The 72,089-nt window shown below is 43.9% G+C and overlaps 2 protein-coding genes across 2 annotated transcripts; both read left to right on the top strand.

The window, feature by feature from the left end:
* Positions 1–15,851: 15,851 nt before the first annotated feature.
* On the top strand, positions 15,852–45,750 carry LOC310794543 (protein NLRC3-like; the record flags this gene model as incomplete). The annotated part of the gene is made up of 8 exons (XM_083656513.1): positions 15,852–15,876; positions 24,322–25,853; positions 26,028–26,119; positions 26,215–26,383; positions 26,976–27,089; positions 27,685–27,806; positions 39,474–39,647; positions 45,633–45,750. 8 exons carry the CDS (start codon positions 15,852–15,854, stop codon positions 45,748–45,750), a joined length of 2,346 nt encoding a protein of 781 aa, XP_083512639.1.
* A 2,381-nt stretch (positions 45,751–48,131) lies between these two features.
* LOC310794542 (stonustoxin subunit beta-like) lies at positions 48,132–50,291 on the top strand (the record flags this gene model as incomplete). The annotated part of the gene is made up of 2 exons (XM_083656512.1): positions 48,132–48,240; positions 49,638–50,291. 2 exons carry the CDS (start codon positions 48,132–48,134, stop codon positions 50,165–50,167), a joined length of 639 nt encoding a protein of 212 aa, XP_083512638.1. The 3' UTR covers positions 50,168–50,291.
* Positions 50,292–72,089: the final 21,798 nt, after the last annotated feature.

The raw sequence follows: 72,089 nt of genomic DNA, 5'->3' as shown, positions 1-72,089 counted from the left end.
TGTGTGTGTCAGTGTGTGTGTGTGTGTGTGTGTGAGAGAGAGAGAGAGCTCTCTAGGGAGGGAGAAGTGAAGCTGTGGGGTCATGTGACAATAACAATGGGTGTGGTAAACTATACACAGTTGGAATCAAAGTTTCCTGCATGTTGGTTTTGTATAAAGATCTAGTCAGTTGTTTCTCTGGACACATTGATGTACGTGTGTCTGTATTGAAGAGATAACAGAGAAACTGTGATCAAAACAGTCATTCTTCTACATCTATTTGTGTTCACTTCTTGGAAATTTAATTAATCAGTTTGCTTGGGACCACCTGGAACCCCTCAAAGACCCCTGGTGGTCCCCCCGGACCTCACATTGAGAACCACTGATCTGGATTAAATTAAATTAAAAGAGAAACCTTAATTAGGGAAACTAAAATAACAAAACATGACTACACAGTAAATGAGTAAATGTTATGTGATGTCTGTCTGTCAGCATCACAGTCTCTCATCTTCTTCAACAGCTCTCTGGCTCCCTCTGCTGCTGACAACTGAGGAAACTTTATTTTTATTTCATATTTTATGTGCTCATATTCTGTTTTATTTCCCTGCTGAGTCCGAGCTGCAAAGGTCTAATTTTAACCGATAAATCTATAATTGATGATTTAGTTTGAAGACTTCACACTCAACACAAAGCAAGTCAGCAGACGAGGAATATGAAGAGTGTTGCTGTTAAAGAGCCACGATCAGCAAAACTTCCCTGCATGATTCAAAGTTATCAAAACAATACAAAGTGCTGAGTGTTCAGTTGATAAGTTAGTGCAAAAAGGCTGCACAGTAGCAATGAAGTGCTACGACTGCATCAACCAATCAAGCTGCTTTCTGCCTTCCCTCAGTCATATCATGTCATGTCAAATATATCATCTGAAGAAGTAACACATGGGCGTACACCGCATGCTTAGTGAGAAAGACAGTGGTGTTTGGCAATAATATGAATACATTAATAATTATGTTTTATTTCTTTAGCATTTTTGCAGGTAGAGTTATGAAGTGTTTGACAGGGAATAAAACAAGTAAAAGCTAACAGGAATTAATTGAAAACAGATTAAAGAAGGATCAAATTGCAAAATGCAAGAGAGCAACAGGTAGAAACAAATTGTTTATCAAATATCAAATGAGTTGTGTGCATGGTTTGGCTCAAATTCATTTCAACCAGTGAAGTCAAGCTTCTGTCCATTGGTCAGTCATAGAGTCTTGATTCTCATTGATTTCTTTAAAGACAGCATGTATGAACCTTTTTCAAGATTTTGTTCTCAATTTGTGGATTGAATCCAGCAGCTTAACTGGCTGAATAGAAAGTGAATTGACCCTTGACCCTGTGCCATGCTTCCAGGTTCAGGTCACCCTGACATCACTGTCTCCTGATTTCCCTCTAGATTAAGATGAAGCTCTGCCTCTTTTTTTAAACCAGGAGCTTTAGTGACTCAATAATAAGAGCTCTGTTTACACTCCTATGTTACAATGTTACAATTTACAATGTTACAATGTTACAATTTACAGTGTTACAATGTTACAAGGTTAAAAATTCACTTAGCAGACACTTTTATCCAAAGAGACGTACATCTGAGCTTTATACAACACAAGCAATGATCTAGTCAGAAGACAACAACATGAGGAAGTGCCATGAGGCCAAGCTTGAGTCTGAATGGACCCAGGTGTCACCAGGCAGCACAGAGTGCAGAGGATTTATTTATCATTCATGTCCCTCATTCATCACCATTCATGCTATTAACATTCATGTATCTATCATCCCTTTTTCATCCTTTCATCCTTCATGCTCATCAAGTGTGAAGGTGTTGGTTAAAGAGCTGCAGGGTCTGGAGTCTCTTCTTAAAGATAGAGAGCTAGGCCATGTTCAGACTAGGAGGCCACATCTGATTTGTGAACTTTAGTGGCCTATTAATGACTTTATCCAGATTGGTTTTATGAGTCTGGAAGCTCCAAGTCTGATTTGTGTCACTTGTCCCAAACCACATATGGAGGTAGTTTCAAATCTGCTTCAAATGTGCTTTTGACTGATGTGTCTTCAGTGCGGATGCGCAGATCCACCAAATCTGATTTGAACGTCACTCGCAACTCGTCATCAAATGCTTCTGCGCAGGAAAACCACATCACCAACATACGTATTTACTGACGCCCACGTCGTTACCATAGCAACCCATGCAGATAGGCTGATTTGTGGCAGTGCGGTCACACTCCCAAATCAGATTTGGGAAACCAATCAAGATAATGACGATTAATGACTTTATCACCAAATTGGATTTGCCTGTAATGTGAGTGGCCTCATGCAGGCAGGAATGATAGGGAGAGCTGGGTGTCTTCAGCATAACAGTGATATGAGAAGAGGTAGGACCTCAACCAGCAGAGGGCAGATCCTGAGATACCAAGCTCAGTGAGTGTGGAGAGGAGGATTAGGTGGCTAACTGTGTCTGACAGATCTAGCAGCAATAGAGCCGAGGACTGACCAGCAGCTCCAGCCAAACGCAGTGACTCCATTACTTACCATTACCATGTAAAGAGATCTGAGTTGGTAGAAGCTCATCTTCTGCACGATGGCTTCTTCATATAACTCAACTTCTACACGCTGTTTAATCATAAATATCCAGATAGCTTCTTTTTACAATACCAATTGAAGACAGTGGATTACTTCATCTGTTAGAACAATTGGAATATGAGTTTACACACAACAAACCTAATGAGTGCCTAGTAAACCGTAAGAGACATTTGCAATAACACAACTCATTTCTCACCATTAAACTTAAACGTTGCTGTTCATTTGAACTAGCGGTTGTATATCCAAAACCTAACCTTCCTTTTAACTCTGCTCTTAATGTTGTCACTCTGTAACCATGGTAATCCTTGGCTATCAATGGTAAGCCATGGTAATTGTTGGTAAACATATTGGTAATGAATGGTAACCCTTGGTAACGTTTGGTGAACCATGGTAACCTTTGGTAACACTTGTCCCTCTGTGTCTCTTGCTCCTTCCTTCCTGTCCCGCTAACTCAATCAAAAAACACCAAACCGTTCCAAAACGCAGCTTCCTGTGGTGGTGGCCATCTTTGTTTTGAGTTTTGTCTGACTCTCTCTGCCCGCCTGACTGACCTACTGATTGGCTGACTGGCTCGCTGTGTGGTTGGTTGGTTGGTTGTCTGGCTGGTTGATTGGTATCCCAGAGGGCGGCGATGCCTCTCCTGTCCGCCTGCCGTCCAACACCTGCCAGTGTTGTTGTTGTTGTTTCACTCATGAATGTCTTTTTTTTTTACATTTTTACTTTTTATCCACCTTATTTTTGAAGCCCGGCTGAAATGATTATGGGTGCAAGGTCCAGTCTAGAACGTGACTGATGCAGCTGGGTAATGTAGCCTACTTGGCCGAGGGTCTGCCTGCGGGCGGCGCTCGTGCTCTGCGCATTTCCTCATCAAACTCTGTGAAAAAAGTTGCTTGTCACAAAGAAATAACAGTCGTTTGACGACTTATTTGAGGGAATGTAATAATGTTATCTATCAAGATGTTTCCAATCTCTATAATCTCTATATGACACATCAAGTGGTCCGGACCATGGTCAGTGCGTCTGTACACTGACCATGCATTAAGACAAGAAGGAACACTGACGGACCACGTGACAGACCACACTGACCACCTGACCGACCACACACTAAGTGATCCGGACCATGGTCAGAGCGTCTGACACTGACCATGCACTGACCATGCATTAATATAGCCTAACCACTATGCCCACTATAGTTTTTGAGATATTAAAGGAACACTCTGCCCATTTTCAACCAGCTTTGTATCATTAGAACATCAGTAGTATATCAGAAAACTGTAAACGGTTTTGAAGTCTGTCATTAAATTTGACAGTTATTGAGTGTTAAAGTGTGGACCAGTGACATCACTGGTCCACACTAACTCAAATTAATAACTCATTAACTCAAATCAACTCTCAATAACTGTCAAACTAGATGAATGATGAATAGTTTGACAGTTATTGAGAGTTGATTTGAGTTAATGAGTAATTAATTTGAGTTAGTGTGGACCTTAACACTCAATAACTGTCAAATTAAATGACAGACTTCAAAACCGTTTACAGTTTTCTGATATACTACTGATGTTCTAATGATACAAAGCTGGTTGAAAATGGGCGGAGTGTTCCTTTAACGTTTGTTTGGCACAACTCATACTATTAACTGCCGTGAGGTTCTGCATTTCTGGGTGGCAAGTGACATCACGCTGATTCGTCCTATACTATGAATCGACCATATAATTGTCATTTAATTTTTTTTACACTTGCCAAAATGTTGTTATTAGTGTAGAAAGCATTTCAACAAATAACACACCGTCTCCTTTGTAGGTCTATTTTCATTCAAACATTAAACTAGAGGTTCATCTTAGTGTTCTTATGTTCATTATGTTGGACATAGTTCAATTTCTACTTCAATTTTTATCGTAAAAAAAAAATAACTTTATCATGCTTTTACTTTGAAGGCAAAATCACTAAACCGGAAGTGCAATTCCTGCTGAAGCAAAACAATCCTGCTCATTTGACGCTAGTCTCTCTCTCTCTCTCGCGCGCAGCGCGCGCTCTGTCTCACGCTCTGTCTCTCGCTCTCGATCTCTCTCTCTACTAACTTTATCATGCTTTTACTTTGAAGCTTTTAGTCATTTGACGCTAGTCTCTCAATTCAATTCAATTCAATTCAAAAGACTTTATTGGCATGGAGAACATAAGTTTACATTGCCAAAGCAAGTGTGCAACAAAACAAAAAGTAACACAATTTATAACCGAAAGGTTAGCACAAAACTATAATAGTAACAATAATAACAATAATATAAACTATAATGTTAGCCTGTTATAATAGAGAGATATGTAAACATTTCGGTCTTGCAAACAAATATGTACATAGGCTAGGTGACAAAAGTTTAAAAGTTTAAAAATAGGATAAAAGGAGTTGAAGATATCTGTACAGTAGCCTAGGCCAGAGGTTCTCAAATGTTTTTCAGCGAAGGACCCCTTACAAGATAGAAAATATACTGGGGACCCCCCCATTCTGATTTGTGATTTTGGGCTAAGCTTAATTGTTTCCATGGTAACGTGCTTGACTTTTAAATTGATAGGTTTGTTAGATTAGAATTTAATCCATGAACCATTTAAAATTTAAAGCATAAAATATTTTTGTTGAACTATGAAGCTTTATTTTCCTGAAAACCTTTCGTGGACCCCCTGGCAAAGTGCCACGGACCCCTGGGGGTCCCCGGACCCCCATTTGAGAACCACTGGCCTAGGCTATGTTAACCTGACGCTGCCAGATGGACGGTTTAGCTCCACATTTCACTAAACGTCGAGAGAATCTCTTTTGATCTCGCGAGGTTATTCATCTTGCAAGCAAGGTTAAGGCTATAGTGTCTGATGTACAAGATGTGCAGAGGTTGTGGTTGTGTGTCCCATATCCTTTTCCTGTCACAACCGTCTCTCTCTCTCTCTCTCTCTCTCTCTCTCTCTCTCTCTCTCTCTCTCTCTCTCTCCCTCTCTCTCTCTTGCTCTCTCTCTCTCTCTCTTTCTCTCTTGCTCTCTCTCTCTCTCTCTCTCCGCCCTCCGCGAGTTCATCATTTCCTTGTTCGGTGTGGCGCAGATTATCTTCTCTAGGTAAAGGTAGGCTATTGTAACAGTACTTTACTGACACTTTTACTCTAATTTAACTCTTTAATGAGACTGTTAACACTGTTAAAACTGTTAGCCTATTTGCTTATTTAGACTATCAAATGAACACACCTAGAACTGACAGAGGAGAATAAGCAGTCTGTCTTCTCTCTCTCTCTCTCTCTCTCTCTCTCTCTCTCTCTCTCTCTCTCTCTCTCTCTCTCTCTCTCTCTCTCTCTCTCTCTCTAAAAGATAGACAACAAAATGTTGGTTTTTAATAAATCCTACTCTTGATCATAGCATTACAGTGAACACAATTAGAACAATGCGCTCGTGCTAGGAAACTAGTTGATTGTGGTTCAAGCTCAGTCTGAAGTGACTTTTGATGGACTCCTGTGAGTTTGCTGTCAGTTAGCCTCAATGCATTGAGGCTATATCATCTCTTGCTAATAGTAAAATGGAAGAACTTCTTGTCACATGTCGCTCTTGAGTCAGAAACCATTTTGATATTGCAGACTGTGACGTCAGACAGATTTTAGATGCACTCTCATAGACCCTTCTCACGGGGCCCATTTTGTGTGGAAAAGGCAGGGTAAACACAGGTGCAAGCAAAACTCTAATGAGGGTTTCAAACTTCTTGATTGGAATTTGGAAACCCTCATTAGTGTTTTGCTTGCACCTGTGTTTATTCTGCCTTTTTGACACAAAATGGCCCACGTGAAAAGGGTCTATTCTCACTCGTCATTTAATACAGTATATAGTGTAAACTCTTCTTCATGTGTGGTGTGTTTCAATTCTGGTTCCACCATAAGCAACGAGGTTTGTAGCTTTCCTCTGCTTTACAAGCTGCTCGCCGTCAGCCACATGTTTGAACGTCTCTTGTGACATAACATTGCATTTTGCTCCTGTGTCGACTTTCATTTCTGTTGACCTGCCATTTATATGTATTGTGACGAATCCTTGGTCCTTCTCATTTGCATATGAATTGACACAGTCAACACAGTTATCGACCTCGACACCGTCCACATAAAACGTTTCATCTTCATATGTGGGCTGCTCCACTGTCACTTCATGCACAGACTGTCTGTAAGGCTTTCTGTTTGTACTGCTTTGGCTGCGTGGTTTAGACTTGCAGCAGCTCTTGTAGTGGTTTAGCTTGTTGCAATGATGACACTGTTGTCCGAAAGCTGGACACTTTTCCCGCTTAGCAGCATGACTACCTCCACAGTTGTTGCATCTTGTGATGGCCTGGGAGAATGGCTGTGGTTTTGACTGGTGCTTTCTGCCTTGAAATGGCCTCACTGCATCGACACTGGTGGCTTGTGTGGCTAGCGTCTTGCTATTTTCTTCTGTCATCTCATGGATTCGACAGAGTGAGATTGCTTTGGCAAGTGTTAGTTCACTATCTCTCAGCAGAGAGTTTCTTAAAGAGTCACTAATAATGCCACACACAATCCGGTCACAGATTAGCTCGTCAGTCGAATCTCCAAAGTGGCACCTTTTTGCTTTCATCTTCAGATCACTGAAAAATGACTCGATACTCTCTCCTTGCTTCTGGTTTCTCCAGTGGAATTTGTGTCTTTCCATTGTCCGGTTGCTTTGGGGATTGCAGATCTCTCGAAACTTCCTCTTCAAACACTCCGGGGTCCTCCCTGGACTCCGCACGGGCAAGCACTGCTCCGTCGTCCCCGGGTGCACGCACCTCCGCTGCATAAACAAATGAACACTCCCGCTCAACTGCTTCTGGTCCAGCGAGGTTAAGGAGTATATAAGCCTTTGTCTTCGCAGGCTTGTCATAATGTGCTGCTGCAACAAAAATATCATACTCCCTCTCGAAGTTTCGCCAGCTTTCTGCAAAGTTTTCATCAAAAACAACGGGGTCCAGTCTGCGAAAGCCGTCCGCCATGTTGTCTGACTATGGTCTCGTCTCTCCCCGGCAAAAATAAACAGGTTGTCAGGCGAAAAAAATACTCACACAGGCGATGAGTTCGTACCTAATTCTGACACCATGTAAACTCTTCTTCATGTGTGGTGTGTGAGTCAAGGATCACATTGTGAACTGATTACTAGTTTTAATAGCGAGAGTTGCGTGCAGACACATTGGCATGTGATATCGAACTGGCTACACGCTACCGGTACTCAGACACACACCGGGCTAGAGGCACGCTGATAGGCTTAGCATGTAAACACTACGGTGGCCCACAGTAGACAAACATGACATGCGATTATCAAATCATCTACATATAGTATATAATATAATGATATAACATCTAAATTACTGCTCCATGCATTACATGTGTGCTGCTCTGCAGTTTACTTCACTGTAGATGATGTGGTTAATGTCTCCATCTAGTGGACAGACAGTAGTACTCTTTCAGGTAGACCATTATGATGTCAGACTAGACTAGACACGAAGTTATGAGGCCACACCCTCATATCACATGAGCACACCCAGAACTGACAGAGGAGAATAAGCAGCGTCTGTCTTCTCTCTCTCTAAAGAAATATATTGGGGGCAACTTTTGCCCTCACGGTCTAAAAATTGGGGGCTTTAACAACATTTTGGGGGCACTTTAAAAATAGTAATTAGTGCATAAAGTTGCTAAAGTGTAGTGTGAACAACAGCGCTGTTTGTGTGTGTGTTCTTCATCGTTGTCTTCTGGCATCCAGCTTGCAGGTGCTGAGTGTGATACAGATGGGATTTAAATCTATTGAATGAAAATACAATTATAAAAATATTGGGGGCAATTTTTGCCTCATGATCATGTTTTTTAGGGGAATTAATCTGAGATTTCTTGGGGGCATTTTTGCCCTGTGTGTGTGTGTGTGTGTGCGTGTGCGTGTGCGTGCGTGCGTGCGCGTGCATCTGTGTGTGTGTGTGTGTGTGTGTGTGTGTGTGGCCCCTGGCTAAATTCCTACACTTGCAAACACCTAAGCCCTTTTCCCACATGCGCTTTGTACCGCAAAATGACCGGAACGTGGTCTAATGCCTGCAAGTGGGAAAGGCGCTGTGCCGGTATAAGCGCGACCCCGTCGTCCCCGACATTTCACCAGTTTCGAGCAAGTCAGAAGAGCGGTATGCTCTTAAGGGGACGCAAGTGGAAACGGGTCCAGTCATTTTCCGCGACAGCGGTCCTTCAATCATGGGCGAAGTGTAGCCTACACACGTTGCTTAATGTTCCAGCGGGCATAATCTAATCATTCGCGCACATTAAAGCAAACTGGCGAAATGATCTTGTGATAGCCTAATAAGAGCAGTAGCCTATGTCAGCTTGCTGATTTCCGAAGGCAACCCCGGACACATCAAACGAAGCCAGTCTGTAAAAAGTGCTTCAACACGACGCAGGTGAACGGATAAACATCGAACCAGCAACTATTTCTCTCAGACACGGATCCCAACTTCTTCAAAGTGCATCATCTAATCATTCGCGCACATCAAAGCAAACTACTTCCACATTTCGCTTGTGCATTTGCTTTCTCGACATACATAGGCTACAAGCGTTGGGCAGCTTGCCTTGCAAGCCTCTGCCATTCTCGCTGTGTCTGTCCTGTGTCAGGCTGCTGCGAGGAGGGCTGAGTGAAGTTTTGCCGACCCCCCAAATAAGCTCCCCCCTCCCCCGCCCCCCAACATACCGGCTATTTGACGACTAGATTCCCATATGCGCACGCTAAGGTGTGAAGGGAAATTCAGGTAAATGTCCGATATTGACTTACAGGTAATTTTCCGGTACGCATGTGGGAAAAGGGCTCTAGATAAATACAGCTGTGAGAGAGCAGAATAGACAGGGTATATTATGGACAGGGTATACTGTCTGGGGCTGGGCGATATGGTTGAAATCAGTATCACGAATAGTCACAGGGGTCAGTTTAGAAACATAATGTATATCACAATATGGGTCATATATTAAGCAAAATTAAAATTTGGTACTCCAATTATCGTATTATCATATATTATAATTACCTGGCGTTATGATGCCACTGAATAGACGACAAACGATAGTACTGGATTATCGCCCTTTGGCACAGCTGCTACTCAATCAGTCAGCTGTAGACATTCTGACTAGTCTAACCTTAACCAGAACTAACTAGCACAGAAGAAATCTAACTAATCTACCGCCTAGTCTGCCCTGTCCTGACCTACTCTAATCTAGTCTAATCTTAGCCTGAACACTATACGATCACGGCTAATCTGCAGCCTAACCTAAACCACTCTGAGCTACCCCGGCACCGACTACCCCAGTCCCCACTCCCCCTCAACACAAAGATATGAGAAGTGGAGCCCAGGCAGAGAAATACCCCCCCAACCCCCCAACCCCCACAACCCCACAACCCCACAACCCCCCAACCCCACAACCCCCACAACCCCCACAACCCCACAACCCCACAACCCCCACAACCTCACAACCCCCACAACCCCACAACCCCCACAACCCCCCAACCCCCACAACCCCCACAACCCCACAACCCCACAACCCCCACAACCTCACAACCCCCACAACCTCACAACCCCCACAACCCCCACAACCTCACAACCCCCACAACCCCCCAACCCCACAACCCCCACAACCCCCCAACCCCACAACCCCACAACCCCCACAACCCCCACAACCCCACAACCCCACAACCCCCACAACCTCACAACCCCCACAACCCCACAACCCCACAACCCCCCAACCCCACAACCCCACAACCCCCACAACCCCCACAACCTCACAACCCCCACAACCCCACAACCCCCCAACCCCCACAACCCCACAACCCCACAACCCCACAACCCCCCAACCCCACAACCCCCCAACCCCACAACCTCACAACCCCCACAACCCCACAACCCCCACAACCCCACAACCCCCCAACCCCCACAACCCCACAACCCCCACAACCCCACAACCCCCCAACCCCCACAACCCCACAACCCCACAACCCCCACAACCCCACAACCCCCACAACCCCACAACCCCCACAACCCCCACAACCCCACAACCCCCACAACCCCACAACCCCACAACCCCCACAACCCCACAACCCCCACAACCCCCACAACCCCACAACCCCCACAACCCCACAACCCCCACAACCCCACAACCCCACAACCCCACAACCCCACGGCCACAAGGAAACCTTTCCACCTGTGAACTTATAGCCCCTGGATTGCCTCACCTTAAAGGAGAGGAGGAACCTTGTGAGGGCCGATGCAGCTTAGAGGCCAAAGATAGACCCCAACTGGGGACCCTCCTCCAGGACAGGCTGAGATGTAATCAATGCTCGGCTAAACATTTGACTGTTGCAAATATGGAGATGAAATTGCCACAAAAAAGAGTTGGTTGGTAGTTGAAGGTAAATAAAAATAAGACAGTGGATAACCACAATAATTTTGCACTGTTTTGTTTTTTAGAGAAGCATGACATTTCTCACATAGTTATTGAATACCATAATGCTTATTTTCAGATGTGGAGGGAAGGGAAGTGAGATTTGACCTCAAATCCAAGATGGCCGCTGATCCCATGGGTCTAATGTTCAAATGTGCTCATAACAGTTGTGCACTTTTTGAGAAAAGCATGAGATTTCTCACATAGTGAGTGAATATCCTACCATAAGGTTTATTTTCAGATGTGGAGGGAAGTCAGGTTTGACCTCAAATCCAAGATGGCTGCCAATCCCCCGAGTCTAATACCGCATTCAAGACAACTTGGAACACTGGAAAAATTAGCTCTGACCTGTAAAAAATGATTTGAACGCTTGTCGAGGTCGGAATTACATGTCAGAAATTCGGGTATCATTTCAGATCTCCAGTTTGTCCGAGTTGACATCATCAAAGTGTTTGTTTACCTAATTTGCGGTGCAATTATGCAATATGTGTTTATATTTCGCTCTGATTATACCAATATGTTGAATTCAACAGCTATTTTACCAATGAAATTAGCTAGTTGAAGTTAGCTGTGTATGTTTTTGTAAATGTATCCTGTAATAACAGCTTGTAGTAATGACTGAGTGCAGCTAACAGCATGTTGGTGTGTTTGTGTGAAGGTGTTGTTGGCTCCACTAATGGCCCAATTCCACAGCAGCTAGTAGCGCGGTCCCGCTCCGCTCGACTCGACTTTTGGTCTCATCCCACCATCAAAAACCGGCCCAGCTCGGTTTGATTTAAGGCCGAGTCGTGCTACTTTTGGTCCCTGCCTCGTCGGGGTACTTCGGGCTGGCGAGTAGGTCCCAAATGGTGACGTAAAACTCTGATGGCTACTGATTGGTCAGAGAGAATCGTGTTTACTCTGTCTACTGACTGTCAATGCAATGCTGGCGGCTGCATACCAGTTTAGTGGTCTTACCTTATCTTCTGTTATGTATATTTCCATCAGTATTTTGTGTCGCTGCCTTCACCTCCGGTGAAATAAAATCGTGGCGGGTGTTCAATTGTCTGAGAAAAAAGTCCGCTGCTCGCTCAGGGAGCTCTGTAGCTGAGTGGAGGCTGCAGCGCTCCGCTAGGCCGCAGCGGGTTTTTGGAAGCCCCGGTCTTGCCTGGTGAGAGGCTGCGGGGTAGAGGCTTCACTCTGTTGCGCCTCTCCCATCCCCGCACAGCGCAGCATGCCTGTGATATCATTCTCTTGGCCGATTGTCACATTTGCCCATGTACACTGTAGGTCATTTAGAGGCACCAGTATTTCATAAACAGTTTAAAAGTTCTGTGGATGGATTTAATTGTAACGTTATGTTATAGCCGAAGGACAGATATGCGGTCGCTATTTTTAGACGACCAGCTGTGGGCGGGGGTGGGTGGGGGCCGATCGAGCGCCGGTCGAAGCAAAACATCCATCGAGTAGAGACGAGTGGAGCCGAGTGGGGACGAGCTGTGCAGGGCTGTTAAGTGTGGTGGGATTGAGCCATATGAGTCAGTGTGAGGAGAGAGAGGAGGGGCTCTCTCTGTCTGAGGAACATGACAGCCGGACCAAAGCTAAGAGGTAAGATGAGATAACTGTTCTCTATCTCACAGCTCAGCAGTGACATCATTACAGCTCAGCAGTGACATCATTACAGCACAGCAGTGACATCATTACATCTCAACAGTGACATCATTACAGCTTAGCAGTGACATCATTACAGCTCAGCAGTGACATCATTACAGCTTAGCAATGACATCATTACAGCTTAGCAGTGACATCATTACAACTCAGCAGTGACATCATTACAGCTCAGCAGTGACATCATTACAGCTCAACAGTGACATCATTACAGCTCAGCAGTGACATCATTACATCTCACCAGTGACATAATTACAGCTCAGCACTGACATTACATCTCAACAGTGACATCATTACAGCTTAGCATTGACATCATTACAGCTCTGCAGTGACATCATTACAGCTCAGCATTGACATCATTACAGCTCTGCAGTGACATCATTACAGCAGCGGTGACATCATTACAGCTTAGCAGTGACATCATTACAGCTCAGCAGTGACATCATTACAGCTCAGCAGTGACATCATTACAGCTCAACAGTGACATAATTACAGCTCAGCAGTGACATAATTACAGCTCAGCAGTGACATCATTACAGCTCAGCAGTGACATCATTACAGCTCAGCAGTCACATCATTACAGCTCAGCAGTGACATCATTACAGCTCAGCAGTGACATCATTAACCCTTCATTATCCAGAGTCAAAGCTCTGTCTGTCTCTGTTGTGTTGAAGGCCAGTCCAGCAGAAGAGAGCAGACTCCCCTGTACCCAGCTGTGTGTCCATGAAGAGTGACTGGTCTATGGATCCTCCTCTTCACTTCAAACATGGACAGCAGTCTACTGAGCAAAGGTAAGAACATAAAGCAGATGAGTTTATTTGATTCTACTGAACAGAGGAAAGAAGTCATGATACTCTGTTGATTTAGTTTCTTCTTTTATTACAATTAACTATCCAGATTCCAGAAGGGTTTTGCTTAAAGTCCCTGGAAACCAGAAATATCTTTTTATTATTTAGCATTTTGAGTTCATCACATCACAGGAACCTACAGTATGTTAATAAGCCACCAGCCAAATTTGAACGATGATGAACGTCGCAAAGTATATAAATTTAGGTTTGACAGTCATGGCAAAAGTCATGAGAATCAATTACATTTTAGAGTGTATTTTCTCCCGCAGACTGTGTAGGCGTGTCCCGTCTGCAGCAGGTCTTTTCCTCTCTCTCTCGGAGGAGACTGCTCGGAGGAGACCTCTCTCTCCGTTAACGGAGAGCGAGAGAGAGAGAAGGAGAGAGAGAGAGAAGGAAAGAGAGATGGAGTGTGTGTGTGTGTGTGTGTGTGTGTGTGTGTGGGTGTGTTCGCGCGTTGCTCGGCGAACACACTCCCCGCTGCGCTGCGAGTGCACAGCGCTACTGTGTGTGTGTCAGTGTGTGTGTGTGTGCGCGTGCGTGCATGCGTGTGTGTGATTTGATTCAATCTTATGACGTGATAAGATCATGCATTTTAGCACCGCGCGCTCCGCTCTCTTCAATGAGGAAATGGAAATCCAGACCTTGTAGAAAAGTGTCAATTTTTGGGGTTAGGGTTGAAAGTAATTCTCTCTCTTTTCAGAGGCACACAATTACTCACATAAGACCCTAAATTTAATAGTTAGAAGGTTTTTGTGGATTTTGGTTTCCAGGGACTTTAACATATTTTCTTTTGCAGCATTGCTCTGCCTCACATCCATAGTTACATATATTCATACCAGAGCTGCTCAGTACAACAACAGCCTTCTGCTGTTGGTCACTGAGCAGCTACCAGAACAGTCTGGGGGTTGAGATCTTTGCTCAAGGTCTAATTGTTGGTAGTTTCACAGGGTGGAGAAAACCCTGCTTCTCTAACATGTTCACTGCCACCACCCTGTTTGATCAATCCTTAGCAGGATCCAGCAGAAAAGAGCAGACTCCCCTGTACCCAGCTGTGTGTCCATGAAGAGTGACTTTTCTATGGGTCTTCCTATGAATTTCAAAGATGGACAGCAGTCTACTGAGCAAAGGTAAGCAGGGGTGCAAACTTGTCACCTTTTGGCGAAATTCGCAGAGTTTTTGAAATTGGGGGGGGGGGGGGGGGGGATGTGCCGGCCGCTGTCTGGCGCTGACTTCTGAGTTGTCAAAAATAGATTCACACTGATCACGCTATGACTGAGTGTGTGTGCCACAGCGTGCTGTCAATCTCTCCCCCCGCATCATGCACACACAGAAAGGGAGGGAAATAGCAAAAGAAAACGTTTTCAATGGCTTCTGTGTGCTTTATACTTGTGCAGAATCGTTTTATTTTGAAAATATCCGACTGGACGTCGTATTGTTATTATCGCTAACTAACACAGGAGTGCAGCCGGTCAGTGCGGTCTGCGTCTCTGCTTCGTGAGCTGGATTAGCTCGCTGGCATAACCAGACGGACCAGACTACAAAACAGATGAGATTAAAATGTGTCAGACACTGGTTTTGTATGCAGGAGACAAGGCTACAGCTGCAGGATCAAATGAACAAAAAGACTGCAACACCACAAACACGACCAGAGCTCAGACAACAACTAACCATAAAGCACTATCCAGTGGCAGTGGCCGCCTGTCACTCAACCGGGCCACGCCCTTAATTATGCATAATTTTAACCCTTTATTAAATGTAAACGGCTGAGTTATGCAAAAATTGACCCCCCTTCAGTTGTTATGAAAAGGTGAAATTAGCTATATAGAATAAAACCGTGTTTCGGTCCAGGCTGTAAAGATGTTTAATTACTGTTGGGGCATTTTAACAGGAACGACAGGACTTCTGAGTCCTGCCTCAAGTGGCCATTCGAGGAATTACAGCTTAAACAAAGACTTCCGCATCTTCAGGGGAAAGGTGGTGGGCTTGCCCCTTGGTCAAACCCTGAGCTAGCCCCCTGGTGGTCACTGAGCAGCTACCAGATCCGTCTGGGGGTTGAGATCTTTGCTCAAGGTCGAGTGGTGGTAGTTGCACAGGGTGGAGAAAGAATTATTCACTCTGACTTTGAAAGTTGGTACTGGGATTCAAACTGGCAACCTACTGGTCAAAACCCTGCTTCTCTAACATGTTCACTGCCACCACCCTGTTTCATCAATCCTTAGCAGGATCCAGCAGAAGAGAGCAGACTCCCCTGTACCCAGCTGTGTGTCCATGAAAAGTGACCGGTCTATGGGTCATCCTATTAGTTTCAAAGATGGACAGCAGTCTACTGAGCAAAGGTAAGAACGGAAAGCAGATAAGTTTATTTGATTCTAACAGAGGAAAGAAGTCATGATACTCTGTTGATTTAGTTTATTATTTTATTACAATTAACTATCCAGATTCCAGAAGGGTTTTGCTGAACATATTTTCTTTTGCAGCATTGCTCTGCCTCACATCCATAGTTACATATATTCATACCAGAGCTGCTCAGTATAACAACAGCCTTCTGCTGTTGGTTACTGAGCAGCTAACAGAACAGTCTGGGGGTTGAGATCTTTGCTCAAGGTCTAGTTGTTGGTAGTTTCACAGGGTGGAGAAAGAGTTACATATTCACCCTGACTTTCAAAGTTGTTACTGGGATTCAAACCGGCAACCTACTGGTCAAAACCCTGCTTCTCTAACATGTTCACTGCCACCACCCTGTTTTATCAATCCTTAGCAGGATCCAGCAGAAGAGAGCAGACTCCCCTGTACCCAGCTGTGTGTCCATGAAGAGTGACTTTTCTATGGGTCTTCCTATGAATTTCAAAGATGGACAGCAGTCTACTGAGCAAAGGTAAGAACTGAAAACAGACAAGTTTATTATTTGATTCTACTGAACAGACATAGCAAGTCAAGTCAAGTTTATTTGTATAGCACATTTCATACACATATGCAGTTCAAAGTGCTTCACATAAAATGATGATGAGGATGACATAAGAAAATAAAAAAAAGAGGATTAAATAGACATTTCACAACAGCTTTGTCTTTATACTGTAGTTTCTGTGTGCTTTATACTTGTGCAGAATTGTTTTATTTTGAAAATATCCGACTGGACGTCGTATTGTTATTATCGCTAACTAACACAGGAGTGCAGCCGGTCAATGCGGTCTGCGTCTCTGCTTCGTGAGCTGGATTAGCTCGCTGGCATAACCAGACGGACCAGACTCCAAAACAGATGAGATTAAAATGTGTCAGACACTGGTTTTGTATGCAGGAGACAAGGCTACAGCTGCCGGATCAAATGGACAAAAAGCCTGCAACACCACAAACACGACCAGAGCTCAGAAAACAACTAACGATAAAGCTCTATCCAGTGGCAGTATGGCCGCCTGTCACTCAACCGGGCCACGCCCATAATTATGCATAACTTTAAACCTTTATTAAATGTAAACGGCTGAGTTGTGCAAAAATTGACCCCCCTACAGTTGTTATGAAAAGGTGAAATTAGCTATATAGACCAAAACCGTGTTTCATTCCAGGCTGTAAAGATGTTTAATTACTGTTGGGGCATTTTAACAGGAACGACGGGACTTCTGAGTCCTGCCTCAAGTGGCCATTCGAGGAATTACAGCTTAAACAAAGACTTCCACATCTTCAGGGGAAAGGTGGTGGGCTTGCCCCTTGGTCAAACCCTGAGCTAGCCCCCTGGTGGTCACTGAGCAGCTACCAGATCCGTCTGGGGGTTGAGATCTTTGCTCAAGGTCGAGTGGTGGTAGTTGCACAGGGTGGAGAAAGAATCATTCACTCTGACTTTGAAAGTTGGTACTGGGATTCAAACTGGCAACCTACTGGTCAAAACCCTGCTTCTCTAACATGTTTACTGCCACCACCCTGTTTTATCAATCCTTAGCAGGATCCAGCAGGAGAGAGCAGACTCACCTGTACCCAGCTGTGTGTCCATGAAGAGTGACTGGTCTATGGATCGTCCTATTAGTTTCAAAGATGGACAGCAGTCTACTGAGCAAAGGTAAGAACTGAAAGCAGATAAGTTTATTTGATTCTAACAGAGGAAAGAAGTCATGATACTCTGTTGATTTAGTTTATTATTTTATTACAATTAACTATCCAGATTCCAGAAGGGTTTTGCTGAACATATTTTCTTTTGCAGCATTGCTCTGCCTCACATCCATAGTTACATATATTCATACCAGAGCTGCTCAGTATAACAACAGCCTTCTGCTGTTGGTGACTGAGCAGCTAACAGAACAGTCTGGGGGTTGAGATCTTTGCTCAAGGTCTAGTTGTTGGTAGTTTCACAGGGTGGAGAAAGAGTTACATATTCACCCTGACTTTCAAAGTTGTTACTGGGATTCAAACCGGCAACCTACTGGTCAAAACCCTGCTTCTCTAACATGTTCACTGCCACCACCCTGTTTTATCAATCCTTAGCAGGATCCAGCAGAAGAGAGCAGACTCCCCTGTACCCAGCTGTGTGTCCATGAAGAGTGACTTTTCTATGGGTCTTCCTATGAATTTCAAAGATGGACAGCAGTCTACTGAGCAAAGGTAAGAACTGAAAACAGACAAGTTTATTATTTGATTCTACTGAACAGACATAGCAAGTCAAGTCAAGTTTATTTGTATAGCACATTTCATACACATATGCAGTTCAAAGTGCTTCACATAAAATGATGATGAGGATGACATAAGAAAATAAAAAAAGAGGATTAAATAGACATTTCACAACAGCTTTGTCTTTATACTGTAGTTTCTGTGTGCTTTATACTTGTGCAGAATTGTTTTATTTTGAAAATATCCGACTGGACGTCGTATTGTTATTATCGCTAACTAACACAGGAGTGCAGCCGGTCAATGCGGTCTGCGTCTCTGCTTCGTGAGCTGGATTAGCTCGCTGGCATAACCAGATGGACCAGACTCCAAAACAGATGAGATTAAAATGTGTCAGACACTGGTTTTGTATGCAGGAGACAAGGCTACAGCTGCAGGATCAAATGGACAAAAAGCCTGCAACACCACAAACACGACCAGAGCTCAGAAAACAACTAACGATAAAGCTCTATCCAGTGGCAGTATGGCCGCCTGTCACTCAACCGGGCCACGCCCATAATTATGCATAACTTTAAACCTTTATTAAATGTAAACGGCTGAGTTGTGCAAAAATTGACCCCCCTACAGTTGTTATGAAAAGGTGAAATTAGCTATATAGACCAAAACCGTGTTTCATTCCAGGCTGTAAAGATGTTTAATTACTGTTGGGGCATTTTAACAGGAACGACGGGACTTCTGAGTCCTGCCTCAAGTGGCCATTCGAGGAATTACAGCTTAAACAAAGACTTCCACATCTTCAGGGGAAAGGTGGTGGGCTTGCCCCTTGGTCAAACCCTGAGCTAGCCCCCTGGTGGTCACTGAGCAGCTACCAGATCCGTCTGGGGGTTGAGATCTTTGCTCAAGGTCGAGTGGTGGTAGTTGCACAGGGTGGAGAAAGAATCATTCACTCTGACTTTGAAAGTTGGTACTGGGATTCAAACTGGCAACCTACTGGTCAAAACCCTGCTTCTCTAACATGTTTACTGCCACCACCCTGTTTTATCAATCCTTAGCAGGATCCAGCAGGAGAGAGCAGACTCACCTGTACCCAGCTGTGTGTCCATGAAGAGTGACTGGTCTATGGATCGTCCTATTAGTTTCAAAGATGGACAGCAGTCTACTGAGCAAAGGTAAGAACTGAAAACAGATGAGTTTATTTGATTCTACTGAACAGAGGAAAGAAGTCATGATACTCTATTGATTTAGTTTCTTCTCTCAAAACATCACATCCAATAATCATAGCAGCATTTACAGTAGGAATGCAGGATATTTAACGGACCGATACATTATCATCCAATATGGCCATTTTGCATGAGCTCGTGACGTCACAGCTGCACCTGGTGCCAGGCGCACTAGAGCCAAACATGGCTGCCGGCAGTGTGGCTGTTCCACAGTTTCAGATGATAACAACTAGGTCTGTCAAACGATTAATTTTCTTAATCGCGATTAATCTAGTTAATCGCGATTAATCGCATCTTTGTATCGCATATTTAAAATGCCATTATTTTGCATTTCAAAGCATTTTTAATTAGATATTAATAATTCTTACCAGTGTGTCGTGATTGGGAATCAAATGAATGCAAATAAATGTACTTTGTGATCTTGAATTTTAGATTTATTTTCAATCAAATAGAAGTGCAATGTAGACAGGAGGTAACAATGTCTACAAAATATATATTGAATAGAAAATAAATGCACAATTGTAAACAGTGCAGTACACGCTCCAGAACCGATACTTCCGGCGGCGGCGCTGTGGAACAGTCGAAACCCAAAATGACACAGCCGAAGAAGGGTGTGTCTGAGCTAAAAACTTTGGCACTTCCATGTGAATAATGGCTCGGTATTGGAAACTGTGTATTGATAACGTGTATATCGCTTGAAGCCATTGGAGCCGACCTCCCAGTGGTTAGAGGACCCGCGCATCCGAGACTCTGAAGAAGGAATGAGTGATGAGTCTCGCGCTAGCTATTTGGCTGCTAGCTGGCCGCTAGCTGCTCCGGTATGCTTAGCTTTTAGGTGATAGTTCAAACTCGATGTACTTCGGTGATATTTTAATTCCGTTTTACACAAGGTGCAAACTACTGTTGACTTGTCCACTGTGCCATTTGGGAGTTTTTTAAAGTAAAACGAGCCATTTAGAAGCATATTGCTGTCTTTATCCTCCATGCCTGCACAGGCAGGAGACAGGAAACGGCTGTGACCAGCTTGACTACAAGTACGGGTGCGACGAAGGGACAAAATAGCAGCAGGCGATTAACACGATTAAAAATAAATAACGCGTTACGTCGGCCCTTAATCGCATCGCGATTAACGCATTAACGCTGACAGCCCTGATAACAACACTATTGCACTATTGAGGGGAAACATCTGAGCTGGCATTACGTTAAACCAAAAAGTATTGGAGGCAGTCGCGCACATCCAAAAAACGTAAAGCAGGTGCAGGAAGCAAAAAACAGTACAAAGTGAAACACTGGAGCTCCAATTACCTTTTTATTTAGCCATCCAACATTGACGTTTCGAGCTACTGCTCTTCCTCAGACATAAAGATTGTTACAAAGACGCCATGTTTAAATACACCCGTCATGTGATAGTCACATGACTCCAGAAAAGATACATAAAAGTTACATAAAAGCCACGGATGCACAACAACAGACACACAGTAGACAAATATGTTTACATAACCATCAAGTATATATACAGGGTAAAAATACATATAGATCAGACCCTTAGGGCCCTATCGTTGTACAGCACTATCGTTTGCGCTGCCTTTACGCTGCGTTTGCGCGCCTCTTATTGCTATCTTCCCAGCGTCTTAAGCTATTGTCTGCCTCCACCGTCCAGTTTTGCGATGTGATGACACAGGTGTAGGCGTGGCCCGGGCGTGTCGGTGGGCCTCTACGCTATCATGTGTCTCGCGCAAGTGTCATTTAGCGCTGTGGGGAAGATACCGTCGGTATGTGCCGAGCACAAAGAGAGGTTTGGGAGTTGCCCGTTCCAAAATAGGCGTTACAGCGCAATGTGTTAGAAAAAATCGCATTACATTACATTACATTACGTCATTTGACGCTTTTATCCAAAGCGACTTACAATAACACCTATAAGAAATAAGAAATCGCCTTGGGTGCTCTCAATTTTAACGCCAGGAAATAGCTGGTCTTACCGCAAATGCAGACGTACGCCTGAGCGCAGACAGTCTCTACATCTCCGTGCAGTGCAGGAAGTCCTTGCTTGGATACATTTACTCACGGCATGGATGTCACTCTCCTCGCGCCTGCACACACTCTTCTCTCCTCGGAATGCCACGTTGAGTTTCAACTATAGCCTGCATTCCAGAAAAAACACACCTTGTTTTAAAAATGAGAATTTGTTTGTCATGGTTTTATTAGGCTACATAATTCTCGACCATACAGGTCTGTGGTGTAACATTAGATTACTTTAGGTAGGAGACCACATGCCACAGGCATTACCACACCTCCACAATACTTTTGGGCATAAACACGCCTAATACTCATCCTCATCAAGCAAGCTGACAATGATGGAATCATCAGCGTACTTGATGATGAATCTGTCGGCATGACGACTAAAACAGTCATTTGTATACAGAATATACAAGAAGGCAGACAAGACACAACCCTGTGGTGAGCCGGTCGAGGATGTTAAGAAGCTGGACAGAGTTCCGTTTACTCTTACTTGTTGTGATCTATTTGTAAGAAAGTCTAGAATCCATCCAACAAGACCCGCGTCTAAACAAAAAAGGCGTACAAGTTTCTCAACCAAAATGTGAGGCTGGATCGTATTGAACGCTGAAGAAAAGTCTACAAAGAGCAGCCTGGCGTGGTTCCCACTGCCTTCTAAGTGCTTACAGACAAGGTTAAGTAGGGTAGCTGTATGCAGAACTGGACAGAGCCATCATCTGTTTGGAGACCAATAATAAGGAAAACAAACACACACATTACATTAAAAAAATCTGTCAACATCACATAGTGTCTTTTCTTTCATCTTTCATCTTTCCATGTCTTCCCCATTAACTTCAATAGAACTGGCCCCAATGCAAATGGGGCCTCCAATGATACTTTACTAAAACAGTCATATATATAATATCAGAAGTGCTCTTTGTTTTGTGTTCACAGTAGTGATGTCAGTTAGATTTGGTTAGGTCAGAGCTATGGAATAGTCTTTTGAATCATCCATCTTTGCTCAACACATCTGTCTTTTGTCACCCCAGGTGTGCATAAAATACAGGTTAAGAACTTATTTCTTAAAATACAAAGATGTGAAATAATTATCGGTTATTGTATCCGTTATTGGCCAGGAGAAGCGTATATTTATCGGTTATCGTATCGGCTGAAAAAAATCCATATCGTGCATCCCTAATTTACAGTGGATTTCACTGTGTGTGTGTGTGTGTGTGTGTGTGTGTGTGTGTGTGTGTGTTTTTGCGTGTGTGTGTGTGTTTTTGCGTGTGTGTGTGTGTGACATTATATGACCTAATACTTCATGTGTTCTCCAGAGTCCACCAGGAGAGGTCAGAGGTTTCCAGTGGTCAGTCTGTCCAGGAGCTTCAAACAGACCTAGACTCCATATTTATGGTGTGTAAATGTACAACACATTTTACTGCAGCTACTGAATTACAAAACAACTACTCTGGTCTGTTGTTGTTGTTGTTGTTTCTCCTCTAGTCTCTCCCAAGACTCAAATATTACGTTGAATTGCTGTGCTCCGCATACTACACAAATGAGTCTGTGCCACTTCACAGCCACTGCTGGGGTTTGAGGGCGAGTCTAGGCGGGTTGAAATTGAATGAGTGACAGGTCATAGGACCAATGAGAGAGCGGTTTGAAAAATGGGCTGCGCCTCCCGTGCAGAGCCATGTAGATAGAAGAGTCCCGACATCGCCATTCACTCCAATGGACCAGTTTTTTACTCTCAAGAGTTCCAGGAATTAAGGTCCTGGATTAAGCAGCACTGCCGAGTTGCAGCAAAATAGACAGTTTGTGTTGTACTCTGAAAGGGTTTTCCCCCCTTGAATCAAATTGTACATTATCAGCTTTATTTTAGCATGCAAAAGTAGCGCGAGACCCATTCCTGGCTGTTCATTGGCTACTGAGTCTCACATTTTGGTCCTCCGCTGACGCCACTCTCTCTCTAGAGGACACTATTCCCGTGTCGTCTGATCGCAGATTGCAAAGTCGTTACTGAGTGGTGGAGACTGAATCCACCACTGGCCAATCACTGGCCAAGTGAACGGTTCACTTCCATCCCCAGCTGGCTGAAGGGAGTGTCCCAGACCCAGAGAGAGATCTGCAGCATGCAGTAACGTAGTGTATCAGCGTAACAACTCATGGGTCTGGCGTTGAGACTATTTCTCCCCAAACCCTGTTCCATCAGGAGGTCTTTTGCCTACTTCCTGGTCATTATTGTAGATAAGAATTTGTTCTTAACTAACTTCTTGCCTGGTAAAATAAAGATTGTTGGTTGATGAGGTCTTCAAGCTGCACTATTTAGACCAGTGGATCTGATGTTATTACAGTATTATTATTATTTTTCAGAATGTTTAATTCAAATGTTATTCTGTTGCAGCTGCTTGAGGAGAACATTGTCACTTTTGTGAAGAAGGAGCTGAAGAGAGTCCAGCTGGTTCTGAGTCAAGAGTACCCAGAATGCTTAGAGAGTCCGAGGGAGGAGGAGGAGGCTTTTCTAAACATCACACTGCTCTTCCTGAGGAGAATGAAGCAGGAGGAGCTGGCTGACTCTCTGCAGAGCAGTAAGAGGCTTTAACAGCTTTAACATGATGGAGGGAGGAAGTGGTGGGAAAATGGGAGATATATGATTAGTTAAATATAGACATTTCTCAAGAAAGATTGATTCAATTCCAGATTGCAAAATAATATTCACAATCCTCATGAATCATCAGCTAAAATCATTGATTTATTCATGTGGGTGTATAATGCTGAACACAGTATTATTTAAGAACAAATGCCAACACAGATGCATTTCACATTGGGTAGCACACACAGTCAGGACCTGTTTGTCCACCAGTGATGAGCAGAATAGATGCTATGGGGTTAGGAAAAGTATGCATTCGCAGATTAATATTTACACTTCTCATATTTACAGCAACATCCACTGATTGATGTAATTTGTACTTTCAGAAACTCTTGCTGGAGTGTGCCAACGTAATCACAAATCCAGTCTGAAGGAGAAGTTCCAGTGTCTGTTTGAGGGGATTGCTAAAGCAGGAAACCCAACACTTCTGAATCAGACCTACACAGAGCATTACCTCACAGAGGGAGGGAGTGGAGATGTCAATGATGAACATGAGGTGAGACAGATTGAAGCAGCATCCAGGAAACCAGTGAGACCGGAAACAATAATCAAAAGTGAAGACATCTTTAAACCCTTACCTGGAAGAGATGAACCAACCAGAACATTGATGACAAAGGGAGTGGCTGGCATTGGGAAAACAGTCTTAACACAGAAGTTCACTCTGGACTGGGCTGAAGACAAAGCCAACCAGGATATACAGTTCACATTTCCATTCACTTTCCGAGAGCTGAATCTGCTGAAAGGGAAAAAGTACAGCTTGGTGGAACTTCTTCATCACTTCTTTCCTGAGACCAAAGGAATCTTCAGATTTGACAAGTTCCAAGTTGTGTTCATCTTTGACGGTGTGGATGAGTGTCGACTTCCTCTGGACTTCCAGAACAACAGGATTGTGACTGATGTTACAGAGTCAACCTCGGTGGACGTGCTGCTGACAAACCTTATCAAGGGGAAACTGCTTCCCGCTGCTCGCCTCTGGATGACCACACGACCTGCAGCAGCCAAGCAGATCCCTCCTGAGTGCATTGACATGGTAACAGAGGTGAGAGGCTTCACTGACTCACAGAAGGATGAGTACTTCAGGAAGAGATTCATAGATAAGGAGCAGGCCAGCAGAATCATCTCCCACATCAAGACTTCACGAACCCTCCACATCATGTGCCACATACCAGTGTTTTGTTGGATCACTGCTACAGTTCTGGAGCTTGTGTTGAAAACCAGAGAGAGAAGAGACATGCCCAAGACCCTGACTGAGATGTACATCCACTTCCTGCTGGTTCAGTCCAAACAGGCGGATGTCAAGTATCATGGGAGTGCTGAAACAGATCCAATCTGGAATAAAAAGAGAAGGAAGATGATTCTCTCTCTGGGAAAACTGGCTTTTGAGGAGCTAGAGAGAGGCAACCTAATCTTCTATGAAGCCGACCTGAGAAAGTGTGACATTGATATCAGAGCAGCCTCAGTGTACTCAGGAGTGTTCACACAGATCTTTAAAGAGGAGCGTGGGCTGAACGAGGACACTGTGTTCTGCTTTGTCCATCTGAGCATTCAGGAGTTTCTGGCTGCAGTTTATGTCTTTCTGTCCTTCATCAACACTGGTGTCAATCTCCTGTCAGAAAATCAATCAACATCCTGGTGGTCAACACTATCAAGAGACAAATCTAAACTAACACACCTCTACCAGAGTGCTGTGGACAAGGCCTTACAGAGTCCAAATGGACACCTGGACTTGTTCCTCCGCTTCCTCCTGGGTCTTTCACTAGAGACCAATCAGACTCTCCTAAAAGGCCTGCTGACACAGACAGGAAGTAGTTTGAAGACCAATCAGAAAACGGTCCAGTACATCCGGGAGAAGATCGAGGTGAATCCCTCTTCAGAGAAAACCATCAATCTGTTCCACTGTCTGAATGAGCTGAATGACTGTTCTCTATTGAAGGCGATCCAACATCACCTAAATTCAGGAAGTCTCTCCACAGCCGGACTCTGGCCTGCTCGGTTGTCAGCTCTGGTCTTCATCTTACTGTCATCAGAAAAAGAGCTCGATGTGTTTGACCTGAAGAAATACCCTGCTTCAGACAAGGTTCTCCTGGGGCTGCTGCCGCTGGTCAAAGCCTCCAATAAATCTCTGTAGGTGCATGCATAACTTGATGTCTTCAATATGAAATGCAATATACAGAAAAAAATATTTTCAAATTTCTTGGTTATGGCTAATTCTTCTCCAGGTTGAGTGGCTGTAAGCTGTCAAAGATAAGCTGTGAAGCTCTGGCCTCAGTTCTCAGCTCCCAGTCCTCTAGTCTGCGAGAGCTGGACCTGAGTAGCAACGACTTGGAAGATCCAGGTGTGAAGCTGCTCTCTGCTGGACTGGAGAGTCCACACTGTAGACTGGAGAGTCTCAGGTCAGTATCGCTTAAGCCCATGGTACACCAATCAAACCTTCTCCAACAAACACAAACAAGCACAGATGTTTGTTTGGTGCCCCGTTGCTGGCTGTCGTTTGGAATTGTTTGGAGATGTTTGATCAGATTCAACATGTTCAATCCTTTATAGAGGTCTTCACAGGTCTACTCGGGTATTACACATAACGATAGAATAGATAGTGATAGAATCGGACCCAACCCGGACCCTAATTGATCATAATAAATATGGACCCGGACCCGTACGGGTCTCGGGTCGGGTCCCAGGTCCTAGGATCTGAGTAGCCCCGTGAAGACCTCTATAAAGGATTGAACATGTTGATCAGCGCTGATCACGAGAGAAACGTATGAAAACACACAGCGTGCACAGAGGAGGCTCTCCTGGGGCTGCTGCCGCTGGTCAAAGCCTCCAATAAATCTCTGTAGGTGCATGCATAACTTGATGTCTTCAATATGAAATGCAATATACAGAAAAAAATATTTTCAAATTTCTTGTTCATGGCTAATTCTTCTCCAGGTTGAGTGGCTGTAAGCTGTCAAAGATAAGCTGTGAAGCTCTGGCCTCAGTTCTCAGCTCCCGGTCCTCTAGTCTGCGAGAGCTGGACCTGAGTAGCAACGACTTGGAAGATCCAGGTGTGAAGCTGCTCTCTGCTGGACTGGAGAGTCCACACTGTAGACTGGAGAGTCTCAGGTCAGTATCGCTTAAGCCCATGGTACACCAATCAAACCTTCTCCAACAAACACAAACAAGCACAGATGTTTGTTTGGTGCCCCGTTGCTGGCTGTCAGTTGGAATTGTTTGGAGATGTTTGATCAGATTCAACATGTTCAATCCTTTATAGAGGTCTTCACAGGTCTACTCGGGTATTACACATAACGATAGAATAGATAGTGATAGAATCGGACCCGACCCGGACCCTAATTGATCATAATAAATATGGACCCGGACCCGTACGGGTCTCGGGTCGGGTCCCAGGTCCTAGTATCCGAGTAGCCCCGTGAAGACCTCTTTAAAGGATTGAACATGTTGATCAGCGCTGATCACGAGAGAAACGTATGAAAACACACAGCGCGCACAGAGGAGGCTCTCCTGGGGCTGCTGCCGCTGGTCACAGCCTCCAATAAATCTCTGTAGGTGCATGCATAACTTGATGTCTTCAATATGAAATGCAATATACAGAAAAAAATATTTTCAAATTTCTTGTTCATGGCTAATTCTTCTCCAGGTTGAGTGGCTGTAAGCTGTCAAAGATATGCTGTGAAGCTCTGGCCTCAGTTCTCAGCTCCCAGTCCTCTAGTCTGCGAGAGCTGGACCTGAGTAGCAACGACTTGGAAGATCCAGGTGTGAAGCTGCTCTCTGCTGGACTGGAGAGTCCACACTGTAGACTGGAGAGTCTCAGGTCAGTATCCCTTAAGCCCATGGTACACCAATCAAACCTTCTCCGACAAACACAGATGTTTGTTTGGTGCCCCGTTGCTGGCTGTCGTTGTTTGGAATTGTTTGGAGATGTTTGGTCAGATTCAACATGTTCAATCCTTTATAGAGGTCTTCACAGGTCTACTTGGGTATTACACATAATGATAGAATAGATAGTGATAGAATCTGACCCGACCCGGACCCTAATTGATCATAATAAATATGGACCCGGACCCGTACGGGTCTCTGGTCGGGTCCCAGGTCCTAGGATCCGAGTAGCCCCGTGAAGACCTCTATAAAGGATTGAACATGTTGATCAGCACTGATCACGAGAGAAATGTATGAAAACACACAGCGTGTGCCGCACGTGAGGCTTTGTTGTCACAAACTGCATGTAAATCCATAGCGAGAAGAACTAGCAAGAGGGTTCCCTCTGCAACGCAAATTACCTCCTCATTTGCCTGAGGCGCATTTGTGCGCACATGTAACATGCACTGGGTATAACATGCACACACATACTTCGCACATACTTACTAATTTACTTTGAAAATGACTGTTTCCCGTAACTTGTGAGTGATTTATATTCAGTGTTGGGCAAGTTACTCTGGAAAAGTAATTTGTTACTGATTACTGATTACTCCTTAAAAAGGTAATAAAAGTTACTTTACTTATTACTTTTTCAAAAGGTAATAATTAGTTACGTTACTCGTTACTCTCTTCTCTTTTTTTACCCCAAACACCTTACACTTAAGTGTACACTTACCCAAAGTGGATCTGTTAATCCAGTGAACTGTTACACCCATAGCTCCTGTTGTTAGTTGTCCAGATGTCAGCTGTAGTGGAAACAAAGTACCTCACCCAGCATCGCCTTCAACTTAGTTAGTTAGTTAGTTAGTTTATTTCGATCAGAAAGCAAAGAATATTCACAGAATAGGAAAAAAAACAGAAGAAAACAAAAGATACATAAGGCTGACCGAAAGGGTTTTAGGGCTGAAGTTAGCTAGCTTATTAAATGCCCTTACCCTTATTCCTTTACGTTATATGTAAACATATGCAGTACATATGCATACACATGGATACATACATGCATTGATTTACACACACAAATAGCACATGCTCCTAATTATTCATACATGCCCATACACACATAGGCTACCTACCACATATAATTACACATACATAGCTAATACCAAACATACTACAGGAAATACAAGTGACCCATAAGTCCTGATTATGTACCATCACGTCTATACTTCTCCAGAATAATGTTTCTATACTTTTTTTTGAATTGCACAAGATTTTTTACTTTCTTTGATCTCGTCAGGTAATTTATTCCACAGTTTCACACCACAGACAGATACACACATGCTTAGCCTCCATCCCCGCATATTCTCTCTCGAGGTAGCCAGCAAACGTCTTCCTCTGTGCCAGCTTGACATTGTTCTTCGTGGGTATTTTCTCTATGAGTGCGGGTGAGTCAACAGTGGAAATAGGTAGCATCTCCTCCATGATATACCCAGCATGAGTTGGTGAGCTGAGATGTCTTATGTTGTTTTGGTTTAGTCCCCATCCCCCCAATCCCCCTCCCTATGCCCCCCTCACTATTGTTTTTGTCTGTGAGTTGTTACTTTCTTTTAACACATTCACTGCCAGCCGTTTTTTCAATACTGTAGGTAGGTTCTGCCAAGGTTTTTTTTTGAGGATTCTGGCTCATCTTTCAAGAGCCGAGGATTCTTTTCTGCTAAGATTTTGTGAACACAAATGATCTCAAAAGAACTAATACAATGTGTGCTTTCTCTGTCTAAAAGAGTTAGTTTGTAGAGTTAGTAGTTATGTATGCATTAGCAGTAGAATACAGCATGGTTTCAGCGTCTGAAAATTTATTCTGAGATAAATGGCTTTTTGTGAAATTCGATAGAACAGTCACTTTAACCATTTATTTTTGGCGTAAGACGTCAGACATCTAAACAATAGTTTTTAACAGTAATTTCCTCCATAGCAGCAGGAAACTCCCCCTCTCCTTCAAACTCCTCCCTCCATGGGTGTGTCTCTGGTGGCTTTGCAGCGTTTGTCACAAGCGAGGCTCTGCCTGTCTGTGCTGCCTGGCTGCTGGCGGCTGCTCTTTGGGCGAGTCTGCATGAGTCGTTTCGGTTGTTGCTCAGCTGCAATGCTCAGCTGCAATGAAGCTGCGTGCGATTGTGGGCTTTCTGCCGTGTTTCAAAGTGTGTTGCACGCATAATCTATTATGCAAATTTGCAATCCCCCACCGCCAGCTCCCAGCGCGATAATGCGCGAAAGCGAAAGCGTTTTCGCCAATCCATTTTACAGTATGAGAGAATGGTTTCCTCGCGCGTTCCCCTGCAGTTTTGGCTCGGCTTTTTCTAGTTTGGAGAGCACTGTCGCCACTTAGTGGGTCGGTGGAATGGGTTGTACACGTTGTACAATTTTTTTTTTTTTTTTTAAGACGAGATATCTCGTCATTGGCGGTCAACCGTTGGATTTTTTAAGACGAGATATCTCGTCAATGGCAGTGAACGTGTTAATTTAAAATCTAATAAATATATTGTAAAAAAAAAAGAGATATACCCAGCGATGAGCTTCTTAAGTTCTTCTCCACTTACGGCTGGTTTTCCTCGGCTGAAATCCAGTTTTTGTGGTTTTTCTGGAGGAGTATCACTGCCACTGGCAGTAGAGGCTTCGGAGATTTTTTCAACCAGTTTCACAGTGCTGTGCTGCCCTTTAAGATGCTTCATCAAGTTAGACGTAGTATTTTTCACAGTTGAAAACGTTTTGCTGCTTGCACATAGTTTACAACGGACAGTAATGTTCTTTGCATCTTTGACCAAGACAAACTCAAAATAATGGCATGAATACCTCCAACTTTTGAATGAGTATTTATCTTCTCCTTCAGCCAGTTCGTTTTGAAGTAGCCGGCGTCCCGTGTTGTGCACAACCACGCTTTGACGTATGTGTGCGCGTCTGCGTGACAGGTCTACCTGAGATCGTAAGGATTACTTTTTCTTTTCTTCTCTTTTTACATAGAAAACACTGCATTCTGGCGGGCAATGATCTAACGCAGTAACTTTCTTGGATTAGTAACTGTAATATAATTACTGTTTTGGAAATTGTAACGCCTTATATTACTTCGTTACTGAAAAAGTAAGTAATTACAGTAGCACGCCCAACACTGTTTATATTTCATCGCGTGGTGAGTACACAAGTCACAACATGTACATGTGAGTGTTTCTGGCGCTGTTAGAATTTGTATTTTGGGTGACTGAACGGCGATACCATAAGCCGCTTTCAGACATGCCTTGGACTTCGGGAGTTATCTAGAGGGCATCGGGATGGCGGTGTATGTATGTATGAACACATTTTGGTGAGCTATGCGCGCTCCCGCGACCCTCCTACTATCCGGAGGTAAGACAACCTTGAGCCCTTGTATCAGGGACAGACCCCCCCCCCCCCCCCCCCAGAGCTACGTGAAGTAGCCAGCTCAGTGAGTGCATGAGGAGAGGGAGAGAGACAGAAAGCCAGCGTGGCAGATTATTATTATACTGTATGTGAATGAGCGAGCAAAAAAAACATCATACCGTTTCAGTTTTTCCAAATGAAGCTCGAACCTGCTCCGTGTGTGTCAGCCAACAGGCTACATGTTGCTGGATTGAAATGCTCATGGCTTTGATCTTATATAATTTCTGCATAGCTTCGCACAGCACACACATTTAATGAGCATTTTTGGATGCGAGGGTCGTCTTGCTTCCCAGTATTGGACATCGCTAGGTAGGGTATCTGGATCTGGTTGCGTTCATGCCTTTTATTTCCACAGCGTTTGTGAAGATTCACGTGCAGAACTGCAAGATTCCAAGTAGCGTCAAGTCAGGCAGTATAAACGGAAACTTCAGGGTATAACCTTCGCAATAATGCCAATTAACACGTTCACTGCCATTGACGTATTAATACGTCAAAAATAATCCAACGGTTGACTGCCAATGACGTATTAATACGTCAAAAAAATGAATTTTTTTTTTTGACCGTGGGATGTGCATCTAACCCTTTTACATCTCTTATATAATTATTGGAGCCACCGAACGTTTACAACCCATTCCACCGACCCACTAAGTGGCAACAGTGCTCTCCTGACTAGAGGAAGGCAAGCATTTTTTTAGCTTGTCACGCCATTCTCACCCCAGCCATTCTCATGAAAATGGATGGGGGAAAACGCTTTCGTTTTCGCGCTGATTGCTGGCGATGCGGGATTGCAAATTTGCATAATAGATTACAGGTGGAACACACTTTGAAACACGCAGCATAAATGTGACCAGAATCGCAAAAGCTTCTCTCAACCAAAACTCCAAGAAGCGAGCGAGTCCATCCAGACTTCCTCAAACAGCGGCCGCGCAGACAGGCACAGGACAGCAGCAAAGCAGTGAGACTGGTGACAAGCTTGTGACGGCCGCTGCAGCCAAGAAGAACGCCCACGGAGGGAGGAGTTGGAAGCAACTCTCCCTCTCGCTCTCTCCCTCTCTCTCTCTCTCTCGCTCTCTCTCTCTCCCTCCCTCCCTCCCTCCCTCTCTCTCTCTCTCTCTCTCTCTCCCTCTCCCCCTCTCACTAGGATTAAACCTAGTGCGTCTCCCTCCCGAGAGGGAGGGAGAGAGAGAGAGGGAGGGAGAGCGAGAGGGAGGGAGAGAGAGAGAGAGAGAGAGGGAGGGAGAGCGAGAGGGAGGGAGAGAGAGAGAGAGAGAGAGAGAGCGAGAGGGGGAGGGAGAGAGAGAGAGAGAGAGCCAAAAATGAATGGTTAAAGTGACTGTTCTATCGAATTTCACAAAAAGCCGTTTATCTCTGAATATTTTTTCTGACGCTGAAACCATGCTGTATTCAACTGCTAATGCTTACATAACTACTAACTCTACAAACTAACTCTTTTAGACAGAGAAAGCACACATTCTATTAGTTCTTTTGAGATATTGTGTGTTCACAAAATCTTAGCAGAAAAGAATCCTCGGGTCTTGAAAGATGAGCCAGAATCCTCAAAAAACCCCTCTGGCAGAAGCTAACTACAGTAAAAAAAAAAACGTCTGGCAGTGAATGTGTTAAATGAAGTAAATGCACGTGTAATGTTTTTTGTGTGTTATCCGAAAGATACAGAACAGAGATAAACTGGAAGAATATCTGCTCCCTTCGAAAACTCAATTTTAACCCGTAGTGAGTCGACCGTTCTGATTTCTTGTTACTAAGCAATACAACATTGATTTACATTGAGGTAAAAACGTCTAGCTTCCTGTATTCTGTATAATTCTAGTAGGGTTGACGCATTTTAGGACTGAACATAGCAAAGACCTGTTTTATTTTTAGCGCTTGAGACTCGATGCATCTGGGCGTGAGTTGTAGGGTTGTTTAATTAATTACTAACGTTATGCGCAAAAGATTATATGCCGTGAACGTTAGGCAGTTATCGCCCATTATCTATTTTTGGCAACTTGTTTTCAGACTCTGCATGTCATGATAGTTTGTTGAATGTCAATGCGATTCACTTAAAGCAGCTATGAGCAAGATTTTCGATTGTTATTAAACAGTCTGAATGTAATATTGATGCATCATATCTTACCTATAATAGTAGCTGAGACCAAAGCCGTGTGAATCGGAGATTGCTCTCTTGATGATTATAGAGTCTGTGTCTGTCTTCCGGCGGGCCGGATAGACCAGGAAGTGAAACGAAACGTTTTACGGCAGCTGCCTGCCTTCAACCGTTTCGCTCTGCCTAGCAACAGACCATATACACAGAGAACGCCATGCAGGGGCTTGCTACTCTCGCAAACATCTCTCATTATATTCTAACAGTTTGTTTGGAAGTAATTTTGTTATTTTGTGGTTATGGCCGAAGTGGCTGCCGCAAACCGTTTCATTTCACTTCCTGATCCGCAGACTGACTAATCATCAAGACAACACTGGCCGATTCACTCGGTGTTCAAGTGAGACTACTCTGCGTTGGTCTCATCTACTATTAGAGGTAAGATGTGAGGCATCAATATTAAAATTAGACTGTTTAATAACAATCGAAAACCTTGCTCGTAGCTGCTTTAAGGCTATGCTCAGACAGTGAAGTACAGCTGTGTGGTCAGTTTTCACAACTCCCCATTGTGTGGTCATGTCCAAATTCCCCCCACGCCCGCCCCCTCTCAGGCTCAGGCTCAGGGCAAGCAATCCTGACCTGACCCAGAGTTCATGTCTGAAAGTGGCTATAGACTGCCATTGTAGTGCTATCTAACTAATGTTCACAGTGAGGACTGAGGAGTGAGTGCTTTCTCTGCCTCTGTATTTCTTGGTTCTGTACGGGTCCGGTGTGGTTGGTTCTGTCTGGGTCCGGTTCTCAGGTTTCTAATAATAAACAGGTCCAATCCGGGTCCGGGCACAAATCTCCCGGGGCCATTAAGGTCTGGGTCTGTCATTTTGGCCGTGGCCGCGGCCGTGCAGAGTGGCCCCCTAACCATTTTCTAATTCACAATGAAAACTAATGTTAAATCAAGTTTGAGGAAAAAGTTCAAGTTGGATCCTTGTAAAAGTCAAAAAATGGAGTAGAGTACAGGAAAAACTTGAAAAATCAAAGGCCACTCTGTTTCAGGTAGAACAGTTAAAAAGCCTTTATTGTGGCATGGCTAAATCTTACACAATTAAAAAGACCAACACGTTTCAGCTACAGAGAGCCTTCATCAGGGTAGAGGCCTAACACAGAAATGCATGTGCATATACAGTATAGTGACATCACTCAAGCAAATGTAGCTAGAGCGAAAATTCTTTAAGAGAGACCGTAATGTCATTCACTCACTTTCATTCATTCACTCTCCTAGGATATAACTCTAACTCTCATACCCACTTCTTAATCAACCTGCATTTTCCTGTTTCTAGGAGAAACCCTTTAGTTGTCACTGGCTCTCATTCATCCCTCCGGTCCTCATTCACATCTTTCCCTGTCAGGAGAAAACCTTTTAACTCATTCTCTGCCAGGGTCATTTCGGTCTGTGTGCTCCCAGTGCCAGGATTTTGAGCATATTTCCTGATCTTCCAGGACCCACAGAATATTCTGTGCTAGGAATAAAATTACACAACATATATACTCTCCCATGTTTCCTTGTTTAGTTACAAGCAGTGGAAGTTAGCTTGTTTTCACTAAAAATGCCCTCCTTGGGACAGAAATATGAGAAAAAGAGGTTTTTAGTGAAGGACACCGTTTCAAGCAGAACTCTCTTTTGAGCCTTTTATTTTTTGCCTCAGTGACACATCAGACATATACAGTATTTGTTTTCCCAAATAAATAAATACAAAATAAGAGAATGTATTTTACAGTTGCCATGTGGATTTTTAGCTTAGCTTGATAAAAGCATAAACAAATGGAACGAACCCTTATGTGGTCACACTAATACACTCTCTCTCTCTCTCTCACACACACACACACACACACACACACAGGAATAACGAGTGCTGTAACGTTACCTGCTGTCACGTTACCTCTCATAACTAACGTTAGCACAGATCACACAATAGCTACGTTAGTGCTGTAAACTTTGAAATGTTTATGTGACACATGTTTCGCCTTGGTTGCTGGGGACGGGTGTGTGACGCGGTTTGACGCGTTTGACGTATCCATGTGATCCCCCCTCCCTTGAGTGTGACAGAGCTCTCCCTTGAGAGGGAGAGCTGGCAAGAGGAAACGTGAAGCGAGTCATGCCGGCGGCATAAGTTATAAACAATGCGTGACAATTATACTCGAATGTTGTGTGTGTGATCATTTCATCTCAAACGCGATACAAAAAATAGGCTACTTTTTACCATCGTCATCGCTCTCTCCAAGTGGCACCCATTTCTCCTCCTCCAATTCATCTGTGTCAGACGGATCAGAACGCTGTGAAGGGGAGCCTTCGTCGCCATGGCGCTCCGTCGTGGAGCAACAACAAAAACGCCGGCGTCTTCCTCGCCATCGTCGCCATCTGAGAACTCTGGGTCGGACTCTGTTTCGACCACAGGCTCCACCCATAAATACTAAACTAGCGGGTTCCTTGTATCAGTTTGACCTGAAACAATGTCACAGGCTGGGGAAGTGTCTGATGTAATGTAAACAGCCAAAACATGAAAGTACGTCCGAGTATGTCTTTGGCACAGAACGCCATTGTTAAAAGTACGTCCGGGTACGTCTTTGGCAGAGAATGAGTTAATGTCACGCCCACTCATTCATAAAACTCAGTCACCAATCACCCCTTTCCCGCTTCTACCTAGCGTCACGGTTTGTGGGCGGTATCATTTAGATTAAGCTAATCAGAGCATGACACATCTTCCCATTCAGCCTATCATGGTCTATACTGTCATAGCTAAAAAAAAACCTGTTTCTCTCTGTCATCTCATTGCGTTTCAGTACGTTCCTGCGTCCCTCCTCCACCCCATTCTCCTCCAGTCCTCTCTGAGGTCTTCAGATTCAGAAGCCTTCTCCAGCAAGAACAAGTTATTTCACCACCACCAGGTCTAGACTCCACAGGGGGGATATTCCATCCTACTCTGGCTGCATCCATCTACCCCTGCTGATCATGACGTCATAATCAAGCTGACGTCATGATGGAGTCTAATCGCCAAAAATATATCTATGTGCCTACAGGCTCATGTATCTAATCATCTAATAAATCATTGTCATTCTAGAAATGTGTCTCTCTGATTGAATTAGTGATTAGCCCTCCTGGATACACCTGTGCATCACAGGGAGCTTGCAATCATTCACAAATAATGCTAGATACATTATGTTTATATAAAGAAGGACAATTTAATAAATTGACCAGGAGCCTTTCAAATCCAATGTGCGGACTCTATTTGTTTTTCTATATAAAGAAGGAAACATAATAAAGTTAAAAACAATTGGGTACCCAATAAATGAAGAAAATGAAAAAAAACATTGAACAAATAGGTAGAATGCAAAAAATAAATAAACTGCAGGTGGGACCAATGTCATGCAATGCCCACAGACTACAGGGAATTGGAGGAATAACACTCCAACCTGACAGGAGGAACTAAACTAAGTACCAGCAACAATTGTGCAGCCTACACATTTGAGGCCATAGAGACCTCCCAGGAAGCTACAGGATGAGGAACCAAATAAATTTAACTGAGCAAAATATCTCAATAACAAAAAAAATGTCTGACTCAGAGAAATGGAGAGAAATCAATATCATCATTCAAACCAGGGAAGGTGGTTGCTTTTAGCGTTACAATCTAAAAAGTTTCTCTTTGGAGGAGATGTTTGAGTCTATCCCCTCCTCTGGCAGATTTGGGGATGACTTCTATTGCCATGAAATGCCATGCATTTCAGTGTTGGGCCTCTACCCTGATGAAGGCTCTCTGTAGCTGAAACGCGTTGGTCTTTTTAATTGTGTAAGATTTAGCCATGCCACAATAAAGGCTTTTTAACTTTTCTACCTGAAACAGAGTGGCCTTGGATTTTTCAAGTTTTTCCTGTACTCTACTCCATTTTTTTACTTTTACAAGGATCCAACTTGAACTTTTTCTCATGCTTCTCTCCACCCTCACCAAAGAGCACCTGTTTCAGTGATTTTACTAAGGACCCACGCAGCGCTTCCTCATCCCTTCTGTTAAATAAAGTTTGACTGAGCTCCAGCTAAATTGTCAAGTATTGCAGTCTGCTTGCCACCCAGGCACTTATATAGCCTACTTAATTTATATGATATACTGTAAATGTAACCAAACAGGTCGGCTTTGTGCACACAGGATAAGTAGGTTAATTTTCTTTTGGAGAGAGATCCTTTATTGATTTGTTTGGGAAGAGGGTTTACTCTGAACAAATTTGAGAACTGAACTGAATTGAAGAAACTGAATTTCTACCTTTTGCTGTACAGTACCTCCAATACACTGGATATTGGGTTTGCATTCTCACTCTGATTATGTAAGGGTTAATGCACGACGAGGTGTCCATTATCAGAAATTATTGGACGACGTGGAGATGTAAACCGTCCGAGGCGAAGCCGCGAAGTCCAATAATTTCTGATAATGGACACTTCGAAGTGCATTAACCCGCTTATACCATGGTCACTTGCCAAAGAAACAAAACAAGACCATTCATTTATATTTCCATGCATTTTGCAATCAAAATCTAGTTTTCATAACCTTGAATATGAGTTGAGAACCGGCGAGACAAAATAGTCCCCTCGGCTGCTCAAGATTAGGCTATCATTGGAGTCAAGCTAACTAATAATTTAGCCAATTGTATGTAACATACGAAATAAAAGCAAACGGCAATGTCTAAGAATGCAACGCCATGTAACTGGCTCGTTAATTCTCGCATTCAAGGGAATTACATTAACGTCTGCGGGTCTTATAGACGTAAATGGCTCGCGCTGCGCTCGGAGGAGACTGAAAACCATCAGCTTTCTATGTTGGAGTCCAGGTATGTTTTGTGCAAGGACGTCTCTCAGTGTGTTGCTGTTAACTGCCCATTTCGTTGTTTTCTTTTTGTTGATCTCGTCTTTTTCCTCTTCGACTTGATTTGTATCAGTGATAAGAGGCAGCGCGCGCTCTCCCAGAGCGCCTGGCTGCTGCTTGCTGCAAGTTGTAAACAGAGGGTTTGACAGTTGCTGAGAGCCCGGCTTCTGTCAGCTGACCAGAACAAAAATCAGATTTCTGAATAGCCGTTATTTTAATAAACTGAGCACTCAGGGGTAATGTAAATAGTTACTTTGACCGACTATTTCTTTTTCTAAACTTATAAAAGTGCCATATTAAGCATTAACGGTGGTATAGAGCTCAAACGGCTCTGTCGTGGTCATAATCCTGGCGCATTGATATGAACGGTGAACAGACCATTTACCGTAGCTAGGTGTATATTATCACTGTACATTATCACAAATTAGTGGACACCTTGCAGCCAATCAGAATCGAGTATTCACCCAGACCATGGTATAATGCTTGTTAACATTCTGCTTGGTGGTTCAAAAAGTGGCCCCCGGGCAAAGCCAGTTGAGTATCCCGGCTTTAGCCCATAGCACACCAATCAAACATTCCCCAACAACTGCCAGCATTGTTGTTGTGCTTTAACCTGATCAACAGATGACCATTTACATCGTGCTTTACATACAGATTACTATCATTTACATCCTGCTTTACATACAGATTACTATCATTTACATCCTGCTTTACATACAGATTACTATCATTTACCTCCTGCTTTACATACAGATTACTATCATTTACATCCTGCTTTACATACAGATTACTGTCAGCAGACAAACACCTGTGGGTGATTTTCTCTGTCCATGTATTTTTTTAAACCAGGTGTGATACCAACATTTAGCCCTTCATAGCCCCTCTGAATGACTTTCCATGAGGGCATTTCATTCTTTCCTCTCTGTGCTGCCTCAGTTTTTGAAACCTGAAAAAGTAGAAAGGACTTCTAATATTCTGTCAGACAGTGAGTAGGGAACTCTCAAACTGCAGCACATAACCACAGAGCTGACCAGCCAACTGTATGAGGTAGTAACCGTTTTAGCACAACTAATTTCACAGTAGGCTACCAATCAAATCTGACATGGATTAATTTGTGTGTGTGTGTGTGTGTGTGTGTGTGTGTGTGTGTGTGTGTGTGTGTGTGTGTGTGCAGTTTGTCATTCTGTCTGCTTACAGAGGAAGGCTGTGCTTCTCTGGCCTCAGCTCTGAGCTCCAACCCCTCCCATCTGAGAGAGCTGGACCTGAGCTACAATCATCCAGGAGGCCCAGGAGTGGAGCTGATCTCTGCTGGACTGGAGGATCCACACTGGAGACTGGACTCTCTCAGGTATATATTTAAAAAGCATCACCCTCCCCTATTTCCTCCAGTGACCCCTTCCATAAATAACGAACGGTCCCTATTATATGGAAAACCCTTCATAGGTAAGGTTTTGTTTCTGTCCTCAAATAGAATACTCTGGTCTGACTTTGTTTGCCCCACAGTGTGGACCATGGTGGAGTCCAGAGGTTGAAACCAGGAGTGAGGAAGAGGAAGTGTAAGTGTGTATCTCCTTAATAAATGCACGACTGTCTGTCTGTATGTTCTCTGTTTATCACACATCTCCAGAGCCGTTTGTCCGATCGACTTCAAACTTGCCGAGTGTGTTTCTGAGACACTGAGAAAATGCAGTGTTGAATAGTGCAAATTAGACATGTGACATGTTCAATATTAATGCTTTTAGACAAGATGTTTACTATAAGCACCGCCCCACTGGGATGCGCTGGCGAGCAACCAGCGAGCCGGAAGCTGTGTGGCGCTGGCGAAGCTTAATAATATATGTGAAATTTGTGGACCTATAGGAGGTAAATCTGTGCATGGATTTTATTTTCTCCAGCGGATATCTTAAAGGACGGCTTTACCGTGGGGAATATGAATATATATCAATCTCACGCCCCTAAGGTTTTAGAATCCGTTTAAATATTTTGAAATTGGAGCTTCACTGCCTGACCTATCAGGCATCTCTCACATTTTTAGGGAAGCCGGATGACGCGTTACGCGTCACCCGGCTTCCCTCCCCGCTTGCGGAACTCGAGCGCCTATGAACTACAAGTCTTGTGAGCCATGGTCCCGCCTCTAGAGGTCCTCCACGCCCCTTCAGAGCTCTCGACGAAAAGCAAAAGGCAGCCATCTTGTTCACCCGCATAGCATACTGTAGCTAGGTTAGCTTTCCATAGCTCCTTGCCAAGAGACCATATCTCTGGAACGGAAGCACCAAAAGACACGGGACTGGCGGCATTGGAAAGCTCGTCAAATTTTACATCTAGTAGTAGGTGAGTTGAAGTAACGAAATCAACGCTGAGCAATGTACCCATTTTTACCAATTTTTACAGAAAATAGTTACAACATCAGATGCGCGTAACTCCTACGAAAATGCCTTAAAATGCATGAATTTTTTTTTATGAAGACATCTCCCGACATATATACTACCGTTTACATTTGGTGCAATTTGGAGGCAATTTTATTTTCAATTTATTTCTTCTTCTTTGTATCTTTTATTGTCGAAGCCTTCTTCTTCTTCTTCTTCTTTGAGTTTTATGGCGGTTGGCAAACATATATGTGCATTACCGCCACCTACTGGAGTTTGATATCAGCCAAATGCCTGATGGGTGGGCATGAAAACGAAGGCCACGCGAGCCCAGTGCATTGTGGGAAATGTAGTATTTCGGGTCCCCGCACCCGCCCCTCCCCTCCACCACCCCCACCAATGTTTTAACGGAGTCCATTCCGACAACGAGGGGTGGCAATGTGCCAAGAATGAGCCTTTCCGCCTTTGTTAGGCTACATAAAGCCGCCCAGTCAAAATAGTGGTTGGACCGTCGTCAATCACTGTGGGTGATTTATTTTACAAGTGGCATTCAAGTCATATCTGACTAGTTTTCAATGTATTTCTCCCCACAAAAGTTAGGCTTTTTCTGACATGGGAGCAAGCAAGCAGCGCAGCAGTAAGCGTCCCTCCTGATGCACTGGACCTACCTACCTGCCTGCATAGCTGAAGCGCGTTTGGATCCCTCGACCAAACAATTCAAGACGTTTTTGCAGCACTTGAGGAAACCGTGAGTTTGCTCGTTTAATTCGTTGATATAAGCGATTGCCCGAACGATTAATTAATTAATAAACTACCGTGAAGTGCCAACACCCGCCCACATAACAGCTAGCCTACATGATCAGGATCATGACTTGCCAGAGTTAAACAGAAGCTGCTTTTGCGCTAATCCGGATCTAACACCGGCGAGCTAGATGAATATGATATGGACTTGCGGGAGTGCGTAGGCCGGCTAATTGTTGTTTAACATGCAGGCCAACCGACTAGGAGCGGGTTATAATACGGATTCCACTGCATGTTAAAGGAACACTCTGCCCATTTTCAACCAGCTTTGTATCATTAGAACATCAGTAGTATATCAGAAAACTGTGAACTGTTTTGAAGTCTGTCATTTAATTTGACAGTTATTGAGTGTTAAAGTGTGGACCATTGACATCACTGGTCCACACTAACTCAAATTAATAACTCATTAACTCAAATCAACTCTCAATAACTGTCAAACTATTCATCATTCATCTAGTTTGACAGTTATTGAGAGTTGATTTGAGTTAATGAGTTATTAACTCATTGAGTGCCATGGACGATTATGTTCGTCATTTCGTTTAGTAACGTAGAGTGCCAAGGACGAGTATGTTCGTCAATTGCGTTTTTTGACGGTGGGACGTGGATCAAAGCATCAGGCATCTCCTGTACAAATATGGGAGCTATTGAAGGTGTATAACCTATTTTACGGACTCATTAGGTGGCGACAGTGCTCTCCAGATTACAGAAAGGTCCGGAAAACTGCAGGAAAAAGCCGTGATCAAAGAGAAACCGATCCATGCTGCAGCCAGAGCCATATAGATTGCTCTGTCTGCAGCTGACGTTGGCTGCGAAGAGCAGTCAATCCGCACCCACAACTGAGCTCCTCTGCCTCTGTCTGTCTGTCTGCATATAGTTTCTCCACACGATTACCCGCCAGAAAGGCAGCACCCGACGCCGAAGGGCCAAACCTTTCCCTGCAGTCCCGTTTGGCATTTCCTTGTCGCGCTGGGAGCCGCCCGGGAGCCGCCCGGCGCAAAAACGGAGGCTCCGAAAATAGACTGGGTGCGTGTGGGGAGGAGTTTGCAGCTGAGGGGGGGAGAGGGGGGTGGGGCACGCAGGCTCCACAGAACTACACCACGTCACTACATCAGAAAATATTAGCTAGAGTCAGTGAATGTGTTTGAAATGCTTCATTTCACAAAAGGCTGAATATCTCAGCTTATAATTTGAAACCTGTCTTTTTGCTCAAAACAGCCTATCTTCTCCGGCTCATAACTAAAGAACGGAAAATGGTATCAATAAACTTTTTTTTGCAGATGATAGAAGAGAGTCTCCTCGTTCTTTGTGCGTGTTCGGTGTTTACATAGTCATAAATCACTGAAAACGCTCTGAAACTCTGGCACTGGGAGCTTCCGTTCTCCAAAAGTGGCTGGCAAAGTTAGTTTGACCAATGATGTCACTGGTCCACACTTTAACACTCAATAACTGTCAAATTAAATGACAGACTTCAAAACCGTTTACAGTTTTCTGATATACTACTGATGTTCTAATGATACAAAGCTGGTTGAAAATGGGCGGAGTGTTCCTTTAATAAGTGGCTAAAGTAAGCTCTTTGGCACAAATGGTGATGAGTGTTGTTACAGCGCGTGCACATGTACGTTTTCATAGAACATAAAAGGTGAAACAGGGAGGAGTAACTGACAGGAGGGGAGCTTTAAAACCCCCATCAGTAACTTTTTCACCTTAATATAACAGCTTTTTAGTCATTGAAGATGGTCCAGTGTATTCTAAAAGGGAGAATGACGCCTCTATTGGTCACACAGCGCCCTCCAAAGGCCTCTCCTGGCACTAAGCATTTTGTGCCTGCGTCCCGTAGACAGCATGAGCGGCATACCGCGCATGCGCTGTACAGCGGAAGCGCTGTGTTCAGTAAAACAAGGAAGTAACTCGGTGCGGATTTGATACGAAAATGACGTTTGGATTATTATTTCATCATGTGGTGAGTACCCAATGTCACATGTACATAGAGCTTTCTGGCGCTGTGTTTTGTTGACTTTGAATGGCGATACTGATACAGACTATTGCACCCAGAGGGCGCAGTTTCCCCAATAGCAAAACTTGGAAAAGTTGCTGAATGGGGCTTTAAAGTCGAGCTGATCCCAAAAATAACTTTTATTTTATTTTTGTTCAAATACCTGGGTATGCAGTGCACCTATGTATACCAAAAAAAATCACAAAAATCTAATTTCTTTAATTTTTCACACTTTTTCACATCAAAAGTTCATTTTTCAAGATTTCATTCATAACCGTAAACTAAAGTTTGCTGAAGTCACATAGTACTATAACATTTCTACCCCATTTCATCCAATCATATCACGACATGGCAGCTGTTAATCAAATCTTCATTTCAGCATAATTTTCTCTTCTAAATGGAGGAGAAAATGGCACCTAGTGCCTGTCATCTGGCAGAATTCCTATCCCATAAACTAACTACTAACTTGGCCATTTGTATGGTGATATACACAATAAAGAAAACGGTTATGCCTAAGAATGCAAAGAAATGTAACGTTATGTCGTTAAAACTCGCATTCCAGGAATATTGTATTTACCACAATAGCGTTAATGGCGCGTGCCTGAGAGCCTGGTTGTCAGGGGTCGCACCTCGGAGATTCCAGGCCGACGGGCTGCACTCTCCGCTCCGGCAGCTGGCTGCCTGCGGCTCGCTGAGCTCCACTCAGCCACTAACCTCGCGTCACCAGGCTCTTCCCGAGGAGAGCGCCACGACACGACTGAATCCCACTCGATTTGGGGGTGGAACACGCCAGGATTGGCCAAAGCCCAATCCAGTCCCCATAATTGTCAAATAAAATCATCGACATGCTACTATGACCCGCCTCTCAACCTGTCATCTCAGACAAGTTATGTTTTCAGTCTGAAACGGACTCCGACCCACGCGCCACTTGGCCTCCGAACGGGTTCGGGTTTAAGAGTCAGAGTCAGTCAGTTTATTTACCATTTGCAGTCAAAACTACATTGGAATTGGGGTGCAAGAGCTTAAAACATAGACACATATATGACAAATCATGACAACATAAAAGAGCATATAAAAAGACAAACAATAAAAAAGTTTAAAAAGTAAGTAAGGTAAAATAAGAGAATAAAACAATAAAATAAGACAGGTACATCTGTGGATAAAAGGCCCGAGTCATCCAGCTCACTTTTAAAGTGCAGGAATAAAGTGCACTCAATAATACAGCGATAAAAGTTAACAAGGATCTGGCTGTTGTGGGCGAACTCCTTAAGTCTTCTTAAGAAGAAAAGATGTTGCTGAGACTTTTTAACAATCGCTTTGGTATTTGAGTGCCAGCTAAGATCATCCGAAATAGTGACACCAAGAAATGTGATACTTTTTACCATCTCAACCTCTGTACCATTGATTATTATAGGATGGTGAGGTGCCTTTGTACGGCGGAAGTTGACGACGAGCTCCTTTGTCTTGGAGGCATTAAGAATGAGGTTGTTGGCCTCGCTCCACCTGACTAGTTTTTCTACCTCAGATCTGTAGTTAGACTCGTCATTTGAGCTAATGAGCCCAATGACAGTGGTGTCATCCGCGTATTTAACTATCAGGTTGTTGAGGTAGTGAGCGATACAGTCATGGGTAAAAAGAGTAAACAAGAAAGAGCTAAGAATGCATCCTTGCGGCGAGCCAGTGCTCAGAACAAGTATATCAGACAGATTATTTCTGATCCTGACTCTTTGAGGCCTCATGATTAAAAAGCTAAAAATCCATTCACAAAGAGCATCACACAGACCAAGATTTAGCAGTTTACAGATCAGAAGTGAGGGAATGATCGTATTAAAAGCAGAGCTATAGTCTATGAAAAGCATTCTGACATAAGCTTTACTTTTATCCAGGTGTTCATATACAGAGTTCAAAGCTATAGAGACTGCATCCTCAACTGATCTGTTTTTCCTATAAGCAAACTGCCAAGGATCAAGAGTAGAAGGAATCTGACATTTAATGTAGTCCAGCACTAAACGCTCCAGACATTTCATAAACACTGATGTTAGTGCAATGGGTCTGTAATCATTGTGACATGTAACAGGAGATTTCTTTGGGACTGGGACTACAATAGACTCCTTGAAACTTTTTGGAACAATGCGACGCTGCAGTGACATATTAAAAATATCTGTCATCACAGGGGCAAGCTGCTCAGAGCAGGACCTGGCAACTCGGGGAGGAATGCCGTCCGGTCCAGCGGCCTTCCCCACCTTGGTCCTGGACAGAACCTTTCGAACCTCGTGTTCAGATACAGTTAGCCCAGACAGCACCACAGACGCACTGTCAACCCCTATAGGAATATTATAGGGATATTAACACCCTGAGGTCTAAGGGTATTTTTTTGGCACTGAACGTCACCAAAGTGACATCGGGCGATGTCACTTTCGTGACACAAAACTAAATCAAATCATGACTGACAGACACCACACGCCCGCCCATCCATCTAGGCAATTTTATTATAGGATATATAACATACCGGTACTTGATTATCAGGCCGCTATGTGGCCTTCAAATCTAGTTTGCTGGTATTATGCTGTGTGTGTGTGTGTGTGTGTGTGTGTGTGTGTGCGTGCGTGCGTGCGTGTGTGTGTAAGGTATCGGTAGGTGGCACTATGCCGAATTGCATGAAATCCGGCACTGAAATCCGTGAGCTCCCCCTCAGCGCATTCCCCAAGTGTGAAGTCGATCCGCCGAATGGTTCTCGAGATAAACAAAATTTGTGTTGCCAGTAGGTGGCGCTATGCCAATTGCACGAAATTCAGCACTGCACCCTATCAGGTCCCCCTAAGCCACACATGGACAAAATACGGCCCACGCATGCGGTGTGGCCCACGATGGAATTGCATTTCTTTTCTTTTTCTTTTTTTCTTCTTTTTTTTTTACAGTGCACCTGAACACAACATACAAGATACCTGCTGAATAAGTGTCCAAATGTTCATGTCATTCTGGCCAATACTCCACTTCTGTTATAACATTTAATTTCTAGCGGGCCTGGGGCCAAATGGACTCAAAGAAAAACAAAACGACCCCCAAAAACTCAATAAAAGGCAGAATTATTAATGTTAATAAATCTCATCTGCTACAGCCATTGGATTTGTATCACTATTATATCAGGAGATTAACAAGAAATTACCAATCACAACAGGAGAGAGAGTTAAAAATAGGAAGACTCCCGTGAAAATCAGGAGTGTTGGCAGGTATGATCTCCAATATGTGGCCCTTCACTTACTTGATGTAAGCCAGTATGGCCCTCAGGAAAAACATGTTGCCCACACCTGCCCTAAGCGTTTTCCCCAAGTTTGAAGTTGATCGGACTAACTGTTATCGAGATAAAGTGCTTTCTGTGTTTGCCAGTAGGTGGTGCTATGCCGAATAGCATGAAACTTGGCGTAAGGTGTGTGTGTGGGGGGGGTGAGGTGTCTGTGTGTGTGGGGGGGTGAGGTGTCTGTGTGTGTGGGGGGTGAGGTGTGTGTGTGTGTGTGGGGGGGGGGGGGGGTGAGGTGTCTGTGTGTGTGGGGGGTGAGGTGTGTGTGTGTGGGGGGGGTGAGGTGTGTGTGTGTGTGTGTGTGTGTGTGTGTGTGTGTGGGGGGGGGGTGATGTGTGTGCATGTGTGGGGGGGTGAGGTGTGTGTGTGTGGGGGGGGGTGAGGTGTCTGTGTGTGTGGGGGGGTGAGGTGTGTGTGTGTGTAGGGGGGGTGAGGTGTGTGCGTGTGTGGGGGGGTGAGGTGTGTGTGTGTGTGTGGGGGGGTGAGGTGTCTGTGTGTGTGTGGGGGGGGGGGTGAGGTGTCTGCGTGTGTGGGGGGGTGAGGTGTGTGTGTGTGTGGGGGGGGTGAGGTGTGTGTGTGTGTGGGGGGGGTGAGGTGTGTGTGTGTGTGTGGGGGGGTGAGGTGTGTGTGTGTGTGTGGGGGGGTGAGGTGTCTGTGTGTGTGGGGGGGTGAGGTGTGTGTGTGTGTGTGGGGGGGGGTGAGGTGTCTGTGTGTGTGTGTGTGTGTGTGTGTGTGTGTCTGTGTGTGTGTGTGTGTGTGTGTGTGTCTGTGTGGTGTGTGTGTGTGTGTGTGTGTGTGTGTGTGTGTGTGTGTGTGTGTGTGTGTGTGTGTGTGTGTGTGTATGGTGTGTGTGTGGTGTGTGTGTGTGTGTGTGTGTGTGTGTGTGTGTGTGTATGGTGTGTGTGTGGTGTGTGTGTGTGTGTGTGTGTGTGTGTGTGTGTGGTGTGTGTGTGTGTGTGTGTGTGTGTGTGTGTGTGTGTGTGTGTGTGTGTGTGTGTGTGTGTGTGTGTGGTGTGTGTGTGTGTGTGTGTGTGTGTGTGTGTGTGGTGTGTGTGTGGTGTGTGTGTGTGTGTGTGTGTGTGTGTGTGTGTGTGTGTGTGGTGCGCTAATTTCTAGCGGGCCTGGGGCCAAATGGACTCAAAGAAAAACAAAACGACCCCCAAAAACTCAATAAAAGGCAGAATTATTAATGTTAATAAATCTCATCTGCTACAGCCATTGGATTTGTATCACTATTATATCAGGAGATTAACAAGAAATTACCAATCACAACAGGAGAGAGAGTTAAAAATAGGAAGACTCCCGTGAAAATCAGGAGTGTTGGCAGGTATGATCTCCAATATGTGGCCCTTCACTTACTTGATGTAAGCCAGTATGGCCCTCAGGAAAAACATGTTGCCCACACCTGCCCTAAGCGTTTTCCCCAAGTTTGAAGTTGATCGGACTAACTGTTATCGAGATAAAGTGCTTTCTGTGTTTGCCAGTAGGTGGTGCTATGCCGAATAGCATGAAACTTGGCGTAAGGTGTGTGTGTGGGGGGGGTGAGGTGTCTGTGTGTGTGGGGGGGTGAGGTGTCTGTGTGTGTGGGGGGTGAGGTGTGTGTGTGTGTGTGGGGGGGGGGGGGTGAGGTGTCTGTGTGTGTGGGGGGTGAGGTGTGTGTGTGTGGGGGGGGTGAGGTGTGTGTGTGTGTGTGTGTGTGTGTGTGTGTGTGTGTGTGGGGGGGGGGTGATGTGTGTGCATGTGTGGGGGGGTGAGGTGTGTGTGTGTGGGGGGGGGTGAGGTGTCTGTGTGTGTGGGGGGGTGAGGTGTGTGTGTGTGTAGGGGGGGTGAGGTGTGTGCGTGTGTGGGGGGGTGAGGTGTGTGTGTGTGTGTGTGGGGGGGGGGTGAGGTGTCTGCGTGTGTGGGGGGGTGAGGTGTGTGTGTGTGTGGGGGGGGTGAGGTGTGTGTGTGTGGGGGGGGGGTGAGGTGTGTGTGTGTGTGTGGGGGGGTGAGGTGTGTGTGTGTGTGTGTGGGGGGGTGAGGTGTCTGTGTGTGTGGGGGGGTGAGGTGTGTGTGTGTGTGTGGGGGGGGGTGAGGTGTCTGTGTGTGTGTGTGTGTGTGTGTGTGTGTGTCTGTGTGTGTGTGTGTGTGTGTGTGTCTGTGTGGTGTGTGTGTGTGTGTGTGTGTGTGTGTGTGTGTGTGTGTGTGTGTGTGTGTGTGTGTGTGTGTGTGTGTGTGTGTATGGTGTGTGTGTGGTGTGTGTGTGTGTGTGTGTGTGTGTGTGTGTGTGTGTGTATGGTGTGTGTGTGGTGTGTGTGTGTGTGTGTGTGTGTGTGTGTGTGTGTGTGGTGTGTGTGTGTGTGTGTGGTGTGTGTGTGTGTGTGTGTGTGTGTGTGTGTGTGTGTGTGTGTGTGTGTGTGTGTGTGTGTGTGTGTGTGTGTGTGTGTGTGTGTGTGTGTGTGTGTGTGTGTGTGTGTGTGTGTGTGTGTGTGTGGTGTGTGTGTGTGTGTGTGTGTGTGTGTGTGTGTGTGTGTCCTACTCTGGTATGAACATGAGAAAAGGCAGATTGAAGTAGAGTTTGGACTTGAACATGTTTGACTATATAAATGATATCAATGGTGTTAAAAGCAGTGTGATGCTTTGACAGAGACATCAGAATAGCCTCCTTTGTTTCAGCTAAATAAAGTATTAAACAGTCAACTGCTGACATGGAAAGTCCCTCACAGCAGCTTGTGACATCTCTTCATTCAGTCCTGCTGTGAATGAAGATGATGGCTGATAGAATGTGTCACCATGAAAGTGTGAAGAAATTAAAGGTCAAAGTGTTCATAAATCAACAGATAATAAACAGCTCTATTAGAATCAAAAGAGTTTCTGTATTGAGTCTTGTTCTCTCATCAGATGCCTGTGAACTCACACTGGATCCAAACACAGCAGAGAGACACCTCCTCCTGTCTGAAGACAACAGAAAGGTGACGAGGGTGGAAGAGGAGCAGCCATATCCTGATCACCCAGAGAGATTTAACAGCTGGCCTCAGCTGCTGTGTAGAGATGGTTTGACTGGTCGCTGTTATTGGGAGGTGAAGAGGGAAGGAGGGGTTTCTATAGGAGTGACTTACAGAGGAATCAGCAGGAGAGGAGAGGGTGCTGACAGCAGGCTTGGAGGGAATGAAAAGTCCTGGAGTCTGTGGTGCTATGATGATGGTTACAGAGCCCGGCACAATAACAGATCCACAGTCATACCTCTCCCCTCCTCTCTCTCTAACAGAGTCGCAGTGTATCTTGACTGGCCTGCTGGCTCTCTGTCCTTCTACAACGTTTCCTCTGACAAACTGATTCATCTCCACACGTTCAACTGCACCTTCACTGAACCTCTGTACCCTGGGTTTAGGTTAGAGTGGTCTTATGGTGCCTCAGTGTCTCTGTGTTAGATAGAGGAGTGAGAGAGAAACACACTGTTACCAAACACAGCTGCTGACATGATGCTTCACTCTGTACAGGATCACACACACACACACACACACACACACACACACACACACACACACACACACACACACACACACAGTCTGTTGTTGATGATTGACAGGTTAAAATCTCTTTCTTTTGGACCTTTGTTATGTTTGTATTTTATTCATGTCACCAAACTAAACATCTCTCATGTTTCCAACAATTTAAGGTTAAATTCACATTGTTTGATCGTGTTGGTTTCAAACATTTTATTCTATACTTTTTATATAACTTTGACTTTTTAATAACTTTGACTTAACATGTGATTACAATGTTCCTCAAATCAAATCATATCTTGTTGATATGAGGTCATGAAGAGATGAGTGTGTAGTGTGCATATAAGTATCAACATCTGCTATTAAACAAATCTGACCCATTCTGCTTATTTCACTATTATTTAATAAAACGTGTGTGTGTGTGTGTGTGTGTGTGTGTGTGTGTGTGTGTGTGTGTGTGTGTGTGTGTGTGTGTGCGCGCGCGTGTGTGTGTGTGTGTGCGCGTGTGTCTGCGCGCGCTCGTCTGTGTGTGTGCAGCTGTGGCTGAAATCATCCTGATTCATTTGCTGATTGTTGTGGTAAAAACTGTGAGTTTGATGATTTGAGGAGTCAAATGATTTCAGTTAACTTCCAACATGTTGCCACAGCACAGCAGAGCCTCTACACCTCATCTCTAACTGTTTCATATCAAGATTAGAGACACATTTCCAAGGTTTTGCAATGCGTCCATTCTTCTGTCTAGCGCTTGATATTCACGTGTGTGGTTGTTGATTGGTCAGATTTACAAGTGACCCACGTGGCCACCACACAAACCGCATTCTGATAGGCTGTTGACACCCCCCACCCCCGCAATGTGCGCCAAAGTGGTTTGGTCCATCCACTCTGTTTTTTCCCCACACTCGGCAGTTTAAACTGCAGCGCGCGACTCTGTGTGTGTGTGTGTGTGTGTGTGTGTGTGTGTGTGTGTGTGTGTGTGTGTGTGTGTGTGTGTGTGTGTGTGTGTGTGTGTGTGTGTGTGTGTGTGTGTGTGTGTGTGTGAGAGAGAGCTCTCTAGGGAGTGAGAAGTGAAGCTGTTTGGGTCATGTGACAATAACAATGGGCGTGGTAAACTACACAGTTGGAATCAAAAAAGTTTCCTGCATGTTGGTTTTGTATAATTATCTAGTCAGTTGTTTATCTGGACACATTGATGTACGTGTGTCTGTATTGTAGAGATAACAGAGAAACTGATCAAAACAGTTCTTCTACATCTATTTGTGTTCACTTCTTGGATATTTAATTTATTTAAAAATTCATTAGTTTGCTTGGGACCACCTGGAACCTCCTCAAAGACCCCTGGTGGTCCCCCCGGACCTCACATTGAGAACCACTGATCTGGATTAAATTAAATTAAAAGACAAACCTTAATTAGGGAAACTAAAGTAACAAAACATGACTACACAGTAAATGAGTAAATGTGTAGTTATGTGATGTCTGTCTGTCAGCATCACAGTCTCTCATCTTCTTCAACAGCTCTCTGGCTCCCTCTGCTGCTGACAACTGAGGAAACTTTATTTTTATTTCATATTTGATGTGCTCATATTCTGTTTTATTTCCCTGCTGAGTCCGAGCTGCAAAGGTCTAATTTTAACCAATAAATCTATAATTGATTTAGTTTGAAGACTTCACACTCAACACAAAGCAAGTCAGCAGACGAGGAATATGAAGAGTGTTGCTGTTAACACATTGAGTGCCAAGGACGTCTCTGGACGTCCTAAAAAAATGTAACGAGGAGTGCCAAGGACGTCTGTGGACGTCCTAAAATCATAATTCATATTATTCCATAATTCTGCTGTTTAAGGTCGTACCTAGCCAGTGAGCATGAATCCCTTCAAGGGATCACACGGCGCCACCTTAAACATCGACACGGGAGCTGCGCCACCCACCTCAGATCCTTTACTTTGTGCAGGAGACAGCAGGGAAAGACGTGATCAAAAGGGAAACCGATGCATGCTTCAGCCAGAGCCGTATAGATTGCTCTGTCTGCAGCGGACAGTTGGCTCGGCTGCATCCGCGCCCACAACTGAGCTCTTCTGCTTCTATCTATCTCCACACGATTCCCTGCCAGAAAGCCAGCATCCGAAGCCGAACGGCCAAACCTTTTCGTTCAGTCGCGTTTGGCATTTCCTTGTTGCGCGCTGGGATCCGTCCGGGGCAAAAACGGAGTCTGTGAGAAAACAGACTCTGTGCGTGTGGGGAGGAGCCCGCAGCTCAGAGGTGGAGAGGGGGGGGGGGGGGGGGGCACGCAGGCTGCACAGAAACCACACCACGCCACCACATCAGAAAACACCAGCCAGAGTCAGTGAATGTGCTCGAAATTAGAGTGCAAAAGGTATTCATAAAAGTGACTATATCTTGAAAAGTAAAAAAAAACGGCAGAAAACCCTTGAAAGTGCACTTTTTTCAGAGGCTGTCATTTCATAATGGAACTGTCTAGAAACAAAATTTCTTCTTTGGAAGAAGCAGGAGTGTTCAATGTTTCATTAAAGTCCAGCCCTGTCAATATAGCCCTAATAGAAAAAATTCTATAGCTGTTTTCAACTGAATGGAAGTGAATCTGGCACAGGCTCCAGACAATTTTACTGAAGCGCTGTGGCACTCAATGTGTTAAAGAGCCACGATCAGCAAAACTTCCCTGCATGATTCAAAGTTATAAAAACAATACAAAGTGCTGAGTGTTCAGTTGATAAGTTAGTGCAAAAAGGCTGCACAGTAGCAATGAAGTGCTACGACTGCATCAACTAATCAAGCTGCTTTCTGCCTTCCCTCAGTCATATCATGTCATGTCAAATATCATCTGAAGAAGTAACACATGGGCGTACACCGCATGCTTAGTGAGAAAGACAGTGGTGTTTGGCAATAATATAAATACATTAATAATGATGTTTTATTTCTTTAGCACTTTTGCAGGTAGAGTTATGAAGTGTTTGACAGGGAATAAAACAAGTAAAAGCTAACAGCAATTAATTGAAAACAGATTAAAGAAGGATCAAATTGCAAAATGCAAGAGAGCACCAGGTAGAAACAAATTGTTTATCAAATATCAAATGAGTTGTGTGCATGGTTTGGCTCAAATTAATTTCAACCAGTGAAGTCAAGCTTCTGTCCATTGGTCAGTCATAGAGTCTTGATTCTCATTGATTTCTTTCAAGACAGCATGTATGAACCTTTTTCAAGATTTTGTTCTCAGTTTGTGGATTGAATCCAGCAGCTTAACTGGCTGAATAGAAAGTGAATTGACCCTTGACCCTGTGCCATGCTTCCAGGTTCCGCTCACGCTGACATCAATGTCTCCTGATTTCCCTCTAGATTAAGATGAAGCTCTGCCTATTTTTTTAAACCAGGAGCTTTAGTGACTCAATAATAAGAGCTCTGTTTACACTCCTATGTTACAATGTTACAATTTACAGTGTTACAATATTACAATTTACAGTGTTACAATTTACAACCTTTTTGTTACAAGGTTAAAAATTCACTTAGCAGACACTTTTACCCAAAGAGACGTACATCTGAGCTTTATACAACACAAGCAATGATCTAGTCAGAAGACAACAACATGAGGAAGTGCCATGAGGCCAAGCTTGAGTCTGAATGGACCCAGGTGTCACCAGGCAGCACAGAGTGCAGAGGATTTATTTATCATTCATGTCCCTCATTCATCACCATTCATGCTATTAACATTCATGTATCTATCATCCCTTTTTCATCCTTTCATCCTTCATGCTCATCAAGTGTGAAGGTGTTGGTTAAAGAGCTGCAGGGTCTGGAGTCTCTTCGTAAAGATAGAGAGCTAGGCCATGTTCAGACTAGGAGGCCAAATCTGATTTGTGAACTTTAGTGACCTATTAATGACTTTATCCAGATTGGATTTATGAGTCTGGACGCTCCAAGTCTGATTTGTGTCACTTGTCACAAACCACATGGAGGTAGTTTCCAATCTGCTGTGTCTTCAGTGCGGACGCGCAGATCTACCAAATCTGATTTGAACATCACTCGCAGACCTGAATGAGGGAGTTCAGGTAGGCAGGAGGGGGTGTAGACCTGAATGAGGGAGTTCAGGTAGGCAGGAGGGGGTGTAGACCTGAATGAGGGAGTTCAGGTAGGCAGGAGGGGGTGTAGACCTGAATGAGGGAGTTCATGTAGGCAGGAGGGGGTGTAGACCTGAATGAGGGAGTTCAGGTAAGCAGGAGGGGGTGTAGACCTGAATGAGGGAGTTCAGGTAGGCAGGAGGGGGTGTAGACCTGAATGAGGGAGTTCAGGTAGGCAGGAGGGGGTGTAGACCTGAATGAGGGAGTTCAGGTAGGCAGGAGGGGGTGTAGACCTGAATGAGGGAGTTCATGTAGGCAGGAGGGGGTGTAGACCTGAATGAGGGAGTTCAGGTAGGCAGGAGGGGGTGTAGACCTGAATGAGGGAGTTCAGGTAAGCAGGAGGGGGTGTAGACCTGAATGAGGGAGTTCAGGTAGGCAGGAGGGGGTGTAGACCTGAATGAGAGAGTTCAGGTAAGCAGGAGGGGGTGTAGACCTGAATGAGGGAGTTCAGGTAGGCAGTGGTGTGACGTGTTCTTTTGGGCTGGTTGAAGATCAGACGTGCCGCCACGTTCTGGATCATCTGCAGAGGTTTGAAGGTTCATGCAGGGAGGCCTGTCAGTATTGCAGTAGTCAATGTGTGAGAACACAAGAGCCTGAATCAGGAGTTGTGCTGCGTGCTCAGACAGGTACTGTTACTATAATAGTAACAATAATAACAATAATATAAATTATAATGTTAGCCTGTTATAATAATACAGAGATATGTAAACATTTCGGTCTTGCAAACAAATATGTAGCCTACATAGGCTAGGTGACAAAAGTTTAAAAATAGGATAAAAGGAGTTGAAGATATCTGTACAGTAGGCTATGTGTCTATGTACAAGATGTGCAGAGGGCGGAGCCTAAGCTTTAGGGTGGTTGTGTCCCATTTATCCTTTTCCTGTCACAACCGCTCACAAACCTTGCTGCTGTGTTAGTAGTCTCTTAGAACAGACGAGTTGGCTTCCGCAATTTTCAAATGCTCTCGCCATACCGTCTGTACGTCAGACCCCCAGAACATGCACAAGGAAGTAGTGAAAAAAACCTTCAGACCGGAAGGAAGTTCGACGGAATCTGACCAATCACGACACGCGTGTCCACGAAAAATATGTTCCCCCCGGAAACTTAAACCGATGCAGGTTGCTAATGCTAGCAGTGCTTTAGAATTACCATGGAAGCTACGCCGACGAAACCGGTGAAATAAGACCCTGATAGACGTAAACGATGTATCCGCGGCTTGGAGGAACCTCGTGCAAGACGTGCACTTATTCCAGAGTTAAACGAAAGTGATGAGGTAAGTTGCTAACGTTACTGAGCTTATCGTTCGTCTTACTAATCAGCGTTAGCTAACGATAGCTACAGCAGTATACAGCTAGTTAGCTAATGTTAAATTCTGATTGGACGAATGAGCGGAAGTCCCGCCTTTCAACTTCCTCTTCCGTTTGGTGCATGATTCTCCCCCACGAAGTACAGACTGTATATAGCTGCATCTGCCGGATGTAGATAAGACAGTCTGTTTTAAGAGACTACTGTGTTAGCGTCTCTCTCTCTCTCTCTCTCTCTCTCTCTCTCTCTCTCTGTGTGTCTCTCTCTCTCTCTCTCTCTCTCTCTCTCTCTCTCTCTCTGTGTCTCTCTCTCTCTCTCTCTCTCTCTCTCTCTCTCTCTCTCTCTCTCTCTCTCTCTCTCTCTCTCCGCCCTCCGCGAGTTCATCATTTCCTTGTTCGGTGTGGCGCAGATTATTTTCTCCAGCTGAAGGTAGGCTATTGTAACAGTACTTTACTGACACTTTTACTCTAACTTGACTCTTTAATGAGACTGTAAAACTGTTAAAACTGTTAGCCTATTTGCTTATTTAGACTAAAAAGAGGAACTATCAAAATTTTCTCCGTGTAAAAAAAACTCAAAACTAGACTTGTTTACGATTAAGTTATGAGGCCGCGCGCGCACCGTCATATCAAATGAACACACCTAGAACTGACAGAGGAGAATAAGCCGTCTGTCTTCTCACTCACTCTCTCTCTCTCTCTCTCTCTCTCTCTCTCTCTCTCTCTCTGTCTTCTCACTCTCTCTCTCTCTCTCTCTCTCTCTCTCTCTGTCTCTGTCTAAAAGATAGACAACAAATGTTGGTTTTAGAATAAATCCTACTCTTGAGGAAAAAAGTGTGGATGTATAAGAAACTCACATCTGATCATAGCATTACAGTGAACACATTAGAACAATGCGCGCACGCGCGCTCACACTAAATTTTCAGCCAAATTCCCCCAAAATATAGGTATACAGAATTTCCAAAGGAAACTGTAAATTCCGGACTATAAGCCGCGGCTTTTTTCCCGTTTTTTGGCCCCTGCGGCTTATATAACGGTGCGTCTTATCTATGGATTTTTTCAGAAAAAAAAAAAAAAATACAAATAAAATCTCTCTTTTTTAGCACTCTTTCTAACTATAAATCCACTTCTGTTTTAATTTCCTCTCTTGCCCTCTTTTCACCACACCGCGGACACTGTGTGCACTGTAAAAATAAACAACGGTGGTGTTGTGTTATGTTGTTTTGTTGAAATGTTGTAATACGGTAAATGGGAGCTTCCTCAAACAGCCATCTCTTCCCGACAATCCCCTCTGTGCGTGACCACTTACATATGGTAATTACGGTAAGCAAACGGCCACTCGGGCAACAACTCCCTCCCCCGACTACCAGGAGAAAATCACAAACTTCGGCGAATTCACACAAAGGAAGATCAAGGAATATTCACAACAAGACGAGCAGTAGAAGCAACACTCTCACTTACCATGGGGAAGGTACGCAGAAATTCACACGAGGCAGCTTTCAAGTTGAAAGCAGTCAATCTCGCATTAAAAGAGAGCAGCCGCCGATCAAACAGAGCAGCCGCGCGTAACCTGGGCAAAAGGGACTGTCCGTCCGGGGGAGAACTACTGAACAACTCCCTCCCGACTACCAGGAGAAAATCACAAACTTCGGCGAATTCACACAAAGGAAGATCACGGAATATTATAGGAGTGTGAAAACATCCACAATTACCAACGGGTTCCAAAACGCTGGACTGCTGCGGGATGAAGAGGATGACACCGCGGGGACTGCCCCCTAGTCCGATACCTCACGAGTCCGATACCTCACGAGTCCGACACCTCATGGTTTTGGGTTAGGGTCTGGGGGAGGTTAGGTTTAGGCGTGGGGGTGGGAGAGGTTAGGTTTTGGGTTAGGGTCTGGGGGATGTTAGGTTTAGGCGTGGGGGTGGGAGAGGTTAGGTTTTGGGTTAGGGTCTGGGGGAAGTTAGCCTCTTTTTTCGGACTCGTGAGGTGTCGGACTCGTGAGGTATCGGACTCGTGCCATGGCACCTGAAGGAGAGAGGAGAGTGGTTGACGAAGCCACCCTGAACCTGTTCGTTTCCGACACTGAAGATGAGGACTTTGGTGGTTTCAGTACGCAGGAAGAAGAGGAAGACGAGGATTAGTGACTTGACTTCTCTGGTTACAGGTTTGCTGCACATATAGCCTATTGTTGTGTGATTTTGTCTGGGGATTAGTGACCTGACTTTTGTTTTGTTTTGTTGAAATGTTAATAAATGGGAGCTTCCCCAAACAGCGATCTCTTTCCCGACATTCCTCTCTGTGCACGAACCCTTTCATATGGTAATTAAACATCAAAACACCCGCGGCTTATAGTCCGGTGCGGCTTATAGAAGAAAAAAATAGTCAATTTTGGTCCCGCGGCTTATACACCGGTGCGTCTTATAGTCCGGAATTTACGGTAGTTGATTGTGGTTCAAGTGGCTGTTGATGGACTGTGAGTTTGCTGTCAGTTAGCCTCAATGCGTTGAGGCTATATCATTACAGCTCAGCAGTGACATCATTACAGCTCAGCAGTGACATCATTACAGCTCAGCAGTGACATAATTACAGCTCAGCAGTGACATCATTACAGCTCAGCAGTGACATCATTACATCTCAACAATGACATCATTACAGCTCAGCAGTGACATCATTACAGCTCAGCAGTGACATCATTACATCTCAACAATGACATCATTACAGCTCAGCAGTGACATCATTACATCCCAACAGTGACATCATTACAGCTCAGCAGTGACATCATTACAGCTCAGCAGTGACATCATTACATCCCAACAGTGACATCATTACAGCTCAGCAGTGACATCATTACAGCTCAGCAGTGACATCATTACAGCTCAACAGTGACATCATTACAGCTCAGCAGTGACATCATTACAGCTCAGCAGTGACATCATTACAGCTCAGCAGTGACATCATTACATCTCAGCAGTGACATCATTACAGCTCAGCAGTGACATCATTACATCTCAACAGTGACATCATTACAGCTCAGCAGTGACATCATTACATCTCAACAGTGACATCATTACAGCTCAGCAGTGACATCATTACAGCTTAGCAGTGACATCATTACAGCTCAACAGTGACATCATTACAGCTCAACAGTGACATCATTACATCCCAACAGTGACATCATTACAGCTTAGCAGTGACATCATTACAGCTCAACAGTGACATCATTACAGCTCAACAGTGACATCATTACATCCCAACAGTGACATCATTACAGCTCAGCAGTGACATCATTACAGCTTAGCAGTGACATCATTACATCCCAACAGTGACATCATTACAGCTCAGCAGTGACATCATTATAGCTTAGCAGTGACATCATTAACCCTTCATTATCCAGAGTCTTGTATTTCAAATATTTTTATTGATTTTTTTCAAACAGACAAGACAAAAACTCACAAAACGTAAACCCCCTCTTCCCACATGAGACAAAAACAAACAAAAAGACAAAAACAAAAACAAAAGCAACAACATATAACTTTTGACCACTACCTCACACAGTTCCATCACCACCTTATTATAGAAACTTAAAAAAATAAAAAAATAAACAGAATATCATTTTACTCTATTGTAGCTGTAGCATATTGAGATTCAAAATAATTTAAAAAAGGTTGCCAGACTTTAAAGAACTTTTGCACAGACCCTCGAATTGAATATTTCAACTTTTCAAGTTTTAGATGAGCCATCACTTCACCAACCCATTGTTTATGTGTAGGAGGTGTAACCGACTTCCAATTAAGCAGGATGAGGCGTCTAGCCAAGAGTGATGTAAAAGCCACCACATCCGACTGGGCCACAGAGAGCTTCAGAGCGCTCGGGCCCACTCCAAAGATAGCAATCATGGGGTCAGGTTGTATTACTTTGCCCTCACATACATAAGAAAGGGTTTTAAAAATGCTAGCCCAGAAGTTACTCAGGGTTGGGCATGTCCAAAACATATGGATAAGTGTAGCTGGGTCTCGTTTACACCGGGAGCAAGTTGGATCCAATTCTGGGTACATTCTGGAGAGTTTGTCCTTGGAGAGATGGAGTCTGTGCAAAACTTTAAACTGAAGCAAACCATGCCTGATACAGATAGATGTTGAATGTATTCTTTCAATTGAGTATTGCCAGACATGATCAGGAACCTCTTCCCCAAAGTCTCTTTCCCATGCCTCTTTCAAATGATCAAGAGAGGGTGAGGTCGCTGCTAGAAGAGTGTCATATATTCTAGAGATACATGCCCTTTCAGAAGGATCTAATTTTACACATTCCTCCAACCAGCTAGCCGGTGGTCGGGATGGGAAAGAAGTAACAATTTCCTTTACAAAATGACGTACTTGAAAGTACCTCAAATAGTGTGATTGTGGAATACCATACTCCTTTACCAAAGTATCAAAGCACATGAAAATATTATCTTTAAACAGGTCATTCACACATTTCAACCCCCGACTGTACCACGATTGAAAGGCTGTATCTATGAGTGACGAAGCAAATAGTGGGTTTGCCGTAATTGGCATCGAGGGTAAAGCCTGTTTAAATCCAAAATGATTTCTGAATTGGGTCCATATCTTCAGTGAGCCTTTTATAATGGCATTACCGTGTAATCCTGGTCGTTTCGCAGGGACTGGCGCACATACCAAAGCAGCTAAAGACACAGGGCTGCTGAAATATTGCTCCATGTGGGTCCACACTGGTCCCTCTCCCTCATGATACATATAGACCCAGTAAGCTATTTTATGAACATTGGCTGCCCAATAATAATAAATAAAATTTGGCAGTGCCAAGCCTCCAGCCCCTTTATAGCGTTGGAGAAAAGCTTTCTTTATCCTGGGATTGCTCTTATTCCAAATGAAAGTACTTATACATTTGTCCAACTCCTTAAAATAAGATTTGGAAATGAAAACCGGGATTGTTTGAAACAAAAACAGAAATCTTGGCAAAATTGTCATTTTAACAGAATTTATCCTCCCAGCCAATGATATGGGGAGTGTAGACCATCGGTTAAGATCTAATTTGGCTCTCTCCAGTGCCGGCTTGAAATTCTGTTTAAATAAATCCCCATATTTGTGTGTGACTGAGACCCCTAGGTATGTAAAATTGTCTCGAGTCACTCTTAATGGAAAAGTTTCATACGAGCGTGATCGAGCCTTTTCATTAATTGGAAACAGCAAACTTTTGGTTAAATTGATCTTGTAGCCCGATATTTTACCAAATTCTGAAATCACATTTAATGCCACGGGAATCGAAGTATCAGGATCTGACAAGAACAAGATAAGGTCATCCGCGTAAAGCGAGACCTTGTGGATCTGCCCCCCTCTACCTATGCCAATCAGCTGTGTGGTGTTTCTAAGCATAATTGCCAGTGGTTCGAGGGCAATATCAAATAGGAGCGGAGAAAGCGGACAGCCCTGTCTCGTTCCCCGATGTAGTGGGAAAAATTGAGAGAGTAACCTGTTTGTACGCACAGCAGCTTTCGGTGAGGAGTACAGTGTCCTAATCCATGAACAAAAGGAGGTTCCGAATCCAAATTTCTCTAAAGTCGAAAATAAATAATCGTATTCTACACAATCAAATGCTTTGTGGGCATCTAAAGAAATCAATACCTCTGCTGATATTGGTGAGTGTGGAGAATACAATACATTGAACAGGCGTCTCAAGTTACCAGACATCTGTCTCCCTGCAATGAAGCCGGATTGGTCAGCATGTATAATCTTATGCATAACTGTGTCCAATCTAATGGCCAGTATCTTCGTTAAAATCTTATAGTCACTACATAATAGACTAACTGGTCTATAGGATTCACATTTCGATGGATTCTTATCTTTTTTAAGAAGTACCGATATCACAGCTTCAGTCATTGTAGGGGGCAGTGTTTCCTGTTCCAATGCTTCATTATATACCTCACATAAAAGTGTTGTCAGCTTTGTAGAGAATTTCTTAAAGAATTCAATAGGAAAGCCATCAGGCCCTGGTGATTTACCGCTTTTCATTTTTTTAATTGCCTGTTCTATCTCAGCTATTGATATAATCTTATCTAATTTGTCTTTATCTTCCGCACTAAGAGTGGGTGTCTCAATTTTATCCAGAAATTGATCTTTTTCAATGTTATGTCCCGAGTCAGACGAATAAAGAGTTGAGTAGAATTTCTGAAATTGATCATTGATTGCTCTTTGATCCATAGTTAACCCTCCCTCGGGAGTTTCAATTTCTGATATAAATCCAGCAACTTCCGATTGTCTAAGTTGATGAGACAGTAGCTTACCAGCTCGTTCTCCATGTTCATAGTGTTTCTGACGGGATCTCAAGTGTAGTTCTTCAGCCCACTCTGTAGTTAATAAATCAAATTCAGTTTGTAAGGTAATTCTCTCCCTAAAAAGGTCAGCAGAGGGTGCTCTTGCAAGTTTTTTATCAAGCTCACTTATCAAATCAATTAACTTGTCGGTACGCTTTGTCCTCCTTTTGTTCATGCCAGCACTATATGATATCACCTGCCCTCTCAGATAAGCCTTCATAGCTTCCCATAAATTAGCCTTAGTTGTACTAGATGTCTGATTTGTTTCCAAAAAAAAGTCTATTTGGTTAGATATGAAAGAGACAAAGTCTTCATTATTTAGTAGCCGTGGGTTGAGTCTCCAAGAGCGATAGGCAGGTTCATTTTCTGGGAATTGTAATGACATTAACACTGGACTATGGTCTGATATGATGATATTCCCACACCCACTAGATGACAACAGAGGAAGCAGTTTTTTATCCAAAAGAAAAAAATCTATCCTTGAATAGGATTTATGAGGAGGTGAAAAAAACGTATATTGTCTATTTGTAGGGTTTTTAAACCTCCAAGGATCTATTATTCCATACATCTCCAGGAATGAATTAATACACTGTGATGATTTACTTAAGGTTCCCATCGTACCTCTGGAACGGTCAAGAGTAGGATTTAATACACAGTTAAAGTCCCCTCCAAGTAACAAATGGTGAGTATTTAAATCCGGTAATAGGGAAAAAAAATCTTTAAAAAATTGAGCATTGTCCCAGTTATGAGCGTACAGGTTCGCCAACACAACCGGTAAATTAAATAATTTTCCTTGTACCATAATGTATCTACCATTATTATCTGAAATAACTTTTGTGACAGAAAACTGAACCTCCCTGTGGATAAGTATTGCTGTCCCACGGCTCCTTGCATTAAAATTTGAATGAAATATCTGTGAGAACCCTCCTCTCTTAAGTTTAGCATGGTCTTTAACCAGCAGGTGTGTTTCCTGCAAGTATGCAATACTCGTTTTTAACTCCCTCAGATGTGAGAACACTTTATTTCGCTTCACTGGATGGTTAAGCCCTCGAGTGTTCCAGCAAGTAAATTTAGTCTGAAGCTGTTCCTTCCCACTATTACTAGGGAACATCCTGATACCAAAAAAATATATTTAAGTTCCTATGGAATTTGGATAGTTTGGAAGAGTATTGCTGATTTATGAAAACATCGAAGTAGTAGTCAAATACAAAAAAATAAAGACAAACAGGAACAGTGTCTAACACTAAGCCATAACATAACCCACCGATACATATAAACACAAACTTTAGTAGACACCGCCCTCTGCAGGCCTCTCCCCAAACGAGAGGCTGCCCCCTGACTCCCCACTGCGCAGTCACTCTACTGTGCTGCATAACACCTCACTAATGAGTCTGAGCCTCTTCTAGAACTATAAAGTTGAAAAAAAATAATAATAATAGCCTACTTCCTTCAAAGGGAAAGAATTCAAAGCACCTAACTTACTCTAATCGCTCGCTAGGCATACAGCTAAAGAGTATAGCTATAGTATACGACAAAAGATTAAAATAATAATAGCAACTCCGGGCCTATTATGGGCCTATTATGTTTTTTTTTTTTTTTTTTTTAATGCCAGGGGTTAATTAAATAATGTCGTTAATTAAATAATGTCGGTTAGACCGATTACAAGCTATGTACCGTATTGGGCCGTGTTTCTGGCATATTATAAACACACATTGGAAACGTTGCCCAAGCAATAGTCTTGAAAAAGAGAAAAATAAAATAAAATTAAGAATACCGTTCTGGGCTGAAGCCTAACTCCACTGACTGTGGAAGTCCTGCCCGATTTTAACTGACGTTTCTCTTCAGATTGGCCGTTATAAATTCTTTAGCCATCTTGGGATCCTTGAAACTTTTGCTTGCGCCTCCCTCCACTGTTATCTTCAGCTCTGCTGGGTACCATAGCCCAAAGCGCACACCGTCACAGCCCCTCAGCATGCCACGGACCTCGTTGAAAGCCGCTCGTTGTTCCATCACCGCTTGCGTGTAGTCTGGTAGGATGCGGATCTTATCTCCGTCACTGGTCGTCACTTGTTTCTGCTCTCTGGCCTTCTGGATCATCGCCTCCCGTTCCTGGAAGTAGTGGCATTTGATGACGAAAGCCCTGGGTGGTTGGTCATCTCCTGGCCGGGTGCGCAGAGTGCGGTGTGCCCGGTCTAGTAGCGGGGGGGTTTCCAGACCCAGTGCCTGTTGTATTATCTCAGCCATATATTGGACCGGGCGCTTCCCTTCTTCTCGTCTTTCCTTAATGCCAGTAACACGCAAATTGCACCGGCGTGATCTAGCTTCAAGATCCTCATTACGTATTTTGATCACGCATACTTGCTTTTTCATCTCGGCCACCTCGCGCTGAAGAGTAGTGATAGAGTCTGAATGATCAGTTGCCGCTTGTTCAATGGAGCTCATCCGCTTCCCCAGTGCCCGATTTTCGGCTTTAGCCTCTTCGCTAGCTCGTTTCAGATCTTCTCTCAATTGCTCCACTTGCCTGCCTATCATAGCCGACTGGCTTTCGGCCTTCTCTTCAATTTTAGCCAGCAGCTCCAGCTTCAAGTTGTTAATTGCTTCGAGAACAGCGTTTTGTTCAGTGTCTGCCATTGTTGCCTCCGGCGAGCCTCCTTTGTTAGCACGAGTATGCCGTAGTATTTGTCTTTTTTTGGTCATAACCCGCTTCAAAGCGTTCACAGGTGCTCAGAATGTCTTTTTGACTGAAATTATTTGCAAGGAAGAAGCTTAGAGTTGTAAAATAAAAGTTCAGTTGAGGAGCTCAGTAAGGTGCGTCCTCACCTCATGGCAGTCTAACCGGAAGTCTCCATTATCCAGAGTCAAAGCTCTGTCTGTCTCTGTTGTGTTGAAGGCCAGTCCAGCAGGAGAGAGCAGACTGCCCTGTACCCAGCTGTGTGTCCATGAAGAGTGACCGGTCTATGGATTATCCTCTTCACTTCAAACATGGACAGCAGTCTACTGAGCAAAGGTAAGAACTGAAAACAGACGAGTTTATTTGATTCTACTGAACAGAGGAAAGAAGTCATGATACTCTGTTGATTTAGTTTCTTCTTTTATTACAATTAACTATCCAGATTCCAGAAGGGTTTTGCTGAACATATTTTCTTTTGCAGCATTGCTCTGCTTCACATCCATAGTTACATATATTCATACCAGAGCTGCTCAGTACAACAACAGCCTTCTGCTGTTGGTGACTGAGCAGCTACCAGAACAGTCTGGGGGTTGAGATCTTTGCTCAAGGTCTAATTGTTGGTAGTTTCACAGGGTGGAGAAAGAGTTACATATTCAAAGTTGACTTTCAAAGTTGTTACTGGGATTCAAACTGGCAACCTACTGGTCAAAACCCTGCTTCTCTAACATGTTCACTGCCACCACCCTGTTTTATCAATCCTTAGCAGGATCCAGCAGAAGAGAGCAGACTCCCCTGTACCCAGCTGTGTGTCCATGAAGAGTGACCGGTCTATGGATTATCCTCTTCACTTCAAACATGGACAGCAGTCTACTGAGCAAAGGTAAGAACTGAAAACAGATGAGTTTATTTGATTCAACTGAACAGAGGAAAGAAGTCATGATACTCTGTTGATTTAGTTTCTTCTCTCAAAACATCACATCCAATAATCATAGCAGCATTTACAGTAGGAATGCACCATATTTAACGGACCAATACATTATCATCCAATATGGCCATTTTGCATGAGCTCGTGACGTCACAGCTGCACCTGGTGCCAGGCGCACTAGAGCCAAACATGGCTGCCGGCAGTGTGGCTGTTCCACAGTTTCAGATGATAACAACTAGGGGAAATAGCAAAAGAAAACGTTTTCAATGGCTTCTGTGTGCTTTATACTTGTGCAGGATCGTTTGATTTTGAAAATATCCGACTGGACGTCGTATTGTTATTATCGCTAACTAACACAGGAGTGCAGCCGGTCAGTGCGGTCTGCGTCTCTGCTTCGTGAGCTGGATTAGCTCGCTGGCATAACCAGACAGACCAGACTCCAAAACAGCTCAGCAGTGACATCATTACAGCTCAGCAGTGACATCATTACCGCTCAGCAGTGACATCATTACAGCTCAACAGTGACATCATTACAGCTCAGCAGTGACATCATTACAGCTCAGCAGTGACATCATTACAGCTCAGCAGTGACATCATTACATCTCAGCAGTGACATCATTACAGCTCAGCAGTGACATCATTACAGCTCAGCAGTGACATCATTACATCAACAGTGACATCATTACAGCTCAGCAGTGACATCATTACATCTCAACAGTGACATCATTACAGCTCAGCAGTGACATCATTACAGCTTAGCAGTGACATCATTACAGCTCAACAGTGACATCATTACAGCTCAACAGTGACATCATTACATCCCAACAGTGACATCATTACAGCTTAGCAGTGACATCATTACAGCTCAACAGTGACATCATTACAGCTCAACAGTGACATCATTACATCCCAACAGTGACATCATTACAGCTCAGCAGTGACATCATTACAGCTTAGCAGTGACATCATTACATCCCAACAGTGACATCATTACAGCTCAGCAGTGACATCATTATAGCTTAGCAGTGACATCATTAACCCTTCATTATCCAGAGTCAAAGCTCTGTCTGTCTCTGTTGTGTTGAAGGCCAGTCCAGCAGGAGAGAGCAGACTCCCCTGTACCCAGCTGTGTGTCCATGAAGAGTGACTGGTCTATGGATTATCCTCTTCACTTCAAACATGGACAGCAGTCTACTGAGCAAAGGTAAGAACTGAAAACAGATGAGTTTATTTGATTCTACTGAACAGAGGAAAGAAGTCATGATACTCTGTTGATTTAGTTTCTTCTTTTATTACAATTAACTATCCAGATTCCAGAAGGGTTTTGCTGAACATATTTTCTTTTGCAGCATTGCTCTGCCTCACATCCATAGTTACATATATTCATACCAGAGCTCCTCAGTACAACAACAGCCTTCTGCTGTTGGTCACTGAGCAGCTACCAGAACAGTCTGGGGGTTGGGATCTTTGCTCAAGGTCTAATTGTTGGTAGTTTCACAGGGTGGAGAAAGAGTTACATATTCAAAGTTGACTTTCAAAGTTGTTACTGGGATTCAAACCGGCAACCTACTGGTCAAAACCCTGCTTCTCTAACATGTTCACTGCCACCACCCTGTTTTATCAATCCTTAGCAGGATCCAGCAGAAGAGAGCAGACTCCCCTGTACCCAGCTGTGTGTCCATGAAGAGTGACCGGTCTATGGATCATCCTATTAGTTTCAAAGATCGACAGCAGCCTACTGAGCAAAGGTAAGAACTGAAAACAGACAAGTTTATTATTTGATTCTACTGAACAGACATAGTCTAGTCAAGTCAAGTTTATTTGTATAGTACATTTCATACACAGATGCAGTTCAAAGTGCTTCACATAAAATGATGATGAGGATGACATAAGAAAATAATAAAAGAGGTTAAAATAGACATTTCACAACAGCTTTGTCTTTATACTGTAGTTTCTGTGTGCTTTATACTTGTGCAGAATTGTTTTATTTTGAAAATATCCGACTGGACGTCGTATTGTTATAATCGCTAACTAACACAGGAGTGCAGCCGGTCAGTGCGGTCTGCGTCTCTGCTTCGTGAGCTGGATTAGCTCGCTGGCATAACCAGACGGACCAGACTCCAAAACAGATGGAATTAAAATGTGTCAGACAATGGTTTTGTATGCAGGAGACAAGGCTACAGCTGCAGGATCAAATGGACAAAAAGACTGCAACACCACAAACACGACCAGAGCTCAGACAACAACTAACCATAAAGCACTATCCAGTGGCAGTATGGCCGCCTGTCACTCAACCGGGCCACGCCCTTAATTATGCACAACTTTAAACCTTTATTAAATGTAACCTACTGGTCAAAACCCTGCTTCTCTAACATGTTTACTGCCACCACCCTGTTTGATCAATCCTTAGCAGGATCCAGCAGAAGACAGCAGACTCCCCTGTACCCAGCTGTGTGTCCATGAAGAGTGACTGGTCTATGGCTCATCCTATTAGTTTCAAAGATGGACAGCAGCCTACTGAGCAAAGGTAAGAACTGAAAACAGATGAGTTTATTTGATTCTACTGAACAGAGGTTTTACTTCGTTTCGAACTCAAGCTCTCACTAGTGCCTACAACGCTGCGTACGCAGCCCTATGGAAGACTGTCATTTTGCTCCAAAATTACTTTTCATTAAAACCGACCACCCACCCGTAGGTGGCGTGGTGCCCCCCTGGGGCTGACACGGATCCACGTGACTACGTCACGTCCTGTCAGCCCAGGGATAACCACTTCACGTTTCTTCCAGCCACTAAGAAGACGTGTTTTCAAAAGCTCCGCGGTTAACTCTGAGTTAGCGCTGTTACATAGCTTTAGATACTAGGCTCCTTCCGTCTTATTTGCCCACCTTAAGAGGTTTGCGTGGAACGAGGTAAAGCAGGCTTCGGGGACCCGATCCTGTTCTCTCCACCAGCGGCATCGGATCAAGTCATCTAAAAGCTAAGAGTGTCTTCTTTTAGTTAACTGTTTTATTGCTACCGCCGTGTAGCTGTGTTTAACGTTCCCCGATGGGGCAGCGTTATCGGATTGAGGGCTGACTCAGGTCCGCGCTCAAAACTGTTAGGCTAGGTTGCATACGTGCGATTAGCTTACAGTGTAGCACTAGAACAATAGGCTAGTTAGCCCAGTTCTTGCGGATAAGCTAGCGTGCTCCCGTGTGGTTAGCGTCCGTGTGCTTGTTTTAGGCGCCGGCTATATTGTCAGAGCGCGCACGTTACTCCAGGAGTAACGTTAGATAGATAGTTAGCTAGTTGCTCAGTGCAGCTAGCTTGGACTAGCTTGTAGCACTCCAGCTATTTGGCTGCGTCCCCAGACAGGGTAACGCACCCAGTTTTGTGGCAGATAGCTAGCGTGCACACGTGCAGTTAGTGTCTGTGTGCTAAGTACTTTAGGCGCCAGCTACCTCTGTGTAGGGTAGTGCTGCACGATTTGGGGAAAAGGTGCGATTGGCGATTATAGTGGCCAATATTGCGATTTGCGATTGTGATTGCGATTTAAATGGTATCATGAGTCTACACTTGCTTGGTTATCAAGGAAAATGCAGAGATGGATTACTGAGGATTTTAAAATGTTTATTTCTCAAAAACATCCAAACTTACTGTATCCAAACACAGAAAATGTGTACAGTACTGTTTACAAAATAACATTGATATTTCAAAATTAAAAAACAAAAATATATTTTTCAAAATAAACATTTCTGCATAGTGCAAACTGCCTTCTCTTCTGTAAACTGAAAACAGGTATTTGTGCAAAGGCATTCCTGTAAAAGTGAAGGCATTTCAAGTGCAAAGGCACCTATGTAAACTCAAACATTCTTCACTCAAACATTCTTCATACAAACATTCTGTAAACAAAAGGTTTTTCTAAGTGCAAAAACACCTAATGTAAACATTCTGCAAAAGGCATTTCTGTAAACAAAAGGTTTTTCCAAGTGAAAAAGCACCTAATGTAAACATTCTGCAAAGGCATTTCTGTAAATAAAAGGTTTTTCCTAGTGCAAAAGCACCTAATGTAAACATTCTGCAAAGGCATTTCTGTAAACGTAATATTCTGCAAAGGCATTTCTGTAAACTTAAGAGATTCTGCAAAGGTAAACTTAAGGCATATTTTCTGCAAAATGACTTAGATACACTTAACATTTCTGCAAAGGTTATGTATGTAAACTTAAAGCATTTCTGCAAAGACAAAGACACTTCTGTAAACTTAAAGGCATTTGTGCAAACTTAATTAGTGCAACAAAATTCAATGTAACAATGAGAAAGAAAATATATATTTTTCATTCAAATAAGACATTTTGAATGCCCAAACATGGACATATAAGCAGGTGCAACTGGAACATAAAAATTAGAGATGCAATTACAAAATGGGGCATACTTTGTAGTAGGGAGGGAAGTAAAGTAATGTTTCAATGAACCCACCAGAGGGCGCACCTGGCAGAATATAGCTATCTCAGGGTCTGACTGATTGAAAGAGAAAAAATGTAGTCAATTTGGTCTTTTTAATTACAATTAATATATTGTTTGTTTCGTTACCAATGTTCGATTCAGGAATGTGCTTTCAATTTGCATCCCTACTTTGCAACCCTTTCTAAAAATGAAACTGGATAAAAGAAAAATTATACTTCACTCAATCAAACCCAAACCAATACATTGGTTTACCTTTTTCCCCCAAGTTGCACTATGTGCTTCCATATCCTCTTTCTACCACTTCAGAGATTCTTTGCCAAAAAAAACAGCATATCTACCTTGGCTGGTTTGAGACAGGAGCGATGGGCTGTTACAACATTACCACCAGTGCTAAAAGCTCTCTCTGAAGCAGAGCTTGTTGCTTGTATGCACAGATATTTCTGTGCTAGTTTGGACAGCCAAGGGAAGTTTATTTTGTGGCACTTCCACCATTTGATGATGAGATGATGAGATATACTTTATTGTCCCGAGGGAAATTTGTCTTGGGCAAAGTGCAATAGTTCACATAAGCGTTTTTAAAACAGATACAGACGACACATAATAGCAGCGTTTGTACATTCAATTGAAGCAACAGTCAACTCACACTGTAGGTATAGCCCTTTTCCCACATGCGCTTTGTACCGCAAAATGACCGGTACGTGGTCTAATGCCTGCATGTGAGAAAGGCGCCGTGCCGGTATAAGCGCGACCCCGTCGTCGCGGAGATTTCACCACTTTCCAGCCTGTCAGAAGAGCGGTATGCGCTTTAGCGGATACTAGTGAGAAACGGGTGCAGTCATTTTCCGCGACACTCTCATGGGCGAGGTGTACACACGTTGCTTAATGTTCCAGCGGGCATAATCTAATCATTCGCGCACATTAAAGCAAACTGGCGAAATGATCTTGTGATAATAAGAGCAGTAGCCTATGTCAGCTTCATGTGTGGGTGTGCTGTGCTGATTTTCCCCTCTCCTCTCTGCTCGCTCTCTGGCCACAGTCCGTCCTCCTCCTTCAGTCACAGCCCGACAGGGCAAATGCATGAAGCGAAAGTGGAAGTATTTTGCATACGTTGCCGACAGCGAAGGCAAGCCCGGACACATCAAATGAAGCCAGTCTGTAAAAAGTGCTTCAACGCGATGCAGGTGAACGGATAAACAAGCAAACTTATTTCACCATTCAGAGTTTTGCCGACACTTCACTCCCCCACTCGCTCTGCAGTGCCGCCCCCCCCCCCCCCCCCCCCCACCCCCCCACCCCCACATACAGGCAATTTCGCTGATAGATTCCCACATGCGCGAGCCGAAGTGTGAAGGGAAATGTCTGATATTGACTTACAGGTAATTTTCCGGTACGCATGTGGGAAAAGGGCTCTAGAGTCAGCTTAACCATAGTAGGAAGCAATTCAATAAATTAGAAAATAGATACAAGTAGAAGCATATTCATGAGTAGAATCACAGGTCACACCAACCAAGTAACAATAATAAATAATCTGGAAAAATCTGGAAATAAGTAATAAAAGTATCACAATTAAGAGCAATGCAGATGGTCAATAACCATCATAAAAGTCTAACTCCACTAAGTGCTATGAACAATGTGATGATTGTTCAGTAGACCTATAGAAGTGGGAAGAAAAGAAAACTTAAACCTGTTGCTCTTGCAACGAATCGCCCTATAGCGTCTGCCTGAAGGTAGCAGCTCGTACTCTGAAGTCAGAATGTGTGAAGGATCAGACAGCACCCTATTTGCCAGGCTGAGCACTGCTTTCTCAAAAATTACCTGAAGAGAAGGTGAGTCTTTTCTACCAATTACCTTCATGGCAGTTTTTTCCATTTTTACTATTTTGGATTTGAGCTGGACAGAGAGTGTCCCGAACCAGGCAGCCATGCCATATCTGATAATACTACCTAGCACTGCATCATAGAAAGTGGACATGACTTTCTTGCTCACACCAAAGAGCCTGAGTCTGCGCAGAAAGTGCAAACGTTGTGCCAATTTGGCACATAGGT

This window comes from Poromitra crassiceps (genome assembly GCF_964638095.1).
Source record: "Poromitra crassiceps genome assembly, chromosome: 20".
Taxonomy (NCBI): domain Eukaryota; kingdom Metazoa; phylum Chordata; class Actinopteri; order Beryciformes; family Melamphaidae; genus Poromitra; species Poromitra crassiceps.
Note: the sequence above shows the minus strand (reverse complement) of the source record. Positions and strands in the feature narration are given on the sequence as shown.